Source organism: Astyanax mexicanus, chromosome 19, assembly GCF_023375975.1.
Source record: "Astyanax mexicanus isolate ESR-SI-001 chromosome 19, AstMex3_surface, whole genome shotgun sequence".
NCBI classification, from domain to species: domain Eukaryota; kingdom Metazoa; phylum Chordata; class Actinopteri; order Characiformes; family Acestrorhamphidae; genus Astyanax; species Astyanax mexicanus.
In genome coordinates this window covers 4,643,480-4,715,568 of record NC_064426.1, presented here as the reverse complement: position 1 = coordinate 4,715,568, position 72,089 = coordinate 4,643,480, and the positions used below count along the sequence as shown (strand labels likewise).

The 72,089-nt window shown below is 37.6% G+C and overlaps 3 protein-coding genes across 9 annotated transcripts in view; 1 reads left to right on the top strand and 2 right to left on the bottom strand.

Moving 5' to 3' along the window:
• grin2aa (glutamate receptor, ionotropic, N-methyl D-aspartate 2A, a) overlaps positions 1 to 3,683 on the bottom strand; it is a 255,009-nt gene extending 251,326 nt beyond the window's left edge. Inside the window, exon 1 of the mRNA XM_022675956.2 lies at positions 3,373 to 3,683. The gene's annotated coding sequence lies outside the window, so the exon portion shown is untranslated. The remainder of the gene's footprint in view (positions 1 to 3,372) is intronic.
• Positions 3,684 to 12,608: 8,925 nt separating this feature from the next.
• atf7ip2 (activating transcription factor 7 interacting protein 2) lies at positions 12,609 to 28,642 on the top strand. 7 transcript variants are annotated; one of them, XM_015604879.3, is made up of 13 exons: positions 12,609 to 12,885; positions 15,605 to 15,681; positions 17,070 to 17,201; positions 18,712 to 18,786; positions 18,935 to 18,984; positions 23,551 to 23,597; positions 23,712 to 23,779; positions 23,889 to 23,931; positions 24,044 to 24,102; positions 24,239 to 24,263; positions 24,771 to 26,068; positions 26,464 to 26,528; positions 27,983 to 28,123. In XM_015604879.3, the coding sequence occupies exons 2-12, from the start codon at positions 15,610 to 15,612 to the stop codon at positions 26,491 to 26,493; spliced, it is 1,899 nt and encodes a 632-aa protein (XP_015460365.3). In that variant the 5' UTR covers positions 12,609 to 12,885; positions 15,605 to 15,609; the 3' UTR covers positions 26,494 to 26,528; positions 27,983 to 28,123. The 7 variants fall into 7 exon arrangements, with proteins under 7 accessions (XP_015460365.3, XP_007245627.3, XP_007245626.3 ...); XM_007245565.4 differs by having other exon boundaries at positions 12,610 to 12,885; positions 18,932 to 18,984; positions 27,986 to 28,125; XM_007245564.4 differs by having other exon boundaries at positions 12,611 to 12,885; positions 18,932 to 18,984.
• A 3,337-nt stretch (positions 28,643 to 31,979) lies between these two features.
• Positions 31,980 to 61,026, bottom strand: emp2 (epithelial membrane protein 2). The gene is made up of 5 exons (XM_022676002.2): positions 60,850 to 61,026; positions 37,136 to 37,259; positions 33,759 to 33,858; positions 32,942 to 33,082; positions 31,980 to 32,617 (listed from the first exon to the last, which is right to left on the bottom strand). Exons 2-5 carry the CDS (start codon positions 37,211 to 37,213, stop codon positions 32,448 to 32,450), a joined length of 489 nt encoding a protein of 162 aa, XP_022531723.1. The 5' UTR covers positions 37,214 to 37,259; positions 60,850 to 61,026; the 3' UTR covers positions 31,980 to 32,447.
• Between the last annotated feature and the right edge of the window lie 11,063 nt (positions 61,027 to 72,089).

Sequence of the window (72,089 nt, the reverse complement as noted above, 5' to 3'; positions counted from 1 at the left end):
GCGTTTCTGAGGTCTACTTATGATTTATCAGTCTGTTTTATACCCAAAACAGTCTTAAATCATCTTTAAACTATAATATACTGTCTTTTTAAAGAGATTAACCTACTAACATCCTGTTTATAGTGTTCTTTATAGTGTTCTTTGCTCTTTTTCTGGGGTCTAATTGTAATTTTTCAGCATGTTGTATACCCAAAACAGTCTTAAATCATCTTTTAAAGCGATTAAACTAACCTACTAAAATTTGTGTGCTTTCCTCACGTCTACATATGATATTTTAGCATCTACACATGATTTTTCAGTATGTTTTATACCCAAAACAGTCTTAAATTATCTTTAAACTATAAAATACTATCTTCTTTAAGAGATTAACCTACTAAAATCCTATTTATAGTGTTTTTTATAGTGCTCTTTGCTCTTTTTCTGGGGTCTACTTATGATTTTCAGCATGTTTTAAACCCAAAACAGTCTTAAATCATCGTTAAAATATAATATACTATCTTTTTAAAGAGATTAACCTACTAAGATCCTGTTCATAGTGTTTTTGTGTGCGTTTCTGACGTCTACTTATGATATTTGAGCAAGTTTTCCTACCCAAAACAGCCTTAAATCATCTTTAAACCATAAAATACTGTCTTTTTAAAGAGATTGACCTACTAAAATCCTGTTTATATTGTTCTTTATAGTGTTCTTTGTTCTTTTTCTAGGGTCTACTTGTGATTTTTCAACAAGTTTTCCTACCCAAAACAGCCTTAAATCATCTTTAAACTATAACATACTGTCTTTTTAAAGAGATTAGCCTACTAAAATCCTATTTATAGTGTTCTTTGTGTTTTACTTGTGATTTTTTAGTGATTTTTTGTTTTATACCCAAAACAGTCTTAAATCAACTTTTAAAGAGATTAACTTATTAAAATCTTATTTATAGTCGTTTTGTGTGCCTTTCTGAGGTCTATGTATGATATTTAAGCATGTTTTCTCACACAACAGTCTTAAATCATCTTTACAATGTATTATAACATACTGATTAACCTACTAAAATCCTATTTATAGTGTTTTTTTGGGCTTTTCTGAGGTCTACGTATGATATTTGAGCATGTTGTCCTACCCAAAACAGCCATAAATCATCTTTAAATCATCTTTAAACTGTATTATAACAACATATAACATACTACAATCCTACTCAGTGTTTTAATGTTTTCTAAGGTCTACTTGTCAGCATGTTTTATACCCAAAACAGTCTTAAATAATCTTTAAATCTTTGTTAAACTGTATAATAACATACTGTCCTTTTAAAGAGATTAACCTACTAAAATCCTGGTGTTTGTTTATGTTTTCTGAGATCTACGTATGATATTTAATTATGTTTTCACATTTTAATCACATTTAAATGACCATGTTAAAGTATCATATATGCTAAAGACCGCTGTTCCCATTTGCTGCTTTACTTTTTAGCCTCATTAAAGAAGCAGCCCACGCTGAAATGCTCCTATTATGTCATAATAGGGGTGGAGCTACATTGTCGTTGGATGAATATTTTAAGAAATATGCACCAAAAACATTAAACACTATATAAATTGCATTTATATTTTCTCATCATTTGTCATTTTTATGCCAAAAAGGTGTCAAGATAAGCAGTCCAAGCTGACACATTTCTATTATGTCACAATGAAGGGGTGGAGCTACCACATTGTGGTAGTTTCCTTTTTTTTCTATTTTATGTCATTTTTTTTACATTTGTTACATTATTAGTATTTTTTTATTATGTCTTGATTTACAATAAAGACAAACATTTACAGTTTTCTTTTGTTTCTGCTTAATGTTTTTTTTAACTATAGTATCATGAAATATATATATATGTTTTTTTAAATAAAGCATTTTTTTTCGTTTATTCTTGAAATTAATACAATATTTTTAGATTTGAAATATTTTAAATCATATTTAATGCATTTTGGATTTTCTTCGAAAAACATTAAAAATGTCACTAAGGAAAGGCAGAATAGTGATTTAATACTAAATAAGAATTGTTTCTGCTTAATGTTGAAAACTAAAGTAACATGAAATAACTTTTTTTTAAATAAAAAAAATTATTTTTCTTACTGTAGTTTATTATTAAAATTAATGCAAAAAAAAAAAATCATCACGTAGATACCCTGAAATATCGCAATATTATTTTGGGGTTAATTGATTTTCTCAGCTCTTTGCTGCACTTTTCGGCTTCTTCTTTTTTTATCACGAGAAATAGAGAGTGAGAGTGAGATAGAGGTAGAGTGAAAGAGAGAGACTGATCTGCAGCAGAAAAGAGAGAGAGTGTAATAAAATCATGAAACCTTGGCTTGTTATCTTACGTATCTTAAGCAAACTCCAGATATGTGCTCTCACAACGTGACAAGGATCTGAGGACGGGAAAAAGAGAGGGAGGAGGAGGAGGAGAGGGAAGGATGGAGGGAGGAGGAGGAGGGGGGGGTGATATTTAGAGATATATTCCTTCTGATATCTCATTAATTCCCACAAAACGAGCTTTATACAAGCGCGCCCCCTGTCGGCGCATCGCGGGAGGAGCTCCGGCTTGGCCGCCTCAGCTGGATCCCAGCAGCAGCATCAGCATCAGCAGCAGCAGCAGCAGCATCAGCAGCAGCAGCAGCAGCAGCAATAGAATAGAATAGCCTGCTTTACATTGCAGGACACACTCCTGCACACTCAATGTCACGGTATTTAGGTGTAGCTAATTATCTAATTATCTATTTATCTATTGATCAATTTATCTATTAACTATATTTATCAATCTGTTTGTCTCAGCTTTACCTGGGGGCGATATGTGTACGTATATTATGTTTGGACTGATGTTATATGTTTTTATATGTTTACGTGGTGGGTATTTTGTTTGTTTATTATTATTATTATTATTATATGGACTGTATCCATACGAGTTTTACATCGTATTTAATGCATTCGTTTTTTTTTACTATGCTGGAAAGGCAGCGTAGTAAAATAATAAAATACTATAAAATAATACTTCTCCCCTTTTTTTCTTTTACCAAAAACACTTATTATTATTATATTTCTAGTAAAAGCTGCATCATGGTGCAGGATGAAAAAATACGATGCACGACTTCATGTGGCAATGTCATGTGGCAAAACGTCCAAAACGCGTGTTCGCGAGCGCACGTTCTCACGTTTTCAAGGCTAATTTCGATCCTAAACTTCCTCCTCCACCTCCATCATCGTCTGCTCGCGCGTTATCCTTCCGTGCTCACGTGTGGCCGCACTTTGGCTATGCGTAAAAACGCGCCTAAAACGAGGCGAAGGAAACAGAGAAAAGGAAGCGATAAAAAAAGAAGGAATAGAGAAGGAGGAATGCAGCGTTTTACTCACAGCATCTCTCTTCCACAGAGCTCCGGAACAGTGGAGTGAGTGAGCATTGCAGCAGTGCCTCTCTCTCCTGACAGCACGCGCATCCACCACTGTATCTCTCTCTCTCTCTCTTTCTCTCCACGCCACAGACCCACAGACCAATCCTTTAACTTCAGATCCCCACAGCAAAAACACAGCACCTCTCACAGTAATCCCATCGCTCGCGCCGCGCGTGCTTTCAGGCTTTATCCATGACTCCCGGCTCCTCGCGCCCCTCCTGCACTCAGACACTGGGAACCGGAGGAAAGGTGGATGAGTGAATCCGCAGAAGTGGAAAGAGAGTGAGGGAGAAACAGTGGAGGAGGGAGAGAGAGAGAGAGAGAGAGAGATGGGGGAGAGAGAGGTGGAGAGAGAGAGAGAGAGAGAGAGAGAGAGAGAGAGAGATGGGGGAGAGAGAGGTGGAGAGAGAGAGAGAGAGAGAGAGAGAGAGAGAGAGAGAGAGAGATGGGGGAGAGAGAGGTGGAGAGAGAGAGAGAGAGAGAGAGAGAGAGTCCCGCTCTCCAGCTCCACTACAAGCTTCCACATTCAGCCACTATATACCGTCTTTATTAGGATTTTTTAGAACGTTTAAAAACTGTCCCCAAACCTCTTTATTATTAGGAGTAAATGTAAAAAAAAGGGAAAAAAAAACTGCAGCACCAATAGCTCTCTTTATTAGAGTTAAACACTTAATAAAATAAAAGGTATCTGTAACATATGAGGGATAAAAACGTAAAACAAAACTGTATTAATCATCATTCATTGCACTTATTGTACCTAGAAACGCAAACCCTCTTTACTAAGACTAAAACCCTTAATTAGGGTTAAAACACTTAATTATAGCCCTTTATTAATGTTAACAGGAAAACTGTCCCTAACCCTCTTTATTATTAGGATTAAATGTATTAAAAAAAGGGAAAACAAACTGCAGCACCAATAGCTTTCTTTATTAGGGTTAAACACAGTATAAAGGTGGTATATCTATTCTTATATTATGGACCAAAAGGTAAAAAACAAAACTGTATTAATCATCATTCATTGCACTTATTGTGCCTAGAATCGCAAACCCTCTTTATTAAGACTAAAACCTAATTAGGGTTAAAACAGTTCATTATAGCCCTTTATTAATGTTAACAGGAAAACTGTCCCTAACCATCTTTATTAGGGTTAAACACCTCTATAACAGTATATTTAACCCTATATTAAGGTTAAACACCTTTACTATAGTAATTAGGGTTAAACACCTCTATAACAGTATATTTAACCCTATATTAAGGTTAAACACCTTTACTATAGTAATTAGGGTTAAAATGTAAAACAAAACAGCCTTTATTAACAGCCACTAGCCCTATATTATGGTTAGAAAGGTAAAAAAAAGTTCATATAGCCCTTTATCAGAGTAAATAATAAAAATGATATGGTTAAATCAGCACTAAATGGGTTACAGTAACTCTGATAGGGTTAAATCAGCACTAAATGGGTTACAGTAACTCTGCTAGGGTGAAATTGGCACAAAATGGGTTACAGTAACTCTGATACGGTTAAATCAACACTCATAGAGTTATAGTAACACTATAACTCTCATAATTGAACACTCTTTGTATTAGTTTAATGCTAAAAGGTTTGATTTAACACTGAAAAATTGTATTAACACTTGATGTATTAAAACAAATAATCTATAGTTTGTTAACCAGTTTGATCTGGAATGGTTGCGTTATAGAGCCGATTGGTTTCCAAAAATGTGGAGTTTCAGCTGAAACCTGATAACAAATGTAAACGTTGGTGTTTACCATTATCATTTAGGTTGAAGGTTGCTAATAGTCTATTATTAACCCATTTGTGCTTGAATGGGTTCATTGTAGAAGTGGAGAAGTAGAACTAGACTGGGTGATAGGGTGAAAATATGATATCACAGTATTTAAAGACATTACAAATATGTAATGTCTCCAAAACCAATGTTTTTACATTAATAGGCTTCTTAAATGTAAAACAAATTGATGTTTTATCCAGCTAGCCAAAAGCTAACACTGCTAATATGCACTGAGCTGTTGGGGGTTGTTGTCAGTCTGTGCGATCAACACTTTTCTAAGGTCTCAGAGGGAGGTGAAATCAGCTGAAATCCCACATTTTAACGCTTTTTAACCTTTATCTCAGCTGCTCAGCAGCTCAGACACCCAACCTCAACGTCTGTGTCCTCTATAGAACAATATTTCAAATCCTACTGGTGTGGAAAACAATGTTAGCCCCATGAGTGAAGTCAGCTTGTAGGCTATTATTAGTACAATATGTTTGCGCTGGAATGGCTGCATGATAGAGGTGTAACTAAGGATGGGCTATATGGTGAAAATGTTATATTACGAGATTTAAAGGCATTTTTATGATATTTGAAGGTGTTTTAATGTGCTCCAAATTGAACGAAATCCAAAATCCAGAAATGCTAAAGTTCTTTGCTAATGTGAGTTATTGGTGGTTAGCTTAGTTAGTTTGAGACATTGACTTTTCAGCTTTAGTCTCTGAGGGATCTCCACCTATCTCAGAGGGACATCAGAATCAGCTAAAATCCCATTTTAAACACATTTTAGCCCTTATTACTGCTACTCAGCAGCTCAGACACCCAACCTCAATGCATGTGTCCTCTACTGAGCAACATTTCAACCCCATTCGTGTGGAAAACAATGTTAGCCCCATGACTGAAGGTTGCTAGTAGGCTATTATTAGCAAGTTTGTGCTGGAATGGCTGCTTATAGAGGTGTAACAATGGCTGGGCGATATGGGAAGAATACTATGTAATTACTGACGTAATTACATGCACCCATAGCAGCAGATTTTAAAAACTGATATCGAGATACCCTGCTATATGTTTTTCTCGAGCTAGACGATATTTAGTTTTGGTCAATACAGTATGATTCCCATACTGATGTAAAAAATACTGTCAAGAAAGCCAACAATAATTGTCTGCACCAGCAACCTTTAATTCATGTAATTTAATAAATGCATGTAATTAACAGCCATTAAACATTATATATTATACATATATTTAGTTGCAAATTATAAATAGTCCTTGTTTCTACCATTACTGTTCATCCTATCAGCTTCACTATATCAAATATGAGCACTTTATATTTCTGTAGTTACAGACTGTGGTACTTCTGTTTCACTGCATTTTGTGTGTTGGTACGAGTGGACCAGACACAGCAGTGCTGCTGGAGTTTTTAAACACTGATCCACCTTGTAGCTATAGTAAAGTCAGAGACAGAGTCTCTGACAATGAGTGTAGATATAATAAGGCAATACTTTTCTGACTGAATTGTGTATATGTACAGTACAGCCCTGAAAAAGAAAAGAGAGCACTTAAAAATTATGAGTTTCTTTGATTTTACCAGATTAAAAACCTCTGGAATATAATCAAGAGGAATATGGATGATCACAAGCCATCAAACCACCAAACTGAACTGCTTGAATTTTTGCACCAGGAGTAAAGCAGCATAAAGTTATCCAAAAGCAGTGTGTAAGACTGGTGGAGGACAACACTATATGCCAAGATGCATGAAAACTGTGATTAAAAACCAGGGTTATTCCACCAAATATTGATTTCTGAACTCTTAAATTTTATAATATGAACTTGTTTTCTTTGCATTATTTAAGCTCTGAAAGCTCTGCATCTTTTTTTTTGTTATGTCAGCCCTTTCTAAATTTCTGCAAATAAATGCTGTAAAATGCAATATTTTTATTTGGAATTTGGGAGAAATGTTGTCTGTAGTTTATAGAATACAAAAACAATGTTCATTTAACTCAAATATACAATATAATTCATGTTTACTAGTTAGTTAACTAAATAGTTAGTTAGTTAGTTAGTTGGTTGGTTGGTTAGTTAGTTAGTTAGTTAGTTAGTTAGTTAGTTAGTTAGTTAGTTAGTTAGTTAGTTAGTTAGTTAATTACTTGGTTGGTTGGTTGGTTGGTTAGTTAATTAGTTGGTTCGTTAGTTAGTTTACAGAGTGGGCACATGCTAGATAAGCAGTTGCATATTATGGAAAATGGAAAAATTGTAACTTTATTCAATAAAAGAGCAAAGCACTTCCAAAATTCAATTATACGTTTTTTTTATATGGAGGTCCCTTTGTTCTTAGGGTGTCCAGGACCCTCTCAGCCCCAAATCCATTAGAACCCTGGTCCCAACTGAGGCCTGGAAATATGGGTTTCTGGTCTTGGAAATTCTTCTTGTTATTCTCTGAAAATGAACTCCAAGCCTGTACGCCGCCAGCTGATTTAATTTTTCACAGCTATCCCCAGCTTACCTGTCCCAGTCCCAGCGACACCTCATTGAGCTGACTGATGACTGATCCCATCATAAACACACATAGGCACCCATCACTGTGCGCTGGGCACCGGTGTGCCGTCCGCAGATCCCTGGTTGCTGAAACAATGATTCCAGAGAGATGCGGAGGTGTTACTGTCTCATTAACCATCAATTACTTTTTGGGAAATAATAAGACGTCAGCGTGTTTTCGCAAACGTGGGCACTTCTACCACGGGCTCTAGAGAAAAGACCGCCCAGCGTAGGCTCCACGTCATTGGCTAGATGACTTTCCCAGAGAAAAGAAGGCAGAACGTGACATATAGTACAGTGTGCTTCACAAAAGCATCGCTCAAAACAAAGCCGTGACTCATTCCATGGTTCCCTGGGTGATGTCACTAATCTGTGGGAGACTGTGCCGCTGTGTTGAGAATCTGAACAGTGAAGATTTGAAGCTTATTAAAGAGAGAAAGGAATTAGCCTTACAGCATCAGGATCCGCCCCCTGACCTCTCTTGTCTGTATCTAGGTCTGGACAATGCATGATGAACTCATTATGGCACTGGGCTTCCATTGGAAAACCTTTTTTTTTTTTTGCAGTTAATTTGCTCACATCAGTTGACAAGTGATTTTATTTCAGTAATCTGTCATTTTAGTGTGGGAGGTTTCAGGTTTCAGGTTAAATTGGAGCAGCCTGGTGTCTAATCTTCATTAATTGCACATTATTGCACCAGTAAGAGCGTGAAGCGTGTGAAGGTTCAATTAGCAGGGTAAGAGCACAGTTCTGCTCAAAATATTGCAATGCACACAACATTATGGGTGACATACCAGAGTTCAAAAGAGGACAAATTGCTGGTGCACGTCTTGCTGGAGCATCTGTGACCAAGACAGCAAGTCTTTGTGATGCATCAAGAGCCACGGTATCCAGGGTAATGTCAGCATACCACCAAGAAGGACCAACCACATCCAACAGGATTAACTGTGGACGCTGTAAGAGGAAGCTGTCTGAAAGGGATGTTCGGGTGCTAACCCGGATTGTATCCAAAAAACATAAAACCACGGCTGATCAAATCACGGCATTCAACGTGCACCTCAACTCTCCTGTTTCCACCAGAACTGTCCGTCAGCACAATTAATTATTGTGGTCTAAAATCAGGTGTTTCAGTTTTAATTTCTAATCCCTGTAAGTAAGAGGTAAGCTTTGGAAATTGTAAAAAGAATATGATTGGATGGAAATCTGTTGATATTGGCTTTTCAATGGCTTTTATACAAGTAATTTTGAATCTTTTAAAAAATCTTTTGGTCCATTCAGTTCAGAGAAACGTTTACATACGACTGTGATGATAAACATCTTTCTTCACATATCCCTGCATTTACTTTTCCTTCTTTTCTCCCATCCTTTTCACTTTACTGCCTGCCGCTCTCGTACACCACGGGTCACGTTTCACAAAACAATTCAGGCAATCGCTCGAGCTTAATGCAGAACCCTCGCTTAGCCCCCGGGGGATCTTGTATTCCATCCCTATATTATGTGCTGTGGTGCGGGGTATAATGTCATGAGTGAGCGCTGTGGAGCAGGATCATGTCTGAAATGTAATGGAAAGTGAGTGGCCTCGCCAAGACCAAAGGAAAATGCATTCACAGCAAGAGCAGGAGCATTCAAGAGAAGGGCATGAAGCTCCTCCACAGCACATACATGCATCACTTTCACTCTAATGTGTTTTCTTTCAGGTGCATGGCTTTACATAATGCAAAATACCAATAGCACAAGCACACCAGAGGGAAAAGCTAGTGTAGGGATCAGCTGAATAACTGATCTGGATTAGCAGTGATATTAATACTGCAGAATGACAATGCAAACAAATGTACAGCAAAATATACAGTATGCATAATCAGACAGAAACATAAAGAAATACCATTTAAAGCCACCGAGAAAAAAACAACACCTTATGCAGTGCATATATAATACCTGAATAAAACATGAATGAATACAGAATGCTGTATTCATTTTCTGAAGCCATTCCTGAGAATAGTATGTACGAAACTCATTTCTGCTAATAATAAAAGTCTCTGTTACTTCTTGCAGAAAAAAAAAAACATTGCTATATAGATCCTTTTAGGTATTTCTTTTTAGCCTGTTTTGAATAGTATTGAAAATATGATGCAGCATAAATCTGTTGGTGTTATCCATTCATTATTATCATTGTTATTTGCTCTTCTTTAATATTCAAGGCTCTTTTCATGTTGTGCATCAAACATCAAAATACATTTGCGTGAAAATATAGTAAAGTAATTCATATTTTAGTACGAGTGAAACTAAAACATTACATTACATTAATATGTAAAACACTAAGTAGCTTAAAAGTTGCTAAGCAAACTAAAAGTAAAGTAAAAGTAAAGTAGTAACATTAATGTTATATATTTTCATTATTTTCCTTTATAAATCATTGGTTGTTCAGATCAGCGATTTCAATTAAATATATCATATAGCAGACAAACACAGTGATAATTAAAAGGTAAATTAAGTTTATGTCAGGAATGCTGCAGCAAGGAGAGGACGCGGAGAGGCAATAAAACGAAACTAAATCAAAAACAACAAGAAACATAGAGAAAACTATAGACTGAGAAAACAAATAAAAAACGTGCAACCTGACGGACGTAAAACGTACAACACCAGACGTGTCTCAAAAGTGACGCCACCACAGGTCGGGCGCCGCCCTGCTGTTTGGTGGCAGAAAGCTGTGTAACCCCACCCATTCCCATAGGTTTCAATGGCAAAACAGACAACTTCAATCACGTTTTATTCTAATATACTGTAATTCTACCTCCATTAACATCTGCTTGTATTGTTAAATTTTTATTTCCCCACAGAATAAAAAAAAAACGTTATTCAGCTCTATTCAAAAAGGTGTTTTTATTGTAAAAGGGCTGGTTATGGGCGGGACCAATAACAGACCATTAGCTCCGCTCCGCTCAGCTCTGCAGCCTGTGACCTCGAGGAAGCCCTCATGGGCGTTGTTATTTAAATGAGTAGACTCATTTAAACACAGTCTTTCTTCCTCCTCTGGTCTCTACTGCGCTCTACAGACTCGAGTTTCATGATTGCCAACATGGCGGAAGATTTTGTCTTCATTTTAATTGAATTAATGGGAATGGCGATACAGCGTCCATCTTTTTTTACAGTCTCTGATTAAAACACACAGACTAACCTTAAACAGGAAACACCTGCAGACAGGTAACGAAGGGGCGGAGCTACAAATGAACACAGACAGGAGCACATGGAGGAAAACATGTCCACAGATAAAGCTCTTCCTGAACTAAATCAGGGTTCATTTCAGGTCTCCATGCCCCTACAGCACCAAATATGCTGAACTGCAGCCATGAATGTATTAGTATTTAAGTCAAACTTTGAGGAGAGAGAGATTTACACACAATTTGAACGCTTTGTTTCTGAATGTGAAATATCGCCATCCAACGCTCCGAGGCCTGAAGGGAGCGTGATATCAGCAGAATGCTGTGTGAGGAATCTATAAGTGTATTCCTCTCGCAGAAAGGCAATACTCACTCACTTACTCACTCAGTTTCTAAAGAATACAGAGGGGGTGCTGAATAAAACAGCAGCTTTAAATACTACTACTGCTCACATGCAGAGTATTCACAGTATCACTGGAGCAGTTCTGGGTGATTAATCCAATTAATTATATTAATCAAATTTCTCTTTTAATAAGCCATTTATCTAACACTCTTACCAGAACAACTTACAAGGTTATTTCTATTTCAAAGGTGGGCCAATCTAGTGTTAGGAGTCTTGCCCAAGGCACTAATGTTATGAGTATAGAGCACCATAGTCAGCCAGTTGTATTATCCACTGTGCCACTCAATGAATGCAATCATATCCTTACAGCAATGTTCCAAAATGTAGTAAAAAGCCTTCTCACACAGTAGAGACAATTAGGCCATTGCTGTTGCACGGTTTTCCACTTTTTGACATTATGACATTGTGAATCTCAAATGCTCCAAAACGACTAGCACTAATATATTTTTACATTAAATTCCATTTAAAATCTATTGTTTTTCTTCTGCTGTAGTGTTTTTTTTTTTATTTGTAGATTCAAAGGCTTTAAATGTTTCCTTTTTTTAAAAGCATCCTTTGAGTTAAAATTGTAAACTATGGTTCCGCTACATCTGGTTTTTATTGTGAAACTGTACAGTGTGTTTTATTCCCAATGTTGCTGCACTGACTGTCCATGTGCTAAATAAATAAATAAATAAATAAATACAAATCTGCATTAGTTGTGATATAATTTATTTACCATTGTATTAGTTCATGACCATTGTCGTAAACTAAAAAAAAAAACAAAAGCAATCTTATACAGTACTGGTCAAAAGTTTGGACACACCCCTTTTTTTATTCAAGGTGTTTTCTTTCTTTTCATGATTTTTTATGCATTGAAAATTTTATATTAAAGACATTAAAGCTATTCAGGACAGATCTAAAACGAATCTACAATGTAGAGCATTTATAAAATAAAGAATTAAAGAAAATATGGAATGAGAAGATGTGATTAAAATGAGTATGGAAGCTCGTTTTCAGCACTTATATTATAAGATATAAAGTCATACTTATGAGATAGTAAGTCATACTTATGAGATGGTAACTCAGAATCATGAGATACTAAATCATATTTATGAGATACTAGGTTATTATTTTGATATAACAAGTCATATTTATAAGATATTAAGTTATTATTTTGAGATACCAAGTCATAATTTTAAGATGATAAGTCATAATTATGAGATACTAAGTCTGAGTGCATTATCTCATAATTATGACGTAGTGGCAAGTGGCAGAAATGGGCTTCCTTAGGCTTCCATATGTTTGTGTTTAGTTATATTACAACTATCCGTTATTAAAATATGTTTTGTATATACTTAAAAAGAAAGACATTCATGAGGGATTCTACAGGACTGGGAGCAGGACAGATACTTCAGGACTGACACTACAGGACTGATACTACAGGACTGTAGTAGTATCTGTGTCAGCAGCATCCACACCTGGTTGTATGTTGGTGAAGTGGAGCTGCTTCCACTGAGCCCCTCCTTCTTTTCCCCAGTCAGGCTGTGTGCAGGAAAACGCGGAGCTACAGACACAGATCACTCTACAGATTTTACATTATTATCCGCTTTTTATATCAGTTACAGGTGAGTAAAGTTAAGAGGATAAATGCACAAAGAGCAGCTGGATTAGAGACTGAGAGCTCTGACAGTAGCAGTTCTCAGCGCTTTGTTTTATAGCAGAACTCTAACGTTAACGTTCATTCAGTGCTGGGATTGATTCATTTTTAATGTGGCAGAAATCTGATGTTGCTCTTCTAATGATTAAACCTGATTTATAATAGACAGCTTTAGTTTACTTGCTGTTTAGCTTCATTATGGAGGTTTTATGTCGTTATTTTGTTCTAGAAACATTGCTTGCGTTGCAAGCTTAGCTTCGCTAGCTTAGCTAACCTGAACTGTTTGTATAGCTGTTAATATTGGGTAGCTAAGCTAAGTTAGCAAGCGTTAGCTAAACTTCACTGTATTATATTATATTTGAGGTTTAATATGTATTATTTAGCTATCTAAGAAATGTTTTCGGGTTTAATTAGCTGTAAGAAGCATTAATCTTTTTTTTTTAACTAAAACGCGCTTTAATGCTGCTTTATTGTTTGAAATAAAAAGCTAAAATCCTAACGCCAGCTACATTAGCTTTCAGAGATTGATCTCTATTGCTAGGAAACAGTCCGCTAGCTTAGCTTAGCTTAGCTTAGCTTAGCTTAGTCTAATGGTAAATGTAGTTTTACAGCACTTTCTAGGCTATACAGAACTTGTTCCACTAAGTTTTGTAGCTGCATAACTGTGTATTTTAACATGATTAATAAATTTTAAATAAATAGTCGCTGCTTAAAGTAATAAAGACATAAAAGGTGAAGCAAACAAGAGCTAACGTTAGCCCACTATCTTATCAGTTTAACATACTCCCCTGTTTAACACGTGGATGGGTAATTTAAGCTAACTTTAGTAGTTAAATTTTAGTTACATTTATTACCCATATTTTTAGGTTTATTATGCTTTGTTAAACATTCATTCGCGAGAACAAGTTGTTAAATTAATAGAGTTATGATTTATTAAACTGGAAGTCTATAGGTTGTTGGTGAGAATGTGTAACGTTATTTGTTGTGGTGCAGTCTGGGGCTGTGCCATATTGTATCTATCTCATTCCCACACCTTAATAAAAAGTCATGAGCACGACTTTAATATTAAATATTAAAAATATTTACAAAAATATTCACAGCACCCTATTGACTAGGAAGCTCCGGGAAAGTGTTCCTTAAAATGTCTATACCTTCGTGGCCACTCATTAGCATTTAGTTCCCACGCTAAATTTTGTAAGTTGTAGTCACACTTTATTTATTTATTTATTTATTTATTTGTTTGCTTATTTTTTTTTTACGGGATGTCACTTTATGCACACAAATACACGAAATGTTTACAACACCCGCTTGACTACTAAGCTCTTGATTTTATTTATTTGTTGATTGATTTATTTTTATTATTATTTTTTTTTTTGTGTTGCATAATGCCACTTATAGAGACTCCATACAAAAATACACTAAAATAGCGTCATATTATTTGAGGTCCATGTGGGCCATCAGGGTACATACGGTCATGAAAAACCTAAAAAAGATAAGTTTTGGAAAAATAAAAAATACCCAGGAAGTCATGAAAATTTGCAAGACGAAGAAAAGCAATTTTGAGCTAACACAATTTATATTGCTTTGCCTGACTTCCTCCGTGGGAGTCAGGTCAATGTCATTTGGCTCAAAACACTACAACTTTTTTGCTGTTGGTTAAATAATATCTACTAGAGGGAGATTAAATCAGTCTAGTATTGTTTATGTTACTTCAATCCTGGATATATGGAGTGCATTGTTTCTTATCATGACATGTTGGATCATTGACTTCTGTAACAAATTGGTGAAAATCTCAGTCAAGGCTGTGCCGTTTCATATTGAATGCATTGCAATAATGATGCCAAACAAAATGTAATGTTATATTCATTTTGTTGCAGTGGTGCATTCTTGAAATAGTTATTTTCCAGTGTCTTATCTCTATAATTATCGTTATTGCAGGACCAGTAGCAGAAGCAAATTGATGCTATTATATATTTTTTTGTTCTGCTCTCTGAGGAACACTATTTCTTTTAATTGAAACAAAACAAATCTTAAAACCTGCTGATTAAACAGATTGAACATGTAATTATTTTGAGGAGCAAGATTGGTAAATTGAAGGAATAATTTATTAAACCGTGGGAAAGCTTTGTTAATTTGAGGGAACATATTGGGAAATAGAGGGACTGAGTTATTAAACAACAGGAACATATTAATTTAAGAAAACAGGTTGTTAAATTGAGAATCATTTATAAATCTTTGGGACAGGTTTATTAAATTGGGGGAATTATTTATTAAACGAAGAGTGTGCTTTTATTATTTAGAGGGAAGATATTTTTGCATTGAGGCAGTGCTTTATTAAACTGAGAACAAATTATTAATTTGAGGGACTAGATAGTTAAACTGAGGGAACCAATTATTTATTGTAAGAAATGCTTACATTTTTCTGTATGTTATGAACTGTGCAGATTTTCTCGAGGAGACCCATCTGTTGCTAGCATCTCAAATTCAGTTAATTATTTTATACAAATAAGTTTCAGATTTTATGAACACGTCTTGGCTACAAAGCTCTTGAAAAGTGCTTCGTTGAACTTTGCCCTTACTACAGAGGTGACAAATGTTAAGTGTTATTGTCTGTATTCGCTGGGTCTGTGTATAATATATGATGAAAATAAAACTTCCAAAAATTAATATTTTGTCTGTCCTTGCAGAAAAAATGAAAAGGAGGAGACCTGACGAGGAATTGTTTGATTGTGGGGCAACCTCTGCAGCACTCTCTAAAGTTGAGGTAAATAAACCTTTGACTGTAGTCTGGCTTTCAACAGTGTTCATTTTGACAGATGATTTTAATTTCGTTTTAGTATGTTGACTAAAATGCATAATAGTTTTAGGCACTTTTGGGGACTTTTAGATGAACTAAAAACATTTCGAAAATATTTACATGTATAGGGCTGGGTATCGAAATTCGATACCAAAAAAAGCACAGACCAGAATGTCTTGACACTACCAAGTACCAAAAAAGTTTTTAAAAATTCAGTGCCTGTTTTCGATACTTTTGCATGAAACATGCGCCAAAAATTAAAAGTGTGCACAGCGAGGTAAAAAGAAAACAAAATAAAAAACGTGGAGAGCATGCTCTTGTCTGCTTGAACTAAAATACCAGCATAAAAAAAAAATCATAATTAGAATTAATACAAGCAGTTCAGTTTGGTTTAATGGCTTGTGGTCATCCATCGTGCTTTTTATTATATTCCAGAGGTTTTCAATTTGGTAAAAACAAGGAAAAACATCATAATTAAATGGTCTCTTATTTTTTTCCAGAGCTCTATATATAAAATAAATGAATAAAATAATAAAAATACCATGATAATCAAAACCAGCACAACACGACACGCTAACAGCTTCTTTCCCAGAGCTGTAGCACTCCTTAACCACAGTGGACACCTCTGAGTCTCCAAACATCTCACTCACTGAACTGTATTCACAACTGACTGGATTTACAATCTGCTCACTTGCACTTTGCTTATTTGCACAGCTATACAGATGTTCCTCTGTAACTTCCTAAGCAATATTTAATATAAACCTACCTCAGAAACATTCGGTTCTAATAATATATTCATATGTGTACAGTACAGATTTTATTTTATTTTATTTAGCTCTTAGCTCCTATCACTCTTCAGTGCTCTTTATTTCTGTAGAACTTTTAACTCTATTCTTATTCTATTTATTGTTTATTGTTCATTCTTTTGTAGTGTGATGTTTGTCTATAGTCTCTGTATTTGTTACATGTCATACACATGTTGCTCTCACCAAGACAAATTCCTTGTATGTGTAACATACTTGGCGAAATAAAGTGATTCTGATTCTGATTCTGATATGGCGTGAAACCGTCAATGAAAAAACTGAGATATACAGTGATGCACTTTTTTGCCACGGCCCAGCACGACTAAGGACTAAATAAAATTAAATCATAATTAAGAATTGTTTTAATATTTGAAGACCATTTTTATAGGTTTCCTGTGACCTTTTTATGACTTTCAGGAATTTACACTAGAGAGCTGTTTCATTCAGCTTGTAAGTGTTTACAAATAGTAGCTGGTGTGCTAGTGTCACTTTCTATATAGAGACTTCCTTTATAGAGTGTGTGTGTGTGTGTGTGTGTGTGTGTGATCACAGGTTCGAAGGATGGTCTCCCATGAGGTGCGTGCAGCTGTTGAAAGGTCTGACACGATGATGAAAGCTCTGATGGAGAGAATTCAGGAGATAGACAGTGAACCTAAATATGATGCAAGGCTCAAAAAACTGGGGGTATGTACAGACAATGAATGAACAATGAATGAACAAGGGGCAAATTACCCATTCATGTCCACACATGCATTTTTAATCAGCTGCTGTTCACAGAAGGTTGTCACTCATCCCATTTAAAATTATAAATTTTAGTATGCACATTTTTGACACAAATAACAATATTATCTGATTGGCAAATACAGACATTACTAAAGAATAACATGAAAGAGACAAATACTTCCCTCTGAAAATATTGCCCTTTCTTTAAAAGCACTTTTGAGAGATTTTAAAACCTTAAAAAATATATATATACATCCAATACCACTCGAAACCTTACCGTTTATTATTTTTCATTTTTTTTTCTACATTGTAGTAAATTAATACTGAAGTGATCCAGACTGTGAAGAAACACGTAAGGAATCATGTAGTAACTTAAAACTGTTAAACAAACCAAAAAAATAATCTGTGAAGTATTTAGGTGCTCTTATCTGGGGAGCTGTTTGTTAACCTGTGGCTGTTTCTGAGGCTGGTAACTCTGATCAACTTGTCCTGTGCAACAGAGGAAACTCTTGGTCTTTCTTTCCTGGGAAAATGATTTTTTTTTTTTACTTAGTTAAATTATATTAAAACATTACTCAAATATTTACTATTCACTGTATACCTGTAACTCTACCTCTTCACTACTTTACTTTAGCTGATGCTCTCAAACTAACATTATTATTAAGAGGCAAGAAATTTAAGTAATTAACTCTTAATGAGTTCAGCAGCACAGCTGTTAACTGAAAGCCTGAATTACAGGTGACTCTACCTCATAAAGCTGACTGAGAAAATGCAGCAAAGATGAGAAGAGCTGTCTCTATCTATCAAGAAGAATGTAAAATATTAAACATATTTGTGTTTTAAATGAATCTACAATGCAGAAGATATAAAAGAATGCAAAAAACATTCATAAACTTTAAAAAGAAAAATTCTAACAGAATATAAAACATATAAAATATATTAACAAAAATGAAGCGAAAATAAATAAATAAAAACATATATATATATATACATATATATAAAACAAACCAAGAAAGAGCCAAAATTACCAATATAGATGAAATAAAGTCAGTTAAAGGTTCTTAATGTCAGTTTTATTTAAATTTTGATGAATTGCCCATAATTTGAAAAAGTGGTGCATTAAGGGTGTTAGGAAAAAACATTGAGTCATTGAGACTAACTTATTGAAACATTCTGGATGGCAAAGGAAGGAATTTCTGTGTCAATCCAGCATTTCTTATACAAGTATTGTATTTATTATGGCACTCTGTCTCTTATTGTTTTAACCATTTTAACCCTTTTCCTATAGATGAGTCTATAGGAACTTGCTATAATCGTATTAATCACTGTGAATTAAGTTTTTACTTCCTTAAATGTTTAAATGCGTATTTAATATTATCATCAATGCACCAATGAACTCTCACATTTTACACCATTTCTCTGTTCTTTTGCTAAATTGTGTGTGTGTTTGTTTGTTTGATTGTTTTTTTAGGCACATGTTAAAAAGATCAAGCGAAGAGGGGATGCAGCTTTTGCGTTTATAAGAAAAGAGTTGCACCAGAAAAAGGTACAGTATAAGGTCATGCCTTAGTCATCATTACTTCAACTAGTCAATTAATATTCATCATTTGTACAAATCTGTTAAAGTCTCTTTAGACCTAGCAAAAGTTAAAGTCTAATTTCTACTGTTTGCTTGTGTCTGTGTGTTTCAGCAGCAGCAGCCAACAAACTCTCTTCCATGTATATCCGACACAAGAAGATTCAGGTACAGTACACAAACAGAAAGCTTATCTGTCACTGAGGTTTTAAAATGTGCTGATAGATGTTTCAATGGCCAGAAGGACGTAATACTATTAATTAAAAAAAACATTAAAACTGTTATTTACTGCATAAATATATCTAAATATATGGTAGTTATTATATAATTATATATCTTTTGTTGAATAGTACATGCTTTAAAATGTATTAAGGCTCTGAATCCTTTATTATAGAACCTTAAATTAGAAATATGGGCAAAAATTGAGCACTTTTAAGAACTACAATTGAGAACTACATAGAACACTATTTTTTTTTTTAATCCTCAATTTTTGTTATTTAAGCAACTCAGTTCCAGTCAATGGAAATTATACAAAATCCAGTGTAAAATATTTGCAGTAAACTGCTAGAGCCTTTAAGCAATACAAATTAAGTAAACTGAAAATAAATAAATAAAAATATTAGCATATTTTAGAAGTATATTGTTAAAGTAAAGAGAGAGTGACGCTTTTCGCGGGAGTTTTTCTGACCACGTCACAAATCTTTACGTACTTACGTCACACGTACAGCCTCTAAAAGAGGATCCGGCTCAGTTTTACTGAACGCGAGCGGCTGGTGGAGCAATGGAGACTTCAGAAGAGGAAATTCAGAGCTCAGTAGCTCATTTACCCATAGTAAAACCAAAGTGTGTAGTTGAAGTAAAGTTTCTGACTGAGCTCTCTTTCTCTCTCTCTCTCTCTCTCTCTCTCTCTCTCTCTCTCTCTCTTTCATTCTTTCCGCATGCTCGATGCAATTACCCTTTCTCACCAGAGAGGACCCTAAATCCCCCAAATCCCAAAACTTTTGGACATCAGCTTTAAAGTGTGCTTCATTTGCATGTACATTTATTTGTATGTATTTATTTATTTGCAATAGTAAAGAGAATAACTGATTTTATATATATATGGGTATAAGATGGAAGGGCCCAGTTAATCGTTAAAATAAAGAAAATAAGCGGACAAATAAATAGTGTATCAAAGTCTAACAACCTCTAATAATAGAAGTTGCTCTAATATCTGCAACACAAATTATTGCCTTTTATAACAACACCAATTTAAGCCTTCTGTGAGCTGAGCCAAACCCCCCCCACTGGCACCTTCAGTTTGCTGGCCTGCTGCATTATCTGTGCGGTGCTGTGTTGATTCAGCAGTGCCTGTAGCCTGCAGGCCTGGCTTCTGCAGGTCTTTAACCAGTCTGTGAGGTCGGAGCGAGACGCACGCTATTCATTCAGCTTTACGTCCGCCGGTCCTCTGCCTCACGCTGTTCGTTTACTTCATTCAAAAGGTGTTGATTGCCTTTTTACAGTCGGTGTGTGTGTGTGTGTGTTTCTGTTTGCGTGTGTGTGCTGCAAGCAGCCGGTCACAGCACAGTCTGTTAATTATAGCCTTCTGTTTAGCAGCCGCAACTGCTTTTCTCTAAATATCCGTTTTTTTTGGAAACACATGAGTGCCTGATTTACCATTTCATTATCATGAGAAATGGGCAGGAGCAGGGGTGTGACCCTAAAACGCTGCATGATGAGATTTTAATGGTGTCAATCGATTAAAAAAATTAATCTGATTAATCACAACTAAATTCTGTGATTAACTGTGATTAATCACATTTGTTTTTCTTCAGACGCAAATTTCTATAGTGGATATTTTAATGTAAATAAAAGAATGAATGTAAGAAATGTAAAATGCAATTACTGTATATTAGTGGTGTCAATTAAAATTGTACTATATCCTTGTATGTTTGAGGGGAGAAAATCAACGTAGGGTGCTGGAAAAAAGAATGCATGATAAATTGTAAATGTCTCAGGCTGGTTTTGAGGATTTCTGAATTCAAACTTTATTAGATGAGAATAAAAATCTCAGGGATGAGGAGCAGGGCAGGAAAATGAGGATGAGAGAATGAGAGAGAGAGAAATAGAAAGAGAGAAACAATGTTCTCTGTTCAGCGAGGCAACAGACCAGTGCGTTGGGAGGGGGCGGGGCAGATTACGGCAGAATAGGCGGCGTCAAACTTGGTAATTAACTTTCGTGAAAAAAAATAGTAACTTTAACGCTTTAAACGTTGACAGCCCTAGTATATATGTATATATTTTATATATACATATATATTAGGGCTGTCAACATTATAGCATTAAAGTTTTTATTTTTATATGTATGTATATATATATATATATATATGCTACAATATTATCTTGATTAATTGCCCACTATAACATATGTGTTACTGAAGAAGATTCAATACTCCTAAATAAGCAAATAGCAGGAATTATCGATCATAAGAATCATTTTCCTGTCTCTTTAACATACACACACACACACACACACACACACACACACACACACTGACTGCAGCCTCTGCTCTGCTCAGTATGAGTACAGTGCTCCTAATAAAATGCCTCAGTTAGAAGCAAGTGCTGTAGGGTTGGTTTGAATGAAGTCTGTAGTGCAGAGTTCTCCAAACATCTGAGGCAGAAGAGTGCCACCTGGAGGCTGTGAATAGTGATTTTTCTCTACTAAAGAAATATTTCTGCTTTAGGTTAGGTCTTCATTAAATCTAAAGTGCAGTGTTCATATTAAAATATATTTATTAATGTTGTGAAGTTGACACATTATCATATGAATTGTGTAAACTTCTTAAGGAATGGTTTATGCATACATACATACATACATACATACATACATACATACGTTATTGCACCAAACATTATAGCAAGAAACTATATTATTACCACAGATCATTTGATGCCACTGAAATAATGCTTATTATATAGCGTAATAAAGCAGATATGCCCTTTTAACCCATAAGAGCACAGACACGTTTCTGCATACTGATACCAAATTCAAAATTTAATCAGATAAATGAAGTGAGCAGATGATAAAATTAGTTCTTATTAGAATTAAAAATCCTCTTGTAAATTTTAATAACTTTATATTTGAACATTTTGTTCTAGAAACAGTCAGAAGAACAGTCAGAAGAAGTTCTATAGAATGTAAAACATTTAGTTAAATAATTAGAATTGTTGAAATGGATGCAACAAAATAGAACATAACTGTAGGAGCAAAAAATACACATTATAGGACTATGTATATGTCACTGAGGAACTGAGTTAAGTTAAAGGACACAGTAATGCTGAAATGAATGGCTTTAATTTAGATTCAACAGTCCACTCTAAAGAGGCTAGAAAAACGTACAGGTGCATCTTAAAAAAAGAATATAATTGAAAACTTACTTTATTTCAGAAATTCATTTTAAAATGTGAAACTCATATATTATATAGATGTGTTAAACATACAGAGTGATCTATTTTAAGCTATAATTTATTTTATTGTTGATGATTATGGCTCCCAGATAATGAAAACCCAAAAATCAGTTTCTCAGAAAATTTGAATATTATATATATTATAGACCAATTGGTACTTTTGGCAGTGTGCCAAGTCCTGCTGAAAAATGAAATCCTCATCTCCATAAAAGTTGTCAGCAGCAGATGGAAGCTGTAAGATATGAAGTGCTGTAAGATTTTGCGGGAAAACAAAACTGCACTGACTTTAGACTTGATAATAAAACACAGTGGATCAACACCAGCAGATGACATGCTTCCGTCTGCTGACAACTTTCCTGGAGATGAGGATTTCATTTTTCAGCAGGAATATATAACATTCTAATTTTCTGAGACACTGATTTCTGTTTTTTTTTATTGTCTGTAAGCTGTAATCATCAACAACAAAATAAATACTTAAAATAGATCACACTGTGTGTTTGAATTTATTTGAATTTTGAGTTACAGTTGAATATATTCAATTCAATTCAATTTATTGTCATTATACTGATACAGGGTTGTACAGTAAAACGAAACACTATTAGGCTAGATCTCCAGTGCAGACAAGAAAAGTGTAGGACAGAGTAAATAGTGCTCAGACGATAGATACAGAGAAGTGCAAAACAAAACACACAGTGTAGGGGCAGAAGGTACAGGGGACATCAAACACACTTATAGGGCAAAAGTACAGGGGACACAAACAATAGTTACAATAAGATTATTGGTATGTTTATGTTTGTGTGATGAGGTACTGTTTAAAGTTAAAGTGTTTAAAGTGCAGTAGTGACAGCGGTACATTGTATATAGTCCATATGTGTATAATAGTAGAGGTAGGCCAGGTTGATTAAAGTGCAGAGTGCATATAAGTGAAATGATTAAAGTGCAAAGTGCATACAGTCTCTGTGCTGAAGCAATCAGTGGCCATGTAGGAAACTGGGAGTGGTCAGTGGTCAGTCTGTGTACTGTTCAGTCTGTTTATTTATATATAAATATATATATAAATAAATATAAATATTTTCAATCATATTTTTTATCTTTGCAATGAAAAAAAAAAAAAATTTTTTAAGCTCTCACATCGTGTCTCATCTCATGTCTCACCGCACCCCTAGTTGTGTTCCTATATCGTATGATAAGTTGATAACGTAATTATTGTGACAGACCTGCATATTATTCTATTATTGCGTGTATTTATGAGTGATTTTTCATTTTGGCTGCATTTCCTCACAGTTCTGCCAATGGAGGATGTTCTGATGACAGCACGTCGGCATCAGCAGGTGTGTTGATAACTCCGGTGACTGACGTTACAGCTGCCAGCTGGCGTGTTACAGCGGTCAGCCTGAACTTAGCTTTGACCTTGTCGGTCTGTATGATTTATTTCTCTTTTTCAGCCATAGAGATCAACGATGAGGGAGAAGGAGCCGCAAGAAAACCTAAAGAAGGCTTCTGGCAGAGACTGGTACACCTCTCTATCCACACTCGTCTTTTTTCTGTCTTTTATAGGAGAGCTTTGTTTCTTACTGTTTGTGTTCTTGGCTTTTTCTTTTTCTCCTCTTTCATAATTCCAGCGATCCAAGCAAGAGATTGTGGACCTGACGGATGAAGGCGAAGGTATTCTTATATATATAAAAGAGAAAAGAGAAATTATTTTTATTACTTTGTTTATTACATGTTGTGGTTGCTGCTGTTGCTGGAAGGTGACTGTGTGTGTGTGGTGTTTCAGATGCAGTGAGCATAAAAAACGTCGGAAACCACAGTGATACCCCTCCACCTCCAGTGCTGGTATATTCTATTCTGTTCTATTATAATACATATTATTATGTATTATTATATATAATTAAATTTAATTATTTTACCTTTCTTTTTATAATCTGATTCATTTATTTTCTAATTTTCTCATTTTTTCACGCTTTTGCAGAAACGAGAGGAAATCACTGCAAATGGTACAAATTCTTACTTTAATTGTGTGAAATTTGTGATCATTTATAAATTACTTAAATGTTTAATGTTTAGCACTTTTTTTTTATTACTAATTTAGTACTAATTTAGTATTAAGCATTTGTACTGTATAATATTGTACAGTTATACATAATTTGGTAACATTTAAGATAAATCTTAAATGACATTTGAAATATAGCATCCATTAATAGCATTAATCATAAATTGGTCAATATTTATTATTTATGGTTTACTTTTTAATGTTCAGTATTTATCTTCGTTTCTTATTGGTTAGTCATATTTGCTTCATTATTTTTTTATTACCGTATATTTCGGACTATAAGGCGCACTTAAAATTCTTTAATTTTGTAAAAAAAAATGTGTGAATTCTGGTTGTGCTTGTTGACCTTAAAATAATTTTTATGTGGTACACGGCGCTCCGTTGTGTCGAATTCAGTAGTAATACTACTTACTGTGCTTCAATATAACAATATTATGGTCTGTGTATGAAGGCCCCAATACGGCACCGGTTAGGAGACTTGCTTACGAAGCGGATTTCAAACTCAAGGCTATCCGTCACGCAGTAGAGCACGGGAATAGAGCGGCTGCGAGAGAATTCAACGTTAATGAGTCGATGGTGCGGAAGTGGAGGAAGCAAGAATATGACCTGCTCCAAGTAAAGAAGACCAGACAGAGCTTCCGAGGGAAAAAGGCGAGATGGCCAGAGTTGGAGGACCGAGTCGAACAGTGGGTTATTGAACAGAGAACAGTAGGTAGAAGCGTCTCTACAGTCTCTATCCGACTCAAGGCAGCGGCGGTAGCACGAGACATGAACATCGACGACTTCCGAGGAGCTCCTTCTTGGTGCTTCCGCTTTATGAAAAGGCGCAATATCTCCATCCACCCGAGAAATACCGCCTCGCAGAAACTGACTAAGGATTATGAAGAAACATTGGCTTTTTTCCGCAACTACTGCAAAAACAAGATCACTGAAAAGAAGATCCGGCCAGAGCACATCACCAACATGGACGAGGTCCCCCTCAGCTTTGACATCCCCGTGAACTGTACTGTCGAGGCAACAGGGACCAATTCAGTGTCTATACACGCCACAGAATACGAGAAGTCCTCCTTCACTGTAGTTCTCAGTTGCCAGGCTAATGGTCAGAAGCTACCACCCATGGTCATTTTTAAGAGCAAGACTTTGCCAAAAGAGACGTTTCCATCCGGCGTCATCGTCAAGGCTAACCCAAAGGGCTGGATGGACGAGGAGATGATGAGTGAGTGGCTGAGAGAAGTTTACGCCAACAGATCGAATGGCTTTTTCCATCAATCTCCGTCCTTATTAATCTGCGATTCCATGCACGCCCATCTCAACGATACTGTCAAAACCCAAGTACAGCAAACCAATTCAGAGCTAGCCATCATTCCAAGTGGATTCACCAAAGAACTCCAGCCACTAGATATCGGTGTGAACAGGTCGTTTAAAGTTAAACTGCGAGCTGTGTGGGAGCGCTGGATGACCGAAGGCGAACGCTCATTCGTCAAGACAGGGAAGCAACGCCTAGCGAGTTACGGCACTATCTGCCAATGGATCGTGGATGCCTGGGCTAAGGTGTCAGTCTCGAGCGTCGTCCGAGCTTTCACCATGTCCGGAATCATCACTGAACAGCTAAATTACAGCAACGAGACTGACTCTGATAATGACGAGAGGGAGCCGGGCGTGCTTAATGCTGAAATCGCCCACCTGTTAAACTCGGACACTGAAGATGAAGGATTTGATGGATTTGTGGAAGAGGAATTAACTGAAAAAGTGAGTGTATTGTTTTGCATTTTATGTGTTACAACTGAACAATGGCGAGAGTTGTTGTGAATGAGTGGAATAAAGTTTGACTTATCTGACTTTCCTTTCGCTTAATGCGCCTTTTAATCCGGTACGCCTTATAGTCCGAAAAATACGGTAGCATTTTTATTCCTTTTTTTATTCGGTAATTTAGAATAGTTTATTAGAAAAGCTCAGTAAATCAGAAAAATCAATAAAAAAACAATTGGTAAAATCTCTGTCTGGTGCCGATGATGGCTAACTTATGAGAATAACCAATTAGGATACATATATAATTCCAGTACCATTGTTCTTTCAGCAGACAAATGTATATATTTTGTTTTTCATGCACTTGTTTTCAATTAACGTTTCTTTTATCCCATTAGAACCGTCAAAACCTTCATATCCGGTTCTAGAGGAAAGCAAGAAACCGCCTGTGGAAGAAACTCGGGTAAGACTACTGTTATTGTGATTGGTTTAGTAACCCCCTGAAGGCTGTTTTATTACCTACTACATATGTTGGTTTCAATTAACTACTATTACCATCAGTACTTAAAGGACTTGTAGGGGTTGTAGTGAAACATGATAATGAGTATAAACTTTTGTTAAATAGCCCACCTTTGTTCATCCCCAGCATTCTGAGCTACTTTAAGCTTTAAAAAAAAAAAAAACATTTCTTTGCATGAGCAACGCTAAACCCCTAGCACTAGCATTGTAAGCCTGTTGGGAGCATCCGCTAAAGAGAAGTACTGTAATTTCATTACAGAGAGAATATAAAATTGAATGAAAAACACTGCAATACATATGACTATTGATTTTGTCTGTGTTTTAAAATATGATAAATATTATGTATCATGTCTTTTTAATGTCTTTAAATATAATCTCTTTTTATATAGATATCAAAATTATACAGCATCAACCAAAATAAAAAAAAAAATACAGCACCAGAAAAAAGTAATTCATTTTATGTTAATGTGTGTTCTTTCTTTTTATGATTTTTTTTACATTGTCAATTTAATATTGAAGACGATATTAAAGCTATACTGTAAACAAAAAGTGTTAAAAAATATATATATATATATATATATATATATATATATATATGTTTTATTGCTACTTTAGATTCTTCCATAAGTATCACATTTTTCTTTGAGGACAGATCTGCGCACACTTGGTGAGATTTTAATCTCAGTGTCTTCATGAGAGAGAGGGTACCACTTTAAAATAAGACTACCTTTATAAAGGGTTTATAAATGGTTTACAATTAGTTTATTAATAGTTACTAGTGAGGTTGTAAATGCCTTAGAAAAATCATTAATAATCCGTTATAACACATATGTAGAAAGGGCAACAATGACCTGTTGTTTGCCAAATAGTGAACCCACAGCCATCTATATTGTTGCCATTCCTACGTATGTGTTATAACTGATTATTAATGGTTTTTAAGGCATTTACAACCTAATTAGAAATCATTAATAAACTAACTGTAAACCATTTATAAACCCTTTATAAAGGTAGTCTTATTTTAAAGTGGTACCAGAGAGAGTCATCTGGAATAGTTTTCTCAGCATCTTGAAGAAAGAAGGAGTTCCTGGAGGTGCTGAACAATAGCTGCTGCTTTTCTTTCCTTCATGCTGTGAAGCTCCAGCTCATCCCAATTAAATCACCTCAAATCACCATCTCAGTTCATCAGGTTTAGATCAGGGGATTAATGTGGAGGAATAAAGAAAAACACTGGATTAGAAGGTGTGTCCAGACTTTACACAGACTGGTAGTGTATATTGCTATAAATTGTGTTACAGCATGTTGTTAAAAGAAGCCCTTTTTAAAAAGAAGAATAAAATAAAAGCCAGTGTTCAGACTTGTTGAACTTGCTGTTGACATCTTGTTGTTCCGTGTGTTCAGCAGGGTAGCCTGCAGTTCAGACTTCCTCGGTTGCCGGACTTGCCGTTCCCCAGTCAGCTGCCTGCAGCCGCTGCCACCAAAAACCTGCCCCAGAAGCCCGTGGTGAAAGTGGCTCGCATCGAAAACCCCAAAGGCATCGCCCTGCTGTGGAACGTGGAGGAGGAGGACCCTCATGCTCCAGATATGGAGTCCTATCATATATATGTAATCCAGGAGTTCCACAGTGGCACGTTTTCCAAGTGGAAGTCTATGGGACCGCTCAAAGCCTTGCCTCTGCCTATGGCCTGCAAGATCTCGGATCGACCGGAAGTAAAAGCTCTGCACTTTATAATCCTAGGGAAGGACGTCTATGGCCGCTTTGGGCCGTACAGCGACGTTCAAACTGTTACCTGCGGCAAAACTTGATTGCTTGGTCTGAACTCAAGTTCTGGACTCTTATCATCCCATAAAGGATACGACCCCTGTTGCGTTGTGCATGTACTCCTTCTCTGATCTCTGTCTTTGACCTTTCCCAACCTTTCAAAGCTAGGAATGTTGTATTGTTAGCAGTATTTTATTATTCCTTTTTTTTTTTCTCAGAAAAATGATTTTATACAACAATCTCAGGTGAAGTGTGTTTAATGTTACAATAAAATGTAATACTTATCGTTTACTATCTCAGATTTGGACCCCTAAAGCCAGTTTGTACCTGGAACCATTTATAGGCTTGTGCTGATGATGCAAATCTGGATCAGATAAAGTCCAGAATAGATGAGTTAAGAGTTATGAAAGCATCGGTAACAGTTCAGTAAAAGTTGAGTTGAAGTTTAATGTAAAATACATTTAATTGACATTTAAAAAAAACATAAAACACATTTGAGCCCTTTAGTTTAGGCGGTCCGTCACTGGAAACATGAGCAAGTACTAAAACTACTAAACAAAACTTTCTTTTTTTCCTTCTTTTCTTTTTTTTCTTCTTCTTCTAGAGCACACAAGCCAAAACTTCAAAAAAATCCAAACGAAAAGCTGCCATTGGTTTCATTTCAAAGAAATTTCATTTGAAAGCCTTCTGTAATATTCAGCATGAACATGAACATTTCATAAAGAAAGGGAATAAAAGCAGGAAACACAGTCAAGCTTGTAGAAATAATACTTCATTACAAAACAATTACAAATTATTAACAGCAACGCATTTAGTCATAATAAATACAGCTCAATTGAATGTTTCCAAAAACGTCTTGAAGCGATTGTCTAACGCCACTTTAAAAAGCAAGAAGAAACACAAATGAGACAAATGTAAAATTAAAAAAAAAGAGCTTTGGTCTCTTTCATTTTACTGTTTTACTAGTTTCTATATCAAACCTAAAATCCCAAATCCCATTATAAGATGACCTGCCAAATGTCAGAGATAATGGACTAGTATCGTGTCCCATGACTTATGAGTTTTGCCATTTCCCATGAAAGTAGGATGCGTGTTGTAGCTCCTGGATTGCGTGTGGATATATGTGATTTCCCAGACACTGCCGGTCACAATCATTACCGCCCACTGACTGGGCTGTCCACTCTGTGTGGTAGTACCTTCTATCATATATTCCAGTTACCAGACTTCGCTTGAACTCTTGAACGTGTGTGCTGGCCACACTCACAAGATAACACCTCACAATATATATATATATATATATATATATATATATATATATATGGCACTAAGTGTGGGCGCTTTTCCCTTGGGTAACGTCTTTATGATCAATCCATTTACATCCTCTTATCCCATGACTTTTGGCATGTCAGTGTAATTTGAAGCTGACTTGTTTTTCTTTCACTATTGATGGTTCTCTAAATGTTAAGTAACATACAACATGCAGTATAATTAGAAATTGGCTAAAGAACTAATACACACTTTCACACAAAGGCACATTGAAAACAGACATCCTGCCATGTTGATTTGTTCAGCTTCAAGTATGATGTGGCGCATACAATCGCAATACAATTAAGATCATCAGATATACAGTACAAGTGCATCTCAAAAAAAAGAAAGAATATTGTTAAAAAGTTACTTTATTTCAGTAATTCAGTTCCAAAATGTGAAACTCATATATTATATAGATGTATTAAACACATTTTTATTGTTGTTGATTATGGCTTACAGCCAATAGAAACCCACAAATCAGTGTCTCAGAAATTTAGAATATTCTATAAGACCAATTGGTATTTTTGGCAGTGTGCCAAGTCCTGCTGGAAAATGAAATCTGCGCCTCCATAAAAGTTGTCAGTAGCAGAGGGAAGCTGCAAGATATGAAGTGCTGTAAGATTTTGTGGGAAAACAAAACTTCACTGACTTTAGACTTGATAATAAAACACAGTGGATCAACACCAGCAGATGACATGTCTCTCCTCCAAACCATCACTGATCATCAGTAAATTTTACATTTCATTTAAAGTAAATCAAGGGAGCAGAGTCTGGAGGAAGAGTGGAGAGACACACAGTCCAAACTGCTCGAGGTCTAGTGTGAAGTTTCCACCAATCAGTGATGGTTTGGATGTGGATTTCATTTTCCAGCAGGACTTTGCACCCTACCCACACTGCCAAAAAGTATCAATTGGTCTTATATAAATAATATTTTAATTTTTTGAGACACTGATTTTTGGGTTTTTATTGGCTGTAAGCCATGAAACCATGAGTTTCACATTCTGAACTAAATTACTGAAATAAAAAAGTAACTTTTTAATGATTTTGACTTTTTTTTTTTTTTTTTTTTTTAAGATGCACCTGTATTTTTATGCCTTTGTTTTCCTTTAAATCTCACACAAGGTAAAGGATGACAGGAGTGGATTGTAGTAAGTGGTCCGACTGTAGTCAATGATGCCAGTTTTCCAAGCCTATTTCACCCCAGTATTTTATTTTATGTATTTTGTTTATTATTGTTGTTATAATGGAGTCAAGCTTAAGTAGTGGTTTTATGTGAATGTTTTAGTAACACTTCATTTTTTTTAAGTTCAGTTTAACTTTCTTAAACTTAAGCTACATTAAACTTGCATAAGCCTTTCATGACAATTGATGTACATATTTTTATACCTTTATATTTTTATACTGAAGACTTTAAAACTGCAAAGGAGTATAAATATGGAATTCATTAAGCTAACGATGAGAATGTTTAGCATATGGGGAATCAGTGCATGATAATCTAAAGTATGAAAGATATTTAGATTTATTTGACACTTTTTTTTTTTTTACATTTATTACATTATTTCATATACAGCTCTGTAAAAAATGTAAAGATCCCTTTAGCTTCTAAACCAATTTTTCTGATTTATTATTATTATTATTATTATTATTATTATTATTATTATTATTATTATATGTATTTGATCCTTTTCATAGCTTTGATGTCTTCATTGATATTGATATTAACCCTTGTGTGGTGTTCGGGTCTGTGGGACCCGTTTTAATTTTTCATCAAATAATACAAAAAAAAGTTATTTTTTCTAACTCAAACTCATTGGCATTGGCTCATTTTTTGTGAAAAACATATATCAAAACACATTTTCGATAATCACACACTGTTGACAATTTTTCTACTCATATCTTGAGTTTAATTCATTTTCTTTTACATTTTATTAAAAAACTAATAAAAAAAGAGTAGCACTTTTTAAAAGAAATGTAACATAAGAAAGGTAAAGGGCAAATATTAACCATGTAAGCTGTTTATATTGCTTGCAATTTAGGTGAAGCGAGCATGTGTAAAGCATTTTAATGTAGAATTGCTTAATTTTGCTGAATTAAATACAAGTAACAAAGTAAACAAGTAACAAAAATATGAACACCACACAAGGGTTAATCTCCAATATATAAAATAATAAAAATCAGTAAAACACTGAATAAAGATAAAAAGGTGGTACTGGACTTGGTGGGAGGCTTGTAATGAAAGGCTTATGTAGGCGCTATGTAGTATTATAAATGCTGTTTTACAATGTTTTTTTTTTTTGTTTTTTTTTTATGTATGTCACGCCCCCCCCCCCCCCCCCCCCGTTCCCCTCAACTTTATTTTTGTTTCTTAAGTTTGTTTGTTAAATTCTATTAAATTCCTAACAAACTCAAACCCCCACAATGCAACACAATTCAATTTCCAAAACTTTTTACACACATTACACACACACACACACAGAGTAAAACAGGTTAAAAATTCAACGTAAAAACTTAAATTTAAGGAAAAGTAAAACTACAGTTAGTTTCCAGTATGCTACGGTCGGTTAATGTTACGCTCTTCTTATTTTTTTTTTCTTTATTTCTTTTTATTTTATCATTTTTTAAACGATTTTATTTTTCCAAAATATTACATTTTGACTTTTTTTTTTTAAACTACATTTTTTTTTTTAAACAAACAAATAAACGAAAAAAAAAAAAAAGAATATTTACAAAATAAATTCTCTTGGCTAAAGGCTGTAGCTGGTGGCAGCTGGTGAGGTCGGCTGTTGTGAACTTCATCTACTTGCGTTTCCTCAGCACTAGATACATCAGGCCGCTGATGAGGGTCATGGGGAACGCCACCCAGGCCACCACGAAGGCGTAGCCGTAATCGCCCTCCTGCACGGGCGTCGTCTGGAAGCTCGTCCGCTCGGCTGTGTAGATGGAGGCGCCGACCATCACGCACAGAGCTGCACAGAAAGACAGTGCAGAGAGTCAGACACAGGTTAGAGCTTTATAACGCACAGAAAAACCAGTTTCACTGAATATCTGCATCTGTTTGAATATCTACCTGTTTGAAGCTCCTCCCCTTTTCGGTCTAACAACCAATAAATCCCCTGCACCTCTCTGTCTCTATGTGTCATGAGGAGTTTTCACAACTCTCCAACGCCCCATTTCTCCCTCCCTCTCTTTAACTCTGTTATCTCTCCCTCCTGACTCTACTATATGAGAGAAGGGACACACTTTCTATGACAAGCTGAAGATAATAATCAATAAAAACTAATAAAACTTACAAGACAGGAGCTGAATGATGGCCGTGAAGACGAATCTCTCTCCCTGCTTCAAACGGAAGAGCTGCAGGAAGAAGACGAAGAAGCCTACGCAGCACAGGATGGTGGCCAGGATCATGGTAGCCTGAATAGTCTGAAGGTAACCTGAAGGTAAAACACAGAGCAGAGCATTTATTGCTAAACATGCAAAATCAACGGCTGTCATTCAGTGATTGTTTTTCTTGTCATTTATCTTTCAATTTTGTTCACGTTTGTTCACTATTCAAGAAGATATCTATTTAAAAATACATTTATTTCTACTTGTCTAAAGTAACTCAGAACATGATCAGGATAGAGGCACTAGCAGCTTTTGTCAGCAGAGCTTCGGCCAGTATTTTGTTACTTGAACTCTGCAGTGCATTACAGTAATCTGTGTGTAATGTGGATTCCAAACCTTTTTAAATCGTTACGCTGCTGCCTTACCAGCAAGCTGATTGGATTGTTTTGTTGGAGGGCGGAGCTTTGTCCATAAACATACACCATACTGAGCATCATGAGAATTTAATTGGAGTAATATTTTAATATTTTAGTTACATATTTCAATTAAAGCTCACTTTAACACTAGAAAATTGCACTTCTATTAATCTGTGATGTCTGTTATAAATGTTTTTAAGGCTTCTCAATCGTTGGTGTGTAGTTATGTTGCCTTCATCTCACAATTTTGTTCATACCTAAAATGTCCATATTTTATATATATATTCAAAAACACAAAGGTTTAAGGATTTTTGGGACAAGTTATATGATAAAAAAAAAAAAAACACATTAAACAACAATAACCTACCCGAATCTTTGGCCGCACTGTTTGGTATATCGACACAGGTGACGTTGCAGCTGTACCACAGGTCAGTGTAGAAGTTCCCTGCTTTAGCAACCCACCAAGCCTGCAAACAACAAAAATAACAGGTACTTACTTGAGACACACTAAAATGAAACATTTGGCCAAATATTAAATACCACACACAGTTAAATAGCCTATTTTGTTGTATTTATTTGTATTAATTAATTAGTGGTGCTACTTAAAAAAAAATCCACTTTTAGAGATAAAAACCCATAGTTCTAAACCCATAGTCCTCTAGTTATCACAGTTTAGTTCCTCCAAAAGTGTCTTACACCCTATCTGGACAGGATTAGTTTCTCAGGGGGACGTCTGTGAAAAATATTTTACACTTCTACTCAGTGATAAAACTCCTGCATCCGGACTGCAATTCAAAAAATAGGAGGACCTTTGATTTGTTTGGGCTTTCTTGGTTACATGACATGACATCGTGTTCAGTAGCTCCTCCATTTCCTCTCGCTGTTGTGTTTATACTGGGATCTCCGTGGAAACGCACGCTCAAAGTGTAATTACAGTGCGTGGCAGTGCACAAATAGCTATTTTATTAAACGTGAGGAGACGAAACTCAGGAATGGGCGTCCGGATGGGACTAAAATTACTGGAGGACCACGTTCAGTAGATAATTCAGCCTAAAATTTTCTCTCACGAGGACGTCTGAGAAAAACACGTACATGGTCGTTCTGGACAGGAGTAAAATCACAGAGGACCCCCCATAATTTTTAACACATCAACATCAAGAACAGACTTTACTAGATACCTAATATGAACAGTACCTGTAAAAAGTTTGGACACACCTTACATTGAGTGTTTTTTTTTTTCATTATTTTAAAAATGAATGTTCTGCTTTTAGATTAATACTAAATTAATTCAAACTACAAAGAAAAACATGTTCAACAAACCAGAATATGTTTTATATTTTAGATTCTTCTTGCTTAGATGACATCTTGGCTTTGCACATTTTCTCAGTCAGTTTTATGAGGTAGAGTCACCTGGAATTCAGGCTTTCAGTTAACAGCTGTGCTGCGCAAGAGTTAATTACTTAAATTTCTTGCCTCTTAATAATAATGTGTTTGAGAGCATCAGTTAAAGTAAAGTAGTGAAGAGGTAGAGTTACAGGTATACAGTGAATAGTGAATATTTGAGTAATGTTCTAATCCAGATCATGAGAAACAACAACTACTCAACTAAATAAAGACAAAAAAATACTTTAGGAATGAAGGTCAGTCAATTTGAAACATTTCAAGAACTTTAAAAGTGTCCTCAAGTGCAGTCCCCGCAAAGACCAATACAAAATTATATGATGAAAGTGGCACTCATCAGGGCCACTCCAGGAAAGGAAGAGCAAGAGTTCCTCTGTTGCACAGGATACGTTTCTTCCCAGATAAGAGCACCTAAATGCTTTGCAGAGTCACTACATGATTACTTATGTGTTCATTCATAGTCTGGATGACCTCAGATAAACCTGATGGAACCAGATTATCAATGTTTTTCCTGTTATATATCAGCGGTTTTAATGGTATGGCTGATTAGTGTATATGCTAGTAATATTTCTTACAGAATAAAACCTTGCTAAACTCTTTAAGAACAGAAAAACAATAGTATCAACATTGTTAAGTCATTTAATTCATTCTTCTTCTTCTTCTTCTTCTTCTTCTTCTTCTTCTTCTTCTCCAGGTCAGGGTCATGGCAGGTCCATGCCTACTCAGAAACTCTGGGCACAGGGCAGGAATTCCCCGAGGCCTGGGCTCGAGTTCAAACGTTTAAAGAGAGAAGAAAAGAACAAAAAAGACACAGAAAGAGAGAGAGAGAGACAGAGAGAGAGAGAGAGAGAGAGAGAGAGAGAGAGATCTTCCCAGGGCAGCTACAGCGTTTCCTCCAAAACCACTCGAACATAAATCACCCCGTACTCACGACCTCCAGAGTGAGCAGCAACTTAAAGGCAGCATTAGTTCCAGCTCTAATCTGGCACAGCTAATCAATGGCTGCTTTTTTTTCTTCTCAGTCTGGGCAGTTCCTGCTGCTCAAAGTGCACTTCAACATCTACATCAATGCCACTGAAAGAGTGCACACTCAGAGTGCACAAACACAGAGCAGGACACAACCTTCACTCCCAAGAGCAACTCAAATACGCTCAAGACTAGTGTGCCAATGTATATTAACATACTCTGACATACTGAACTACAGTACCAGGCAAAAGTTTGGACACACACTATTTACATATTCAATGTTTTTTGTTTGTTCCTACATTGTAAATGAATCCTGAAGTGATTCAGACTATGAAGGAACACATGAGGAATCATGTAGTAACTTAAAATTACAGTCAAACAAACAAACAAAAAAAAAATATGTGAAGCTTTTAGATGCTTGTATTGATCTGGGTAGCTGTTCATTTGCAGTTTCCGAAGCTGGTAACTCTGATAAACGTATCCTGTGCAACAGAAGAACTCTTGCTCTTCCTTTACTGGAGCTACCCTGATGAATGCCAGTTTCATCATAAAGTTTTTGGTAGTCTTTGTGACTTGTGCAAAGTATTGAGTAAAGCTGTCATCTAAGCAAGTTTAATCTAAGCTACTTTGAAGAATATATAATATAAAACATTCTATCAAATAATTGTATAAATGTAAATCTACAATGTAGAACATTTTTAAATGATTAAAAAACAATGAATTTAAGGACATACAGCTCTGGAAAAAAAAAATAGGAGACCACTTAAAAATTATGAGTTTCTTTGATTTTACTAAATTGAAAACCTCTGGAATATAATCAAGTCAAGAGGAAGATGGATGATCACAAGCCATCAAACCACCAAACTGAACTGCTTGAATTTTTGCACCAGGAGTAAAGCAGCATAAAGTTATCCAAAAGCAGTGTGTAAGACTGGTGGAGGAGAACATGATGCCAAGATGCATAAAAACTGTGATTAAAAAACACCAAGGTTATTCCACCAAATATTGATTTCTGAAATTGAAATATGAATATGAATTTGTTTTATTTGCATTATTTGAGGTCTGAAAGCTCTGCATCTTTTTTTGTAATTTCAGCCATTTCTCATTTTCTGCAAATAAATGCTCTAAATGACAATATTTTTATTTGGAATTTGAGATTAATGCTGTCTGTAGTTTATAGAATAAAACAACAATGTTCATTTTACTTAAACATAAACCTATAAATAGCAAAATCAGAGAAACTGATTCAGAAACTGAAGTGCTCTCTTATTTTTTTATTTAATCCAGAGCTGTATATGTGTATAATTTAGGCTGGTGATATTTATCTAAATGTTGATCTACAAGTTGTAATACAGGAGGGTTGGTTAGTGTACTCACACTGTTAGTAGTTGCTATGAAGAGCAGTATTGCTGAAATGATGTGGAAGAGGATGATGAAGGCCAAGATCACCAACATGGCTGACACTGGAACAGGAGGTCAAAAGGTCGAAGAGAGGTCAAACCTAAATAAAGAGAAACATAAACATTAGTTTAGCCAGTATACAATTCATAATAGTGTAAAATTATCTGAATGGGGTGTGACATCATTCCCAGAATGCAGCATCAGTAACAAAGAGACTCACAAAGCATTTTGGCCCACATCAATCTCATGTCATTCACTGTAAGCACACTGTTATCGAAACACGTTGCTAATTGATAGTGTGCCTTATACAGGGGTTGGACAATGAAACTGAAACACCTGTCATTTTAGTGTGGGAGGTTTCATGGATAAATTGAAGCAGCCTGGTGTTCAATCTTCATTAATTGCACATTATTGCACCAGTAAGAGCGTGAAGAGTGTGAAGGTTCAATTAGCAGGGTAAGAGCACAGTTCTGCTCTAAATATTGCAATGCACACAACATTATGGGTAACAGACATACCAGAGTTCAAAAGAGGACAAATTGCTGGTGCACGTCTTGCTGGAGCATCTGTGACCAAGACAGCAAGTCTTTGTGATGCATCAAGAGCCACGGTATCCAGGGTAATGTCAGCGAGATACCACCAAGAAGGACCAACCACATCCAACAGGATTAACTGTGGACGCTGTAAGAGGAAGCTGTCTGAAAGGGATGTTTGGGTGCTAACCCGGATTGTATCCAATAAAAAAACATAAAACCACGGCTGATCAAATCACAGCAGAATTCAATGTGCCCCTCAACTCTCCTGTTTCCACCAGAACTGTCCGTCACCACAATCAATTATTGTGGTCTAAAACCAGGTGTTTCAGTTTCATTGTCCAAGCCCTGTTTATATTTAAAAGGATTTCTTTTGCTATGGATCCATTTGGGTCACAGTCTGGTTCCTCTCAGTCAGGCACGTGCCTCCGTCAGAACTCTTAACCTCTTAATGACCTTCTGATTGCTTCCATATGCAGCAAAGACGACAGTTTTTACTAGAAAACAGAAAAACACTTGAAGAAAGCACTTCAGTCAGACTGCAGTCAGCACATTCCCCCGGCGCCGCCTCCACTGGCCCGCAGCCTGCTTCCAATCGCAGATATGTGACCGTCATAATAAACAAGTAAACAGGAGAAGTGACTCATCAGCTGGGCTGAAATATATAAAAAATATAGCACAGGATTCTCCGGTGCTGCTGCCCGGGTTTACAGCTGACCACAGCGCTCGGCCGCGGAGAGCATTGTTCTAATTGTTCTGCCACAGAAACCATGAGGTAATGCCGCGGCAGCCCTCGCTCTGAGCTCACGTCTGAGGCTCCATTCAGAGCAGGATTTGGCGATGAATGCAGTAAAGCCTCAGGGCCCGAGCGCGCTCGGACTCTCGGACTATTGGACTCTCGGACTTCAGCCGAGCCTCGCGGGCCTGGACTCTCTGCTTCTGCCAACATTACCCACAATGCCCAGAGCCTGACCTCAAACAGATGGACTTTATCATGCAGCCTTTATCATCCTGCACTGCATTCATCCACTATGTGTACGAATGCATCCCAGTGATGATATTGATGAGTAGCTTGTCTGGTCTCTGAAGAGAAGTACTGCCAATAGAATAGGACTCTCTGGAGGAGATAAACCTATTGAACCTATTGGCACCATGCATGATGCCAGGTGTGAGGTGTATCCACCCTTGTGAAAAAGAAGCATACTTAAGAGCATTAAAAGTATGTTAATTTAGAGCATTTTCTATTTAATATGCATAATAATAAAAATACTTATTAAATATATTTTATCTTTACTTACATCAAATGTATTTTTAAGCCATATGATTAATAATTAACCCTTTCAGACCTGAATAATGTGCCAGTGTTGAAAAAACACCAATAACAATAATGCTGTTTTCTTTTTTTGTGAACAATATTTTTTATTTTTAATTTACTCAATTATACATACAATTAACTTACTCAAATTATACATCATTCATCTCGGGGTTTTTTTAATTATATACAAAGCACACATCAAAACTAATAGGTTATACGTCAGTACATATTAGTATATAGATATACATTACACTGAACTCCATATGAAGAGGGGGACAGGAAAAACCTATATATATATATATATATATATACATACATATAATAATGCTGTTTTCTGTCTGCAATGCACTCAAAGCAAGACTAATACTTAATAATAAAAAATCTATTTTAACATTAAATCCAGTTAACTAAAATAAGCAACTGTCTTTTTTATGTCTATTGAATTGGAATCCTTTGCTTTTTTTACATTTTTCAATTTGATATATTTGATATTGACCTTTTTGTTCCCTGAACACTAAAATTGTGTAAAAAGTGTTCTAAATCACATACAATTCAATTTTTTTTTAAATGTTCACTTTTAATTTGCCTCTTTTGTTTTTATGGGGTTTTTTTTAAGTGCAGTGGGCGGGGCTAACCTACTGTTTCATTGGCTTATAAACTTTTTCTTTGGCTGGTTTATAGCCTATTCTGATTAAAAACAGGACTTAATTAGTGTTCTGTGCAACAAAACATTTTTTTTAAAGTATTCACAATCCTTGAACTTTTCCTTATTTTGTCACATTACAACCACAAACATAAATATATTTAATTGGAATTTATTGTGAAAGACTAACACAAAGTGGTGTACAATTGTGAGGCTTAAAGAAAATTCTGCATGATTGAAAACATTTTTTTTTTACAAAAAAATAAAATAAAATGAAAAGTGTACATCTCTCTTCAATTTAGTCCGTAGCATCTGAGGTCTGGGCTCTGATTGGCCACTTCAATTGGCCAATCGCGATTTATTTTTTTCTGTTGTAGACTGGTTGTAGCTCCATGGTTTTTGGTCATTGTCCTGTTGCATTACCCAACTTCTACAGACTTTTAGCTGATGTACCGACACTCTCATTTTATCCTATAATATGAATATTTTGATACATTTGGGAATTTATCTGTCTCTTGATGACTGTAAGCAGAAATAAATCATGATACCCCCCCCCCCACATACCATTTATGGACCCCCCCCCCCCCCCATACCATTTATGGTCGGGATTATGTTTCTATGCAATTCTAATGGGTTCGTAAACTTTTTTGCCACTGTATATCCAGCAAAGGAATATTTGATACTCTTTTTTTGCAGATTTTTTCCTTCCTTTATTTTTGTTTTTATTCAAAGCCTTACAAAAAAAAATTGGACTTCAGTTCAAACCTATTTCTCAGAGCCTGTCAAACTGTATTACTACAATAAGAAAAGGCACAAACTCTGCATGCGGCTCTCATCTGCAACCAAATGTTGCGTGATGTAAAACTGATGTGAAATGACCAAACGGACCCCTCCATTCTGTAACAAAAAAAACAAAATCTTTTCTTCATTTCTGTACGAGTACTCTGAGTAAACGCAGCCGCCGGAGCCGGGATGGGCTGTTACAGTATTTATATTAGAGCTGTTAGGAACGTTCCGAAATCCGCCGAGGCGCTTGCGTAAGTTTCACTGAGGACACATCAAGGCCTTAACGTTAAGAGCCCCTCAGCAAAACCACTTCAGTCCACTTCTCTAATTAAACATGCAGTCTCGTTTTTGTGATTCTGAGAGAGAGAGAGAGATCTTGTGGGTACGAAATATACTTTTTTAAGGCTCTATGAAGTCGTCTGTGATGTAATCCGCTGTGATAAAAACGCTACTCCCTTTATAATTGGTGGCCCATTTCTTTTCTTTTTTTTTCGGGTCTCAAAAAAGTCTGGAATACTACAGAGCGATGCTGAACTTCATGTACTAATGAAGGCATTTGATCTCTCTCTCTCTACATTCGTTAGAATATAAAAATACAAAAGCTGATCCCAGATTAACACTCAACACTCAGTTTAAGTTTTTCTTGTGGGTTCTAAAGTTGTAAAATGTGGGTCAACGTTTTTCTGAAGAGAACATTTAGAGATGATTGCCTCCTGCTGTTCAAAGCCCTGTTGCGATTTAATGGCAATTGTGTTTTTTAAAAGTTAATTTTAGTGAATTTTATCAAATTTGTGTCTTTAGCTTCATTCAAAACGGATTAGTTTTACCTGAGGAGGTGGAGTAATGTTATTTTACTGACTGGTTTTAACCAGAGACTGTAAAATCTCTGAGATCCTGAAACCAAGTCTGCACAGTAGAGACCAGAGGAGGGAGAAAGACTGTGGAGAGACAGCCTACTCATTTAAATAACCCCACCCCTGATGGCTGCCTCGAGGTCACAGGCTGCAGAGCGGAGCGGAGAAGAGCTGACGGTCTGTTATTGGTCCCGCCCATAACCAGCCCTTTTACAATAACCACACCTTTTTGAATAGAGCTGAATAACATTTTTAAAAATCGAATTCTGTGGGGATATAAAATGTAACAATATAAGCAGAGGTTACACTAGCTGTCACATTTAAATAAAGGAGGTAGAATTAGAGTATATTGGAAAAAAAAAAACGTGATTGAAAGTTGTCTGTTTTGCCATTGAAACCTATGGGGGTGGGTGGGGTTACACAGCTTTCTGCAGCCGAACAGCAGGGGGCGCCCGACCTGTGGTGGCTTCACTTTTGAGAGACCATTCTCTGTCCAGCTATACACAGTCTATGGTTTTAACCAAATAAGAAATTTACATTGTAGATTAATAATAGTACTATATTTTTCGGACTATAAGGTGCACCGGATTATGAGGCAAACTTTCAACGTATGTCTATTTTTTGGTCTATTTTTTAATACATAAGGCACACCGGATTATAAGGCGCATTAAGCTAATTACAAAACAGTAATTTTTGATTGTAATATTGTAAAAGTCAAACGAGTGCTGGATGTTAATCTACACAGATTTCTCTTCTGAAAACCATTTATTTGGGTGAGTAAAGTGCTTTAGTTTATTTACAGTAAGCTTGGATTTCCAGTATTTTGTATAAGTGTGACTTTTTAGTAAAGTTTCTTCAACACAGCATTAGCATTAGCCGCTAACCGCAGAGCTAACAGGACATAAATGCTGTCCTATACAGCACTATACCTGAGGAACCCTAAATGTTCTGGTAACCAAGGTGTGCTATCAGCTAGCGGTTCATCCCATGTAGTTTGTTTTAACACGGTAAACACACAGACTACAGTCGGATATACTTGCCTCTAAACAGCCAAAGATCTAGCACTTAGTGGAGTTAGCGGCTAATGCTAATGCTGCTGCACCCAGCCTTAATGCTGGAGAAACTTTAATAAAAACTCACCCTAATGACACTGTACTTCAGCAGAGTGGCTTTACTGCTTCTTAATACCTGACTGGTAGAATTCACACAAGGATAGTGTGCACTGGATTTTTTATAAGATTTTTGTAAAATTTAAGGATTTTAAGTGCACCTTATAGTCTGACAAATACGGTAAATGAAGTGAGTAGATATGGTTTGGGCTTGGAAGTACCTTCATGTATTCCACAGCTAGGAATGAATATAATCACAAGCTTAAACAACAGCTTCTTTTAAGCCAGTTATCTCGAGCTACATGTATATTTTGGTCAGATATGTTTTGGCAGCACTTCTCTCCCTCACCTTTCCCTCCGTTTTTGCTCGGCTCCTCCCCTCATCCTCCCCCTCATAGCTCTCAATAAAGCTCCGGAAGGCGGCTGCTGTGTAAATTTAGACCATGTGTGGAACAAGGTCTCACCATGACCAACCAAACCCTGCACTTCACACCAGGCTGCTGAAGCAGGACACGCCCCTCAGGGCAGGGCACTCACACTCTGCTGGTGCACGGTTCACAACCACTGACCTTCTAAATGCCTCCTGAACACGAAGGTGCCATAAATGGTTCTTTGAGTGATCTTATAGAAAAAAAAACACTTTCGTTTTTTTTTTTCCACCAATTTAAAGGTTCTTAACATTCATTCATTTCTATTATAAACATGTTTCCAAAGGTGATAATTATGTGGTATTATTTACAAAAACAGTTTACACTTTATATCACATTAGGCCCCTTTAGCCACGAGTGACCATTGAAAAATAATGGTAAAAAGTAATATAGGGCCTTTTTTTGGTCTTAAAATCTATGCATGCAGTTTTTACACAGATTTTTACATTCTCTTTTTTTATTTATATATACAGTATATATATATATATATATATATATATATATATATATATATATATATATATATATTTTTTTTTTTTTTTTTTCTCTTGCTTTAAAAACACAGTTAGAACCTTCCTTAGGGATTAATTTTAGACAATTCTTAGGAAGATATTGGTAAATATGGCTCATGTTTCTTACATTTATGGGGAAAAATGTAAAAAAAAAAAAAAAAAAACAGAATTTTAGACTTTAAAAAAAGGAAAATAATACCTCTCCGACTGGTAAGCATGGGGGTGGTTGGTTTTCTGTTGCAGCCAGTGACGTAAAACATTTTACTGGAAAAGGTTATAATTAACAACTCATACACATCAGCGAATTCCGACAGCAAACATTACAATGTCTGCAGAAATCCTGGAGTTGCACATTTTTGTATTTTAGTAAATATATAGTTGTTTGAGGAAGGATTTTACTCCATGAGAGAAGCTAATATTAGTTAATATATATATATATATATATATATCAATAATAGGCTACATCATTATACATGTTAACACCAATCATGGACCACCTTTTTGTGTGTTAGCGTGTGTTAGCATGTGTTGGTATTGGTGGATGAGGCACAGCAGTGCTGCTGGAGTTTTTAAACACCTCAGTATCACTGCTGGACTGAGAATAGTCCCTCAACAGCATCCTGTGGGCACTTGATAAAGAACTAGAGGATGACCAACACAAACTGTCGAGTAACTTTGCAACTTTCCAGCATTTAAATTGAGTTCATGGCATTTCCATAGCTTTAATTGCACCAAAACAATATCTGGGTTTTATATGAAATGAATTAGAAAGCATCAGCAAGACAAAACAAGACGCTTTAAATGGAAAAATGGCATAAATACAAATAGCAAAGGACAAAAAAAACAATTTCGTCTGTTCTAAAAACTGAAATCCTTTATCCGTTAATTCTGCCAAGTACAACATAACTAATCCGCCCAAAGCTCTGCTAACGGCTGCAGGAATCGTCCCCTGGCTGAAACTGGAATCTAAAACAGCCCAAAATGTGCTTATTAACATTCAGCATACAAACGACACAGGAGTCAAACAAGCGCAGCAGTGTTGGTGACTTTCTCACACGGCCCTCGTCTCCACAGGTGGGAATGAGCTCAGCTTTCAGAAGGAAATTCCTAATATTACGACCTTCAGTCCAGCGAAGGTCACACTCACGCTCACTGTGAGAAAACATCTCCACAGAGCTTAATCTCACACAGTTAACCAGCATCACTCCAGCTACTACACAACCCCCTCTGTAGAGCTTTCAGTCTGACCAGAGCCCATACTGGCCAATTTATTAGAAACACCTACCCCTACCTTACAATTCCACTAAGTGGCCACTTTATTAGAAACCCCTAACCCAAATACTTTATTTGAAACACCTACCGCTACCTTATAATTCCACTAAGTGGCCACTTTATTAGAAACACCCACCTCTACCTTGTGCTTCCACTCACTGGCCACTTTATCAGAAACACCTACCCCTACCTTACAATTCCACTAAGTATCCACTTTATTAGAAACCCCTAACCCAAATACTTTATTAGAAACACCTACCGCTACCTTGTGCTTCCACTTAATGGCCATTTTAATAGAAACACCTATCCCTACTTTGTACTTCTACTCGATGGCCACTTTATTAGAAACACCTAACCCTACCTTGTACTTACAGGTACTGGCCACTTTATTATAAACACCTGCTGCTACCTTGTACTTCCACTCAATGGCCACTTTATTAGAAACCCCTAACCCTACTTCTTTATTAGAATCACCTACTGCCACCTTACACTTACACTTACTGCCCACTTTATTAGAAACACCTACCCCTATCTTATAATTCCACTCACTGGCCACTTTATTAGAAACACCTACCTGAGACTTCGACTTACTGGCCACTTTATTAGAAACACCTACCCTTACCTTGTAATTCCACTCACTGACCACTTTATTAGAAACACCTACCTGTACCCTGTGCTTCTGTAGGCTTAAATTATGCTAATAAAAATTCTATATATCGACACATTTAATTAATCAGTCAATCATCAGTCATAAAACACAGATACACACACACACACACAACAGCCAGTACAGTGGGAGCTGTACATGAAAACATGAAAAGCAGTGTTTGTTTATATATAAATTTGTAGAGACAACTTCAGTTTCTATATTAGTTTCTCTAATTTTGCTATGTATATTCTATAAACTACAGACAACATTTCTCCCAAATTCCAAATAAAAATACTGTAAAAAAATATTGTCATTTGGAGCATTTATTTGCAGAAAATGAGAAATGGCTAAAAGAACCTCAAGCTTTCAGACCTTAAATAATTCAAAGAAAACGAGTTCATATTCATAAAGTTTTAAGAGTTCAGAAATCAATATTTGGTGGAATAACCCTGATTTTTAATAACAGTCTTGGCTTGTTCTCCTCCATCGGTCTTACACAATGCTTTTGGATAACTTAATGCCACTCCTGCTGTATATATATATATATATATATATATATATATATATATATACAGTATCTGGCTATGGTGGTTCCACTCACTTCAACAATCAAGAGCTAAAACTATAGCTAAATATTAGAGGTTTAATAAGCGTATATGTGTGTGTGTGTGTGTGTGTGTGTGTGTGTGTGTGTTTGTGTGTTTGTGTGCGTGCATGTCTTCCCTAAAGTGCCCCAGTCTTTCCCTCTCGCCCGGTGGAAAATGCTGACTCGGGAATCTCACGTTTACCATGTTTTTTATATAAAACAAAAGCCGCAGTCTCCGATACGCTTCCAGATCGACCGCTGCTGAAAACAGAACACGGCGGTCGTGGAAGAAATGACGGAGCGGGGGAAACCTCCGCCGCTGCTCACTGTGGGCAGACCCATCCAGCCTCCATTCACCCTAATCCAGCCCTTCTTAGCAGCTCGCCTCCAGTAGCACGCTCAGATCTGTGGCATTAGTGGAGATATCTGTGGAGAGTGGGGTGGATGCTGGTGGGTGTGAGATATTCTGACCAGAGATCAGCCTTTCTGAGCACAGTGGGCACAGCACACATGGGGAAACACTGCGTCTGTATGATCTAATGGCCTGTAAATATAATAATTATCATCATCACTGAGCTTTAGTGGAATGTCATTATGTGATTATGTGATGTAATTTGACTGATAGACTGTGGAGTAGTTCACATATCGAGGCTCCAGAGACGACGACCACACTGCTGTTCTGAGATCAGGATTAAAGCTGGATGTCTGGCTGTTTCTGAATCCTATTTAGGAGCTGTCAGAACGTCTAGAACTTGTAGAGTAGCTTACCAACATCAACCTACAAATTTAATCTGATTAATCACAACAATATTCTGTGATTATATGATTGATCCATCCCACTCCCTCACACAATCACATGACACTGCACACAGCACCACCAGGAAGCCAATCACCTGAGTATTGATTTCACCTGTTCACCTCACTATAAATACGCCTTACCTCTAAATCACACTCTGCAGAGTATTGGCTGGTTTAGTGCATGTCTAGGTTTAGTCCTGTCCAGTCATGACACGTATCCAGATATTGTAAAAACATCGTTGTGTTTCAACTGATCAAAAACTAGGGCTGTGTACTATGTAGTAAAAGCAAGACATGAATATGTTCCACTGCCAGAAAATCACACTCCCTTTTTTGCACTCACAATATTAAAAAATACTAGTATATCATACTTTTTATGATGATACAAAATATGATATATATGATATATATGAAGGACGATTAAGCTAACATGGGGCTCTGGAATAAAAAATGCATGATAAAATAAATAAAGGATTTTTTTTTACTTTATTGTAAACATTTCAGCTTGATTGTAAGGCTTTCTGAATTGAGGGGTGGGTGATCATTTAAATGGCCTGAGTACAAAATACGTAATGGCCATTAATGTGTACACTGTCCCTTTAAGAGCTCCTGATTTCAAATGAATCAAGTGCGTTAACACTTTAACAGTAACAGCCCTACTTTTAAAATGAATTGTGAGTCTCCTATACATATCTGTACAATGTAAGCCCAGATAAGTTTACTTAAAAAAGTTTGAGGAAACCGGTTGCCTTAAAAAAGTTAAGGGGGAATCACTACACACTGATGGTGAGTGTTAGTCAGAAACGGATGGACACACCCATTATGCAAATAGATTGTGACAGAAGCCAGTGGAAAAGAAGCTGTTAATGACAAAACAGACTAAACTCTAAACTTTAAAGGTTATTATAAGTCGGTTCAACTCAAAGATCTCAGTTTGAATAGTACAGTATATGTGCCCACAAATGTTCAACTAACTCAAAATAGTTGAGTATTGTTTAGAAATATCTGATTTTATGTGAAAAACACTTAAATCATTTGAGTTCAAACAACGTGCGGGTTTTACAGTGTAGATGTATCTGTTATTCATTTATTATCTGCATTTGTTTAATGTGAAAGTTGCCAAAAATGTGAAATCTCTACTCTCAGAGCTTTCTAAGAAAACTTCTAACTCCGTTAACTCTAATAAACTGCGTCTTCACTTTTAGGACGGGGGAAGCCAAGTGGTTCTAACTCTGCCAGCCCTGATTTAATTAAGATCACAGTGTCCTTATTCTCTCGTTTATTGTGGCGCGCTTCAGCACAGCGGCGCATTCATTTTCGCGTCGGCTTTATCACCAACCCAAGTTTACCTTTTAATGTGGTCATTAATTACAGACAAGCTTTGTTTCTTTTCTACCGTCGGCTCAATAAATCTGCAGGCAAGAAGCCTGCGAGATACCCAAACGGACCTGTTCTGTTCTGTATGTCTGTATTTCCTCAAGCCGGTACACATTTCTTTATCATTTCTTTACTTTCTGCAGTTCTGGAGACTCCTGCTCAACTTCAGGTAGTGGATAAGCAGGATTTTCCTCTACGTAACCTTTAGGACAAGAGCGTACTTGGTGTGTTTGGTGATGGAGGCGATGGTGTTGATGTTTTTAACCTTGTGGATTTGTCCCAAGTCCTCTCAAAACTGGTGGACATACCTTCCCCGATTACCTTTGTTTAGCAAACTGAAGCTCCTGACTCAGAGCCCGGCTCAGGACAAAGGAACATTTGACTGGAGAGGGTGGCCTCCAGGCACCGCTGCCCAGTCTGAGCTCAGCCTGCAGATATTTATAAGGTACAATTTAATGCTTCAGACTAAACCCTGACCACAGCTGATTAGCGCAAAAAGAACTGATCTATGCTTCTAAACGGAACATCCAGAGTAGCTTCCATCTACTGCTGCTGTTTTTATACTTTTATTTCCCCGTTTTGTGGCCCTTGTGGCGTTAGATACAGTACCAGTTAAAAGTTTTCAGTCCGTTTTTTGAGGTAGAGTCACCTGGAATTCAGGCTTTCAGCTAACAGCTGTGCTGCTGAACTCATCAAGAGTTAATTACTTGAATTTCTTGCCTCTTAATAAAGTGTTTGAGAGCATCAGTTAAAGTAAAGTAGTGAAGAGGTGGAGTTACAGGTATACAGTGAATAGTGAATATTTGAGTAATGTTCTAATCCAGATTATGAGAAGCAACAACTACTCAACTAAGTAAAGAAAATAAAATATCTTTAAGAAATGAAAGTCAGTCCTCAAGTGCAATCACCGCAAGACCATCGAAACCAAAAAGACGATGAAACTGGCACTCATCAGGACCGCCCCAGGAAAGGAAGAGCAAGAGTTAACTCTGTTGCACAGAATAAGCCTCAGGAACAACAAGTAAACAGCTCCCCAGATAAGTATTTTGGTTTAAGTTACTACATGATTCCTTATGTGTTCCTTTATAGCCACAAACCAAGTCTCAAGCTGGACATAACCGTAGTTTATGTGTAAAAGTCAAGAATTCAGCAATTAAGCTAACTAGCTACTAGTGGCATAACAGATTACTGACAATATGTGATCCATACATATTATGATTATGGCCTTATGATTGGTGGCAAAAAAGTTTGATTTCCGCTTTCACTATGCTGCCATTGTTTGGTCCTTAACCCTCACTGCTTCTTAGGCACACCAACAATGGCTGCCCACCATTCCAGGCATGTGTGCTCACTGTATTTCACTCTGTATGCTCACAAATACTGCATGTATTTTGGTGTTCTCTGCGAAGATTTTCCCAATGTTGTGTGTCTAAACCCTACAGCATGTGTAAAAAGTGTGTAAAAGCTCTATTTTAAGGAGTCAATAACAACTGCCCAAGATGGGTCCAGAACTCCTTAACGCAGATTTAGTAGATTCCGAATTTAGCAAAACTTCATTACCTACATTTACAGTATCATATGGGTCGATGATGATGTTGATGAGCAACGCTCTCCTCGTCAATAAAGGCTGTAGAAACTAAATGTAGGGACTTGACCTAAGCCTTTTTAGTAGGGTAAACATCTCAAGGGCAACATCTGTCCAAGCAGAGGCTTTATCTGTTGAAGCAGGGGGGGGGGGGGGATATTCAGTCAAACAGGGGCTTCATTCAACCGAACAGAGACTAAATCTGCACAAGCAAGGGCTTTATGTGTTAAAGTGGGGGGTTTGTTCGTCCAAACCGGGGCTTCCTCTGCTCAACCAAGGGCTTTGTTTATGTAGGCAGAGACTTCATATATCCAACCAAGGCTTATGCTTGCCAAAACAAATGCTTCATCTGTCCAAGCAATTGCATCATTTATGTAAGCCTGGACTTTATAGGTCCAAGCAGGGTCTTCATCTGTCCAACCAGGGTGGTTGAATGTCTAAACAGGGGCTTCAACTGCCCAAGCAGAGGCTCTGTTTGTTTAAATGGGTTTCCTCTGTCCAACCAGGGTCTTTGCTTATGTGGGCAGGGTCTTTATAGGTCCAGGTAGGGTCTTCATTTGTCCAACCAGGTATTTTGTTTGCCCAATCAGGGGCTTCATCTGTCCAAGCAACGGCTTTGTATGGTTTATGTAAGCCGGCAGGGTCTTCATAGGTCCAATTAGGGGGTTGATTGCCCAATTAGGGGCTTTACCTACCCAAGCAGAGCCTCTATTTGTCCAAACAGGGGTTTCATCTGTTTATTCAGGGTCTTTGCTTATGTAGGCAGGGTCTTCGTAGGTCCAAAAAGGGTCTTCATTTCTCCAACCAAGTATTTTGCTTAACAAATTAGGGGCTTCATCTGTCCAAGCAATGGCTTTGTATGGTTTATGCAAGCAGGCAAGGTCTTCATAGGTCCAAGCAAGGTCTTTGTCTGTCCAATTAGGGAGGTTGATTGCCCAAACAGGGACTTCAACTGCCCATGCAAAGTCTCTATTTGTCCAAACAGGGGTTTATCTGTCCAACCAGTGGCTTTGCTGATGTAAGTAGGGTCTTCATAGGTCCAAGAAGGGTCTTTATTTGTCCAACCAGGGTGGTTGTTTGCTCGAACATCTATGTCGCCATAGGTCCAATCATCAGCTTCCTCTAACCAAGGCTTTGTTCATTCAAGCAATGGCTCCATTGGTCCAACCTTGGACTTCTTCTATCCATCAAACAGAGTCTTCATCTGTGCAAACAGGGGCTTTCTTTACCCAAACAGGGATTTCCCTCTTCTAAGCAGGGGCTTCATCTATCTAAGAATGGGTTTCTTTTATCCAAACAGGACTTTGTCCCTTCAAGCTGGGGCTTCTTGTACTTAGCCTGGGGCAGCACATCATCAACCAGCAGGGGTACAGCTAGATTCTACTGACAGGTCTTGTGCCTTGATGTCGAATCCCGCTCACACGACAGGCTCCGTCTTGGCCTTTGGCCAGCTCTGCCGAGTTGAAGGTCTAGGACTCAAGGGCCAGACGTCTCTCCTCTCTGGGGTGTCTTCCGCGGCTTGAGCGTACCGCCGCTGGCCTTTACGCCGCGTTCCAGGGTTACGGCCCACGAGAGCAAATAAGGACTCCCACATGGAGGCATCCACAGATGCAGCGGAGAATCCTCCCCAGGATATCGGCTGCTGGTTCCCATCTTTCATTCACACACTGTTTTGGACGCTCTCCAGCTACTTTGATCTTCAGGAGAGGGTAGGGAGGCCTCTTTTCACTCCTGGAGAACAGTCGATGGTTCAGATGAACCTAACGGTGGGATTCCATTTGGTTTTTAGATCTGTGGCGTATCGCTCTAACAGGTGCGGAGGGGAGAGTTTCTTATCTGCTGTTTTAAAAAGTTAAACTTTGGTCTGTAACCTAATATGTGAGCTGGAATAGAATAAATGTGTTCTAGTGTAAATTGTATAGGCTTTATCTGTGCACTATTAACCAGTGGTTCAATTTGCATGCCTATATGGTTCTTGGTGAAAAACCTTTTTTAGGTTTTCTATCCACCTTATTCTGCAATGCCCACCTTCAAGAATTCAGTTCTTCCGCATTTGTTTTAGAATATTGTCAACTTATTCTACCACTCTTACTATTATTTCCAGCCCTACTTCTACATATACTACTCCTTCTACCACCTCTTCTATTTCTATTTTTCGAATTCTACAAATCCTACTCCATATATTACTCCTACTACCACTCCTACTTACTCTATTACTCCTACTTCCACTCCTACTACATCTACTGCTCCTACTTCCACTCCTACTACATCTACTGCTCCTACTTCCACTCCTACTACATCTACTACTCCTACATCTATTACTATTTCTCTACTTCTGCCACTCCTACTTCATATATTACTCATACTAACACTCCTCCTACTATATCTACTACTCCTACTACCACTCCTAATACATCTATTATTCCTACTACCACTCATAGTACATCTACAACTTCTACTATCACTCATCTTTCTACTATATCTACCACTCTTACATCATCTATAACTCCTACTACCACTTTTACTACATCTATTACTCCTACTACCACTTCTCCTACTACTACATCTATAACTTCTACTACCTTTCCTTCTTTTACTACGTCTACTACTCCTACTACCACTCCTTCTACCACATCTACCACTCCTACTATATCAATAACTCCCACTACTATTCCTTCTCCTGCTCTTACTTTATCTATTACTCCTACTACCACTCGTCCTACTACTACATCTACCACTCCTACATCTATTACTACTTCTCTATTCTACTACTTCTACTACCACTTTTACTACACTACTATTCCTACTACCACTCCTTATCCATCTATAACTCCTAATACCACTCCTTCTTCTACTACATCTACCACTCCTACTACCACTCCTACTTCATCTGTTACTCCTACCATCACTCCTCCTCCTACTATATCTATAATTCCTACTACCACTCCTACTTCATAAATTACTCTTACTATCACTCCTACTACTACCACTCCTACTACCACTACTACCAGTCTTACTAAGGCTACTGCTTTCCCCAAGAGTAACTCAAGGTTAGAGCCTCCTGTTTCACACCTAGATAAGTGAAGTATGGTGAAATATATTGGTAATTTATTGGAATTCATTGGAATATTACTGATTGGCCATATTTTGCTCATATATGATTCTTGCCCACCGAACCAAGACTAACTAATTATCAGGTATGTGTTGCATTGGGCTGTAATTGAGGGAAAATGGTTAAAAACAACAGAATGAAACCATCACTCACACGAGACAGACCCACACAGGAGCCTGTGTGGCCGTGGCAGAGCGCTCGGTTTGTTTGTTTAGTCTCTTCATGCAAATAGCAGATTGTGACTCATAGCGCCAACTGCCTGTGTTCAAACCGCGACTAATGCCTGTCATACGAGGGCAAGAACACACTGCTGATAAACAGAGCGGACCCGGCTCGCCAGCCCACCAGCCCATCTACCATTATGTGTGTGTGTGTGTGTGTAAATTAGTTGTGTGTGTGTGTGTGGTGAATGAGGTGTGTGTAAGCAAGAAAATCCCTCAATCCCTCTTAAGTGTACGTCTGACTGCATGTCTACTCGACCCCCGTCTCTTCAAGCCCCCGGTGTTTGAGTTTTGAATACATTGCTTTCTCCTGTCATCTGTGTGTGTGTTGGTGTGTGTGTGTGTGTGTGTGTGTATAGGCCTGTCTGTCTCTGTGTCTGTTTGACTCCTTATGTAGTACAATATCGGCTATTTTCCAAAAAGCAGTGGCGTCTCAGCCTTCAAGAATTCCACCTCTATTCCAGGTTTTTATTTCGGAAATGCGACACCAGGCTCCGGCAATTTGTCGTCGCTCCCTTACAACACAGACGCCACACCCAAAACACCGTTAGCAGCAGTTAAAAAAAAACGCCTCAGACTGAAACACATCCAGACTGCATGACTGGATCTTAGATAGTCAAGTTTTCAGCATCATTTTGCAGCCTTGTGGGTCTGTTTGCTTAAGAATATAGTCGCCATCAGTAAGCAATACCCTTTATGCTTTTACTATTTGATAAACAAGTGCCATGCAACAAGTGTGCATTATTAATATTGGGACATGTTGGATCATTGGCGTCTGATGAAACTATGGTGCAGTTTTTCATCTAAAAGACAGAATTTTTACTGTGAAGCATGGGGGTGGCAGTATCGTAGTGTGGGCCTGTTCCCTAAAGAATATAGTCGCTATCAGGAAGCAATACCTCCAGGCACAATCCATAAAGGTAAAACTAATGCCATTGGGGGCGCCAAATGGTCCAGTGGTCTAAAGCGCTGCCACTATGAGCAGGAGGTCGCAGGTTCGAACCCCCACTCATGCAGCTTTGCCATCAAGCTGCCGACGCTCAGAGGGAGCACAATTGGCTCTGCTCCCTCCGGGTGGGTAGATGGCGCTCTCTCCCCACATCACTCCTACGGTGATGTCTGCAGCACAGGGCGTCTGTGAGCTGATGTATCAGAACCGAGCCGCTGCGCTTTCCTCCGAGTGCGCTGTGATGCTACTCGGCAATGCTACATCAGCAGCAGTTCAAAAAGAAGCGGTGGCTGACTTCACATGTAACGGAGGAAGCATGTGCTAGTCTTTGCCTTTCTGATGTGTTGGAGCATCACTAGTGATCGGGGGAGTCCTAATGAGTGGGTTGGGTAAATGGCCGTGTAAATTGGGGATAAAATGAGAAAAATTTGAAATAAAAAATAAAAAAAAGTTGCATTGCTGCAATGTTTTTATTTAATTAAGGAACAGGTTTTATCAACACTGTCTCTGTGAGAAAAATGCTGTATATCAGACAGAATGACTTCCCTCGTTTTTCCCTCCACGTTTCCCCCGTTTCTGTGCAGGTTGTTGCTGATAACGCTGTCAGTGCTCTGTGTGTGTGTGTGTGTGTGTGTGTGTGTGTGTGTATGACAGTCCGTTTGCAATGCAAATGAATCCTGGGTCAAATCGCTGAACTCCAGCGTCTGCTGGACTGCTGGACTGCAATTTCCAAGTGTTGCAGCAAAAAGTGCAGCCTTGCATTTTTATGCACCCCCCGCCCCCTTTATCCGGCGTGACCCCGCTAAAGATAACAAGCTGAGCCAGTTTGTAGAAGTTCAGAGGTCAAAGCTATTCTGAATTGTAAAGTTCAACAAGCTCCAGGTGCTACTACTACTCTACTACTACCATTCCTACTTCTACAACCTCTACAACTACAGCTACAACAACAGCTACTACTGCTATACTTCTACTATACTACTACTACTACAATTCTTACTACCACCTCTACAACTTCAGCTACAAATACAGCTACTACTGCTATACCTTTACTGCTACTACTACTATTATTACTATATACTACTACTACTCTACTACTACCATTCCTACCTCTACCACATCTACAACTACTTCTACAACTACAGCTACTACTGCTATACTTCTACTCTACCACTACTACCATTCTTACTTCTACCACCTCTACAACTACTACTACAACTACAGCTACTACTGCTATACCTTTACTGCTACTACTACTATTATTACTATATACTACTCCTACTCTTCTACTACCATTCCTACCTCTACCACATCTACAACTACTTCAGCTACAACTACTACTCTTATACTTCTACTCTACTACTAATACAATTCTTACTACCACCTCTACAACTACTACTATAACTACAGCTACTACTGCTATACCTTTACTGCTACTACTACTATTATTACTATATACTACTCCTACTCTTCTACTACCATTCCTACTTCTACCACATCTACAACTACTTCTACAACTACAGCTACTACTGCTATACTTCTACTCTACCACTACTACCATTCCTACTTCTACCACCTCTACAACTACTACTACAACTACAGCTACTACTGCTATACCTTTACTGCCACTACTACTATTATTACAATATACTACTACTACTCTACTACTACCATTCCTACTTCTACCACATCTACAACTACTACTGCAACTACAGCTACTACTGCTATACCTTTACTGCTACTACTACTATTATTACTATATACTACTCCTACTCTTCTACTACCATTCCTACTTCTACCACATCTACAACTACTTCTACAACTACAGCTACTACTGCTATACTTCTACTCTACCACTACTACCATTCCTACTTCTACCACCTCTACAACTACTACTACAACTACAGCTACTACTGCTATACCTTTACTGCCACTACTACTATTATTACAATATACTACTACTACTCTACTACTACCATTCCTACTTCTACCACATCTACAACTACTACTGCAACTACAGCTACTACTGCTATACCTTTACTGCTACTACTACTATTATTACTATATACTACTCCTACTCTTCTACTACCATTCCTACTTCTACCACATCTACAACTACTTCAGCTACAACTACTACTGCTATACTTCTACTCTACTACTACTACTATTCCTACTACCACATCTACAACTACTACAGCTACTGCTACTACAACTATTATATTATTATTTACTACTATTACTCTACTACTACCTTTCCTACTACCACCTCTACAACTACTACTGCTCTATTTCTACTGCTACTACAACCATTATTAATACTGTGTACTACTATTAATCTATTACTATTACTCTACTACTATTACTCTCCTACTACTATCCCTACTACCACCTCTACCACTACTACTGCTTTACTAGCAGTCTACTGATACTAATACTATTATTATTACTATTTACTCTAAAGCTACCACTTTATACTACCATACTGAAGTGCAAAGTGCCACAGAACAGCTACATGACTAATGTACCTACCAATTCGCTAAACGTTTTAAAACTCAAATAGGGCTGTTTAGTTTCTGTTCACAAAAATCTACCACCGTGTGCAAACATTTAAGCTCATCTGTAAGAGTGTAAAGTGTAACAGTGCACACTGCAACACAAGTCAAATCTTATTGATTAAACTAGGGTAAAAAAAATATATATATATATATATATATATATCACATCTCACACATCATCCTCTTCCCGCACAGTGCCTTTCTATCCTCAACACAAACAAACCATACAAGGAGTAAATCCCTAAACCATGTCCTCTTTCTCTGCACAGCTCCTTTTCCTCAAACATGAGTAGAAAGTCTGGAATGAAGGTTTGAAACAGCTTCAGTAGATTACTGGAACAGATCTGTTTTTGAAGGATGGAAAAATAACACGTGGAGTTGGAGAATCTGACGGGAATTACTTCAGAAAACTCTTTTCTGGGTCAAAACACTCCAGCGCTATCTCTACTGACAGAAAGGTAAGGCATTCAGTCAGTAGAAAGCAGTTAGCAGGGTGAGAGCACAGTTCTGCTCTAAATATTGCAATGCACACAACATTATGGGAGACATACCAGAGTTCAAAAGAGGACAAACTGTTGGTGCACGTCTTGCTGGAGCATCTGTGACCAAGACAGCAAGTCTTTGTGATGCAGCAAGAGCCACAGTATCCAGGGTAATGTCAGCATACCACCAAGAAGGACCAACCGCATCCAACAGGATTAACTGTGGACGCTGTAAGAGGAACCTGTCTGAAAGGGATGTTCGGGTGCTAACTCGGATTGTATCCAAAAAACATAAAACCACGGCTGATCAAATCACGGCAGAATTCAATGTGCATCTCAACTCTCCTGTTTCCACCAGAACTGTCCGTCACCACAATAAATTATTGTGCTCTAAAACCAGGTGTTTCAGTACGACTTCTGAGGTAAGTGGAATACAGTATAATAGTCTAAATAAAAACACATTATGAAGTATTTTATCATTGTAATGCTTCCACCCATATCCAATCCACTGAGCTTGCAGGCCTTTACTCAGCGTAAGGTGTGACATGGCCGGGTGTAGGAAGATGCATTAGCCGTGTTAACTCCAGAGGCAGGGTTATAAGCGCTCTCCGGAGAGATGGTGTAGGGAGAGGAGTCTGGGAGCGCTGCCAGAGGAAGACACGCTGTAATGCTACACAAACTGTGGATAAATATCCTGACATCAGCTCTTTCTGCAGCCAGGCTGTAAATCACAGCGCAGGTCGGGAAGTCGCCTGAGCGCTCCTCTCATTTTTCATGCGTCCTGCGTGGTGGATGAATAGCAAAATTATAAGAGACACTGGAGAAACCAGGAGCTTATGGGTCATTTGTACATGAAAAATGCAGTGAATGTAAAATAATAATAGAATAATATGAACAGGACTGTGCGATGGTTTTCTTTGTAAAACATTAATATTAATACTAAAAAAATCGTTTTTCTTCGAGCTAATTAATCATGTGACAAAGTTTGCAGAGCCAAGAGCAGGGGTCGGCAATAGGCGGCACGCAAGCGTGAAACATCCGGCCTGTGAGGTTGTTTGAACTATAATGAACAATAATTTAAAATATATATATATATAAAATGCTTCTCTGGTGAGCTTTTGTTTACATCCCTCCCCTGTCTCTCTCTCTCTGTCGCGTTTGGCGTGGTTTTAGTTTCCACCTGTTCTCGTTTTTCCACCTGTTCTTAGGACTCCCTTTCTTGTTATAAGGGTGTTTTTGTCAGGTCATGTCCCAATTCACTAGCCGGGGCAGTGGTAGTGTATTGGACCGTGACCCTGAGAAAATCAGAGGCTGATTTATGAATTATCTACTGTTTTTTCTTTGCTAAACTCTGTGGTCCTCCAGTAATTTTAGTCCTGTCCGGAGGCACATCTCTGAGTATCATCACCTCACGTTTAATAAAATACTGTAGCTATTTGTCCACTGCCGCGCACCGTAGTTACACTTTGGGCGCACGTTTCTACGGAGATCCACGTTAAAAACACAACAGCGAGTGGAAATGGAGGAGCTACTGAACGCGATGATGTCACGTGACCAAAAAGCCTTAAAACTCACTGGTCCTCCTGTTTTTTTTCAATTGCAGTCCGGTTTCAGGAGTTGAACTATCACTGAGTAGAAGTGTAAAATATTTTTTACAGACGTCGTCCTGAGAAACGAATCCCGTCTGGATAGGGCTTTAGTCAAATTCAAGAAATCGGATTTTACTGTTAACAGCTTTTTGAACAATTAGATTTTTACGTTTTTTAACATTTTTGAGTGCATGTAATCTAAATGCTTTTATTTAAAAAAAAAAAAAAAACGTCTGATTTCTGTCTCTTGTTTTGGCCCCTCTACACCCCCTGCGTGCAGGGTCGGAGGGCGTGGCGTGTTCGGGGCCGGGGTGGCTGTGTTTTTGTTGCACTCGCGGTGACCGCCAGGCCTCCGGAAATCCACTCCACACTGGGCCTCCCGAACACACACCCCCTTCCCCCGACCCCAAAAACAACACCCAACACACAGCGCTGAGGAATGCGGCTCACACACTGTGCTGAAGGCTCACACGCACAATTACACTCACACACACACACATTCACACAAACACACACACACACATTCACACACTGTTCTGGAGATCCAGCACCAGATATGCAAAAATCAAACATGCAAAGCTGCTGCACTGGGAGCACTGGGAACAGTCGGCCTCACAGAGCCGGTATCTGAACTGGTGCTTACGCTTCAGCAGCAGCTCAGCGGGACGGGGAACGGGAAAAGGGGGGATTTCTGACCTGTTGGCACAAGTTTTTCAGCTTCTTTTTGAAATCGAAACATGAACTTTTAGGGAAGTTCGGAGAGAATATTTATAAAAACAGCAACATCAGAATCGTCGTTAGGAACGAGAATCTGAAAACAGAGACACAAAACAATCTGCTGGCAGCAGCTGTTTTTGATCAAATATAAATTGGACTAAAAGAATTTTGGGATGCCATGAATATTTGGCAACCATAATTATTCAAAGAATTAAAAAGAAGTGAAAATAATTTACTTCAAACAATGACTAAATTGTTTGTTTGTTTTTTATGTCATATTGTGCTTTGTTGGAATACAGGAGGAATGTAAAAAGTGTTGTTTAAAATTTAAATATATTTATTTATTTATTTATTTATTAACAAGATAAAAAAAAATAGTTTTTTTTAACACAGGTTATTTCATTCATTATGTGGTAAAATAAGTGAAAAAGTAAATTAAATTCTGAAAAAAATGTATTTGTTGAATTTTGTTTGGTTTCAATTTATGGCCAAGTAAAAATATAATTTTATATTAATGCCCAATAGAAATATTCTTATTTATATTATATCTTATTACATACTTCTGCGTCACAATTCACATCAATTTCATCAGCCCTAATACTGAACCCTGATGGACTCAAAACATGCCAAACTAAAAGCCTATAAAATCTTTCCTAATGGCTTTTGGGTCACAACTAAATAATAAAGCAAGGGGTTTGATGTGTTAAGCCCCCAAATCAGCCAATCACAGGTAACATGTATCTGGAATTAAATCACTGCAATACCCTCATGTGCTGATAAAATGAAATAAGTAAAAACATGAATTGAAAACATGATCTGTGTTCAGTATTTGGACAAATGTATAATTTTGTTGCTTCTGTTTTGGCCAAAAATGCATCTATGATAGAAATGCTTGGAATTACTTGGAATAAAAATGAAATAAAAGCTTTTTACAATGACTTCCACTAAAAATAAAGAAAGAAAATGATTTTTCCTGCAGAATTGACTTTTAGGAGCTATTTTAGCAAAATAAGCACATCTAATTATTATTCTTTTTAAAAATTCAGTTCGATAAAATATTCAAGAAGAGTAACATCTGGAAGCTAATTTCTGCAGTTCCCCTGTCTGCCACCACAGGGCGTCACTCCAGAGAAAAGTTTTACCCAATTTTAAAAACTCCATCAGTTCAGATCAGTCAATTTCTTTTACAGCCTGTCATATTTATAAATAATAAAAAAGTAAATTATTAATTATTTAAAAAAATGTTTTAATGACCATAACTCAACCATGCAGCACTATATAAGTGTATATAAGTTTTTACACTTTTATACCATTTCTAAACATAAAACTTCTCATAGAACTCACACTGTTCTTGATTAAATTTAACCCACGTGCCCAAACTGGCCACCATCAGGCGTTATAACGCACCCATCCTCATTAAGCTAATTAATTTAACTTATCAAAGCTTAGGTCCCATCAGAGCGCCGGGGCTGGGGCGCGCGCGCTGCCCGGGACAGACAACGCCCCTTTCTGAGTGTTTGGGTTGAGCTGAAAGTTTCCCGGAGCGCGCGGGCAGCGCGGGCGCGCGGCGGGGTCCCCGCAAACCTGAGGAAGATGAAGGAGGAGAGGATGAAGGACTCACCGCGGAGCAGCAGGAGGAAGAGTCCGGCGAGTCCGAAGAGTCCAGGGACGGTCAGAGACAGAGCGCGCGCGGGCAGATGTTACAGCAGCGTGATGTAGCAGCTAAACGTGACTGCAGGCAGGAGCTGTAGTAGTGGAGGGAGGGGCAGCGCAGGCCACGCCCCCCGCCCGGTCACTCAGCCCGGCGCCCTGCAGGGTGTGGCCTGCAATTTAACACTGAGCTGCTCTGAGGATGGAGCGGGGGGCGGAGCTACCGGAGCACAGGAGGAGGATCACAGCTCACTGAAGAACTGAGAAACACAGCTAAACTACTAAAAACTACTACTACAGCTATTAAACTACTAATACACAACTAATACACTACTAATAAACTGCTGCTAAACTACTAATAAACTGCTGCTAAACTAATAATAAACTATTACTGCTGAACATGAAGAGGATCACAGCTCACTGAAGAACTGAGAAACACAGCTAAACTACTAATAAACTACTAATAAACCACATCTACAGCTAAACTACTACTACAGCTTCTAAACTACTAATAAACTTTTAATAAACTACTGCTAAACTAATAATAAACTATTGCTGCTGAACAGGAGAAGGATCACAGCTCACTGAAGAACTGAGAAACTCAGCTAAACTACTAAAACTACTACTAAAGCTATTAAACTACTAATACACAACTAATACACTACTAATAAACTGCTGCTAAACTACTAATAAACTACTGCTAAACTTCTAATAAACTACTGCTTAACTACTAATAAACAACCACTAATACTAAACTACTACTACAGCTGCTAAACTACTAATAAACTACTACTACTACTGCTATTACTGCACTGTCCACTGTGGGTGGTAATATATGGTGTATTTCTGGTAAACACATGACACTGTGGATGGAGGAAAGTTAAATATACACACTTCAGAAATGGAATGTCCCATCCATCTGCACTCACTAACATCAGAGCATGATGACCAGTGTTCATCCTTATTCACAAGATAACACCAAGGGTTCCCAAGTCGTTTATATTTGCTTAACTGATGTTTAAATTTGTTTTAATTCGAATGGTGTAAAATTACATTAAAAATGCAATGTCTAAAAAAGTAAAAAAAAATCTGATAACTTTTATTCTTTTATGTGTTTATTTTATTTAGAATGCAACTATATGCACTATATTCTGTGTGTGTGTGTGTGTGTGTGTGTGTGTGTGTGTGACAGTCAGTGTGTACAGGGCGGTGAGTATAAACAAAGGGCGAAGGGTTTATCCTGTTTCTGACTGGAACTGCAGGGCAGGAAGAGAGCGGCTGCAGATTTACTCACAGAGGAAGCTATTAAATCCCACGGCTGCGTTCCCAAACACTCTGGAACGGTGCGGACTCGCCCCCTTCCCTCCGCTCCCTTCACTGCTCCCCTTTCCAGCTGCAGCAACACCCTCAAATATCCAAAACACTCCTGAACGTTCCCACACAGAGCCAGGGAACAGTGTTCCGCCTGACCGTTACCTGTGTTTTAGTGTAAAAGTGAAAAATCTATTAGTATAAAATATGAGGGAAGTGTGAGCGGATATCATCTGGAGTCGGGAGCTGCATCACATTCCCTGAACTCCTGGCTGAGAGCATTTCCTGAGCGAGAAAAAGAGAGAGAGAAAGAGAGAGAGAGATACAGAGAGTATCGGACTGTAGTCTGCTTGTTTGCCGTAATAAAAAAAAGAAGCTACGTGGAGTGACCTGCTAGCCAATAGCTCCCTGGGTTTCCAGAACACTCAGGGTTCCTTAGTCTAGCGCTATCGGGCGACATTTACGCTTACAATTTACGTAGCAAGTGCTACAGTTAGCGGCTAATGCTAATGCTGCTGCACTCAGCCTTAGTGATGGAGAAACTTCACTCAAACCTCACCCTTAGACAATGTAACCAAAATTTGCGAAATTTCCTAATGTTATTAAAAATGTTGTTGATATGTTGTTGGTTTTAAGTCATGAGTCATGGTGTTAACCAAAATCCAGTCAACATCTATATAATGTTGAAGCTTGCTGTCAAAACAGTGGGTTGGGTTTTGATTGATACGTGCAGCATTGGGTTTGGTGTTGGACAAGGCATGGAAAATGTCTAAGCCCAAAGATTGAATCATTAGTTTATTTTATATATACTGTATATTTATACAAAAGACCCATCCAATGTTTTTCCAATGAATACTTTTTGGTTATATTGGTTTATTTGGCCACGCTTGTTTTTTTGTTTTTTTTTGTGAATGATTGTTCTTCCTAAATGTTCAAGGGTTAGTTGTGAACCCTGAAGAAGATATGGCACTGTTAAGGGGTGGAATATATTAGGCAGCAAGTTAACAGTCCAAGGTTCATTGAGGTATTCCATAGGCATAGTGTCTGCATCTTCAAGACAAGCTCTTCAGATTTTTGCAGTATGTGGATGAGCATTGTCCTGTTGAAATAGCATGCCAGAGATCTGATTTGCATTCAGAAAAGGTTGAGCCATTGATTGATGGACCTCATTAACGTAGACGTAAATGTTGTAGAAAATTGAACCCTATACCATGAAACCAGACCTTCTGTATGTGTGATGCTCAACAACAAACCATTGATCTTGACCTTGACCACAGCATCTACAGGAATTGATTGGTCATCTCCACCAAGACAATAGAGGGACTCCTCACTGAAGATGACCCACTGCCGTTTAGAGTTTCTCCATGACAGTGTTGGCACAATACGTTTCATTCCTGTTGGTTGGTTCCATCTGGAAACATAGAAGTTCCTTAATTAAAGAATCTCTTCTCTTTCACATCTGACAGTCAGGCGCTGTATTGATAATTCAGTGAGCAATTCAGTCTGATCCCAGCCTTGATGTGCATCCAGGAAATCAGCACTTGCAGGTTCTCTTAAGGAAATTTCACACCTAGTTCTGAGCAGGAATTTTCTCAATGCGCTCTCGGCACATTTCTTCGTGTAACGTCAAAACTAACAGTATTTAAAACACGTTATGACTCACTTCTTCACCGCAAATAACCCATGATTCAGCGTGAGGAGCAGGGCGTCACCACTTTCTATCATATATGAGGAGTCTGTCTTTCTGTCTGTCTGTCTATTTATCTATCTATCTATATATCTATCTAGATTTTTATCTACAGTATCTTACAAAAAAAACTGAGTACACTTTATATATATATTTGTACATATTTTATCATATCTTATATGTTATGGGACAACACTGAGATATACAACTTTGATACAATATAAAGAAGTCAGTGTACAGCTACAGTGTAAGAGTGTAAACTTGTGGTGCCCTCAAAATAAATAACTCAACAGACAGCCATTAATGTCTAAACGTCTGGCAACCAAAATGAGTACAAAATAATAATATTTTGTTTGGCCACCATTGGGTTCACCAGGGCTTCACATTTTGCCACTGGAATCCTCTTCCATGCCTCCATGATGGATGCCCCACAGTTGCTCAATAGGGTTTAGGTCTGGAGACATGCTTGGCCAGTCCATCAATTCCCGCAGCTTCCCCATTAGAAGGAAACATGGCGACACCCTTGCTCACTTCCTTAGGCATCCTTACTAGTGTCACTTCATGTGCCTTATAATCTGGTGCACCTTATGTATGAAAATAGACCAGAAAATAGACGCTTATTGGTAGTTCCATTAGAATCAGGTGCGCCAAAAAAATAGGGTTCACCCTTCTTACTGAAGAATCAGGAAGAAATTTGGAACTAGTCACCTTTTTACTACAGCAATCAAGATCAAACCAGACTAATGTCTAAGGTTTTAATAAGACCTTATCCTATCTAACCATATTCTAACCATCTACAGCTGAGATGCTTTAAAAATTGAAGGTTCATTGATGTAATCCATGGCCGCCCCACCCACTTTGATTAAGCCACTCCAAAACCTGAAACATAGTTAGTTGGGTCATGCAACAGGACGATGACCCCCACCCATATATGCACACATTAAAATCGATCTTAAAATGACTCAAAAATTAAAAAATGCAATTTTTGTCCTATCTTTTGCTGCACAATTAATCACCCTCCGCCTTTTGCTTATTGATCATTGCCAGTTTCTGACAACAGGATGTTTTTTTATTATGTTCTAAAATGCTAGATCCCCTGAATATGTTCAAAATGCCTGTTGGCAAGAAAGTGAACTGGTTAGCAGGAGGAATGGTGCTTAGTAAGGGGTGTGTCTGCAGTACAGAGTGTGCGCTCAGGAATTCAGGAATGACATTCATCCACTGCAACCCAGGCATGCAGTTAACAAACTGGTTTTTCATTTCTCTTTGTGTACAAACTGTATTACATGTGCTTTTAATAAACGCTTAACCCGATGCCAGGCGCGAAAGCACAGCCAACGCAGGGAAAGAGCAGGGAAGCACAAACAAGGTCCTTAATGAGGTGTGCGATTTTTAGCAGACCAAAAATCTTTTTATGTGTAATTTAGGCAGCAGAATCCCTGCAGTCAGGGCTTTTACAGGGCTGGGCATTTGGCCAGCTCAGTTTGAGTCGTAGTTAAAAATGTGAGTTGGCAACATGCCGCTGCCTGCCAGAGCTTTCTCGAGTCGCTTCATGTGAGTCCAAGTTGTGCTTCTGTGGTGAGAGTCCAAGTTGTGTCTCTTAGGTGCAAGTCTGAGTCAGGTCATGAAGTCCAAGACTGTTCTTGGGGGTTTGAGACCAAGTTATTTCCTGATTTTCCTGATTCTCTGGAGAGCAAAGGCAAGAAAAGTCTTTTTGGGGTGCTGATTGGTCCATCGGTCTAAAACGCTGCCACTATGATCGGTGGTTCAGAGATCGGTGGTTCAAATCCCGATTATGCAGCTTGCCATCAGCTGCCGGAGCACTGAGAGAGCACAGTTGGCCTTGCTCTCTCTGGGTGGGTACAGTACAGTAGACGGCACTCTTTCCTCTCATCACCCCTAGGTTGATGTTGATCAGCACAAGGCTGCGTCTGTGAGCTGATGTATCAGAACCGAGTAGCTGCACTTTCTTCCGAGTGCGCTGTGATGATACTCGGTAATGCTGCATCAACAGTAGTTTAAAAAGAGGCGGAGTCTGACTTGTGCTAGTTTTCACCCTCCTGGTGTTGTGGCATCACTAGTGATGGGGGAAATTCAGCAGCTGAAGAGAGTAGCAGCTGAACGTGTGAGTAAAATTGGTAGGGTAGCTAAAATTGGAAGAAAATGGGGAAAAAATAAATAAAATTTAATCAAATGCTGTCTCTGGTTTCTGGGGTGTAAGTCTTTTCGAGTTTCGAGTTTCTGTTCTTCAAGTCCCAGTCAGATCTCAAGTAACAAAGTAAACGAGTAACAAAAATATGAACACCACACAAGGGTTAAGGAGAACATTTTTTTTTTTTACAATATATTATATAGATTGTTTTGTACAATTATGCCATGTATACCATATTATACCACCTTATATCACTTTTGGAGTATTCCTATTGGTCCATTCATTCTGACACGTTTACACAGTATACAGAGCAGCTGGTTTTTAAATTGTATAAAAATTTAAGTACAAAAATAAAGGAATTCAGTTCGATAAAAAGTTAAACAGGCTTGGCCTGTAGTGCCCTCACAGTAGGCGTTTCCTCGTGTTGGGGGCGTGTCTTGTTGCTGATCAGACACACAGTCCTCCAGTCTTTCTGGTCTGCTGCTTGTGGCAGGAGGCAGTTTGGTGGAAACTTTAGGGATCCAGACAGCTGTGAAATTTCGGGCCAGGTGCCAGACAGGGGGAAGGGCGGAGCTCCAGCCCAGCATGGTCCCACCGTGGCCTCTAAAAACACCCCCAGCGCCTCCCCCGACCCTGTCCAACCCCCACTAGTCTCTGGGAGATCCGAGATCTGGGCCTAATGAGACAGGAGAACAGTGCAGGAATTTCGTGTCATATATCAGAGCTACACTTTTGCAGTCTTTTAACAAGAGTGTGTGCAAAGACCAGAGCACAGATTTCATGCCATGCTTCAGAGCTTCAGTTTCACAGGTTTTATAAGTGTGTGCGTGTGTTCAGAGTTGGGAATTCAGCCCACATTCATTCTCAAATAAAGGTTCTGGGGTTGGAATCTGAGTTGAGTCCTAGTTTTCTGGAAAACGAGTCTCTTGAGTCTCTGGTGTGGGAGTCTGAGTCGAGTCTTGAGCCACTGGGGTGTGAATTCAAGAAGGGTCTTGAAAATATGGGGTAAAAGTCCAATGCAAGTCTTGAGTCTCTAAACTTTGAGTCCCATGCAAGTTGTGAGTCTCTAGAGCCTGAGCCCAATGCAAGTCTTGAGTCTCTAGAGTTTTAGTCCAATGCAAGTCTTGAGTCTCCAGAGTCTGAGTCCCATGCAAGTTTTGAATCTCTAGAGTTTGAATACAATGCAGGTCTTGAGTCTTTAGAGTTTCAGTCCAATGTAAGTCTTGATTCTGTAGAGTTTTGTTCCAATGCAAGTCTTGAGTTTCTAGAGTTTTAATACAATACAGGTCTTAAGTCTCTAGAGTCTGAGTCCCATGCAAGTTTTAAATCTCTAGAATTGTATTCCAATGCAAGTCTTGAGTCTCTAGAATTTTAGTCCAATGCAAGTCTTGAGTCTCTAGAGTTTCAGTCCAATGCAAGTCTTGAGTCTCCAGAGTCTGAGTCCAATGCAATTCTTGAGTCTCTAGAATTTACTTGAATGCAAGTCTTAAGTCTCTAAAGTTTTAGTCCAATTCAAGTCTTGTGTCTCTTAAGTCTCTAGAGTTTTGTACCCATGCAAGTTTTGAATCTCCAGAGTTTAAGTCCAATGCAAGTATTACGTCTCTAGAGTCTGAGTCCAATGCAAGCCTTGGGTCTCTATAATCTGAGACCAATGCAAGTCTTGAGTCTCTAGAGCAGGGGTCACCAACATGGTGCCCGCGGGCACCAGGTAGCCCGCAAGGACCTTATGAGTAGCCCGCAGGCCTGGTCTAAAAATAGCATTTTTGTTGCTATTCTTTTTTTTTTTAAATCACAGTTGCATTGATGTAATTTTAGATTATATTACATTAATATTAGCTTAGAGATAGCCTATAGTTTATATATTATTATACAATATAATGTAATATAATATGTAATATTATATTAAAATATAATATAAAATGTAAACACTTGCAGAGATTTATAATAATAGTGTTGCCTATTGATATCTGTGTCTTCACATAGATGAATGTCATTAATTATTAATAATAACATATAATTAAAGGTAAATTGAGAAAATTTGTAATTTCACGAGTATGTATCAAACTGGTAGCCCTTCGCATTAATTGGTACCCAAGAAGTAGCTCTCAGGTTCAAAAAGGTTGGTGACCCCTGCTCTAGAGTTTTATTACAAAGGAAAGTCTTGAGTCTCTGGAGTCTGAGTCCAATGCAAGTCTAGAGTATCTAGAGTTTTAATACAATGTAAGACTTAAGTCTCTGGAGTTTCAGTCCAATACAAGGCTTGAGTCACTAGAGTCTGAGTCCAATGCAAGTCTTTAGTAATCAGATACAGCAAAAGTTTTGAGTTTAAATGAATTATTAAGTTTTAAAGTGTGGATTTTGGATTTTTGGGGAAGGTTTGTATGAAATTTAAGAAAATGTAAAAAGTTGAATATTTCAGAACCTAATGCTTAATTTCAGAATTATTAAGCATATTATTTAGAACTATACATACAATTTCAGATGTTAGTACTCATCTATCATCTATCTATAGCACTGTACTGTTTGAAATCCTAGTGTACAGTACATACCATGCATGTGTAGTAAACTGAGAGAGTCGTGGGCAGGTCGTAAGGTCAGGCATCAGGCAGGTCAGAACCTGCAGGCTACGTCAGAGACTGTGGAAAAGGAGCAGGTTAAAGGTCAACCTGTACAGGAATACCTGAAGGTCAGTGAGAGGTCAGATTAACCTGAGCATTTCAGAATATTTTAAATTAATGGCTTAATCAAGTCAGCAAACATTATAATAATTTTTTTTAATGATTGACACCACAAATAAGATTTGATTTTGTCAGTGTAATGCTGATTTTTTTTTATTCTATAATTTGATTTCTAAATATTTTCTTCCCAATTTACACAGCCAATTACACAACCCACTCATTAGGACTGCTAATGTAACAATACCAAGTAGCATCACAGCGCTAACGCTCGAAGGAGAGCGCAGCGACTCGGTTCTGATACATCAGCTCACAGACGCAGCCTTGTGCTGATCCACATCACCCTAGGAGTGATGAGGGAAAAGAGCGCCATCTACTGTACCCACCCAGAGAGAGCAAGACCAATTGTGCTCTCTTGGGGCTCCGGCAGCTGATGGCAAGCTGCATGAACAGGATTCAAACCGGCAATCTCCTGATCGTAGTGGCAGTGCTTAGCCTGCTGGACCACTCGGAGCCCCTATGCTGAACTGAAATGCATAAAGCAATATGCATAAGAAAAATATTTGCTCACTGTTTTTTCCAACACGATCCAAAAAGATGGAGTCTCTGCTGGTGGCAGTATGAGTTTTTGTATTATTTGGTCAAAATTTAAAAGGATATTTTGGGTATCGGTACCAAATTTAAAGTATCATATTGGTACCAGTATCAAAAACTTAAAAATAATACCCAGCTGTATTTAGGAGTGTAAGACTGTGATGTAACAGTTTAGGAGATTTTAAAATTGACCTGTTTTCAGCTCTATTTGTTTTTTTTTTATGTTTGTTTTTTAGCAATTTTAAACACTTAAAGGAGGGTAAACAGTGTTTGAGGTTCACTGTTTGTCACTTCCACGTACCAAACTATCATTATTCAAACTTACCAAGATAAATACAGTTTCTAGGGCACCATTAACATTACACAGCACGCTCTAATTCTACAACGCTCATGAGCTCAGCCTGTCTGACCACACATGGAAACCTGCAGCTGAGACAGTCCTGGCAGCGACCCAAGCCTGTCTGCCCACTAACGGAGGTTGGATTATGTCAGAAGTGTGAGTCATGCGCGAACGCAGAGTCTGAAAATCCGGCTAAACTGGGCTTCTTTCGTTTTCTGCTAAAGTTAGCACAACCCGTCCACATTTTAACCTCTAACCACTACGAGAGCGAAATTTACTATACAGCTCTGAAAATAAATTAAGACAAGACTTCAGTTTCTGAATCAGTTTCTCTGATTTTGCTATTTATAGGTTTATGTTTGAGTAAAATGAACAGTGTTGTTTTATTCTATAAACTACAGAAAACATTTCTTCCAAATGAGAAATCGCTAAAAAAAAAAAAAAGATGCAGAGCTTTTAGACCTTAAATAATGCAAAGAAAAAACAAGTTCATATTCATAAAGTTTTAAGAGTTCAGAAATCAATATTTGGTGGAATAACCCTGTTTTTATTTACAGTTTTCATGCATCTTGGCATCATGTTCTCCTCCACCAGTCTTACACACTGCTTTTGGATAACTTTATGCTGCTTTACTCCTGGTGCAAAAATTCGAATTCAAGCAGTTCAGCTTAGTTTGATGGCTTGTGATCATCCATCTTCCTCTTGATTATATTCCCGAGGTTTTCAATTTGATAAAATCAAAGAAACTCATAATTTTTAAGTGGTTTCGCAGGACTAGAGCTGCAGGCCATGTGTAGAAATCTCCAGTAGTAAAACTGTCGCACTAGGATCAGCCAACTACTTAAATACATCGATAAGCAAAAACGCTGACTGTAGATCAGTACATTCACACTCTTCTCCAGATCTTCTACATGCTGCGAGCATCTCCTCGTTTCTGTTCTGAAGAAATAAATAAAAGGCTGCTGACGAAGTCGACTGTAAACACTTCCAGCACGCTGTGTACACTTGCCAGGATGTCGGATTTGCGGGACATGCTTTCCATACTGTTTGCATGCCATCTTTCTGCCATTTTTTTGACCATGTGACCTATAGAAAAGATCTGGGGGAGTCTGGCACTTAAAAGTCAGTGTCTCAGAAAATTAGAGTATTATTTATGAGACCAATTGGTACTTTTGGCAGTGTGGGCAGTCAGTGTGCCAAGTACTGCTGAAAAATGAAATTTTACTAAAATAAGCTAAACAAAATATAATATACACATATGTTGTGGCCTATATTTGATTATACGCAAACCTTTTCATTACTGCAAGTCGCTGTTCAATGAAAACCATGTATCTCCAAAACAGTAACTTTACAGGAGAGGGATTAAACTTTCTCAACTTTTAATGTAGTTCAAAGTAAAAGAGTTAATTTAAAGCCAATTTGGAGAATTTCTATTGGTTTATTCATTAAGAACTATAAGGTTTCATTAAAAAAATTTCATTCTCCAGCATAAGGCTGGGTACTGCAGCATTAGCATTAGCCGCTAACAGTGTTGGGCATGTTTTCCAAATAAGTAAGAGTTTTTTATTGGACAACAAAGATAAGATATTAAAAACAAGCTAATCCTGAATCAACATCCAGGATACTGCCCAAAGTCAACTGGTGCCCATATCCTGTCTGCTCCTTCACACCTGCTCTTTTTCCAGCTAGGTACAGTGACGCTCTGCCAACCCACACCACACCTTCTAAACCAACAGCAGACCTGTAAAGCCCTGTTAATAGAACTGATCTGCAATCAGGCGTGACCTATATGTGGTGTATGTGTAAGTGTGCACAGTCACGGGTCATTATCAGAGTACTGTGGCAGTGTACCTTTTGGCAATCGTAAGTTAAATCGTGTAATTCTCTTGACTATTTTTCACAGTTATAAGACTTCAATATGCACAGAAATGATATTTTCCCATTAAAAAAAATATTATTATTAAATTACTAAATTACTAAATTATAAGAAGGCTTAAATTTGTGTTATTTAACCCTTTATAATTAAACTTAACCAGGCAACACTATGGGTATACGGGACAAAAAACACCCCCACATCATACAAACAACTGTTCAAAAAAGTACTTTGATCTTCCTCTATATTTGTTATTTGTTATTCGTTCTGAGTAAAATTTGTAACAGTGAAAAATGAAACATGCTAATGCAGTGCAAATGCTGCTGCACCAAGCCTTTGTGCTGGAGAAACTTCACTGAAAACACTGAAAACTCTCCCTTATTAGACAAATATTGGAAATCTACACAATTTACTCACCCAAATAAAAAGGGTTTTCAGGAAAGAAGTTTGACTTTGAAAGAAAATGTTTTTTTTTTTTTTTTTTTTTTTAAGAATTACAGTTTTCTTTACTTAGGCGCTTCCCATAGGTTTACCATCAGAAGGGGAACATGGCGGCTCCCTTGCTTACTTTAGTGTAGG

Excerpts from the sequence above, each read along its gene's own strand:
- atf7ip2 (XM_007245565.4), top strand. The coding sequence starts at position 15,610 with ATGAAAAGGAGGAGACCTGACGAGGAATTGTTTGATTGTGGGGCAACC. Across the intron at positions 18,985-23,550 it reads TCCGACACAAGAAGATTCAG|TTCTGCCAATGGAGGATGTT; the intron begins GTACAGTACACA and ends ATTTCCTCACAG. Across the intron at positions 23,932-24,043 it reads CCTGACGGATGAAGGCGAAG|ATGCAGTGAGCATAAAAAAC; the intron begins GTATTCTTATAT and ends GTGGTGTTTCAG.
- emp2 (XM_022676002.2), bottom strand. The coding sequence starts at position 37,213 with ATGTTGGTGATCTTGGCCTTCATCATCCTCTTCCACATCATTTCAGCA. Across the intron at positions 33,083-33,758 it reads CAGTGCGGCCAAAGATTCGG|GTTACCTTCAGACTATTCAG; the intron begins GTAGGTTATTGT and ends TTTTACCTTCAG. Across the intron at positions 32,618-32,941 it reads CATCATTCAGCTCCTGTCTT|CTCTGTGCGTGATGGTCGGC; the intron begins GTAAGTTTTATT and ends CTTTCTGTGCAG.